Raw genomic sequence first — 71,633 nt, 5'->3', positions numbered from 1 at the left:
TGCTACACAAAGTCTACCCAACAGTAATAATAGTCCGATGAGAGCAGAAACGCCCCCACAGCGCCTCCTCTGGGAGTTGCACATAACAGAAACTTTCCAGTGAGGTTCACAGATGTTCATTTTCAGTACAGAGCTGTGGTCTGCAGAGACCTCTCCCAGCATACACTGCTCTGCTTCAATCCAAGCAGACAGCAGAAGATCAATGTTAGGCATTACACGCTGGACGTGTAGTTTCCATGGGTGGCGTCCCCTCATTAAAGACGGAAGCTGTTGCAGTCTATGACTCAGCTCCTCAACTGGTGTAAATTGGCATCACTCCATTGGCGTCATTAGAACCAGGCTGTTTTACATGAGTAGAGGAATTCCATTAATGCAATTTAAGGGCAGCCCCTTTGGCTGCTGGTAAGTTGCCAGTGCAACCCCGTTGGCTGGACAATCTCTGGACAGCCCTGGTATATGTGGACTTTTCAGGAACTTCCGAGTCTCATGGGTTTGCTGGTTGCTCAGGCCATTATGATATGAGATACCAGGAGAAGGGACTGGGATTCAAATTGGGGCTGTGCAGCTCCAAACTCACAGTGTCCCTTCATCAGGGATCGGAAGTCCGGCATCTCGGGTTCTTGCTCGGTCACTTGTTCAGAGAGTCGAAGGTAAAACTTCCCTAACTCAACCTGTGCTGGACTGAAACGTGCCTGTCATCCATGAACAGCCTGGACAGCCCCAAGAGACCTGAGCAGCAGAGAAGGGAACCGAGCTGCAAAGTTCAAATGCCCAACGCCCCAAAATTCAGGGCCACTCAGCTCCAGGAGTTTTACAAAAATGGGGGCCATCTGCAAGATCTGGGTCCAGATTTTGGACCTGAGGTTTTGATTTGGGCTCAGCTCCACCAAAGAGGCACAGAACGTCGTCAGGTTTGATCAGTGCCTCCCTCTACATGAGGGGACTTATTCCATGGCCAAAAGGTCATAACACATTACTGCCCAGAGTCGGAATGGACCTGTAGAATAGCCATCTCAGACGCAGCCCTTGTCTCTTTTATGGGATAGCTCAGTGGTTTGAGCATTGGCCTGCTAAACCCAGGGTTGTGAATTCAACCCTTGAGGGGGCCATTTAGGGATATGGGGCAAAAATCGGTTAGATGATTTAATTGGGGATTGGTCCTGCTTTTGAGCAGGGGGTTGGACTAGATGATCTCCTGAGGTCCCTTCCAACCCTGATATTCTATGTCTCGCTTGCTCTCATCCTCCTGACGTGGTAAAACTCAGGGCGTCTAAATGCATTGGTTACTCTGTCTCCAACACCTCTTCTAATCACTGCTGTAATGATTCTTTTCAGGGGCGATGTCCCTGTGCTTCTAGACTAGACATCACTTCAGATCATATTCCATAAACTCTCCCTAGTGTGACTGGCTGCATCATATTTCTTTTGAAGTCCATGGGAGCTGTGGATGTTCAGCACCTCTGAAGTTCAGGCCCCTTGTCTCCTCATTTTACACCCCTCCCCCACACACCCTAAAAATATATTGACCGGAGAAGAAGATCGCACAGTAGAATTATTGCACTGTTGGCTGGGAAATTGTCCCCACTCATATATAACCCTTGAAAAATTTGGACCTGCGTGGTCCTCTAGTCCATCCCATAGAGGTCAGTGTACTTTGTTCCTGATAGAATGTTCTACAGGGTTTTGTGCAGTCTGGTTTGAAATGACCCAAGCTATGAGACTCCCAGACAAAAAACTGCACACCTTAATAAATACGGTTTATTGAGATGCCAAGGACTGTATATAATGGGCCAGTTCCTTAGCTCCCTAGCTACACCCATTTACACTAGATGAAGTTCTGGCCCAAAATCCAGGCACAGTTGCACCACTGCCGCGCAGAGAGGGATGGGTACAGATTGCCTTGATGCCTTCAGAGCTACAGCCCGAGCACAATTATTGGCAACTGAATGTCCCTTTTAAAAGGCAAGGATCAGTAGTTCACACTATAAACTAAGAAAGATTGAGTTCATGATCAGCAGCAACCCAGGCCATCTTTTAAACGCTGGAGGACCGGAGAGATGCTCTGACCCACATGGCAGTATATAAAAGCACAACATACAGACTGCAGGAGAGAGATGATTATTTGATAACATCTGGAAGCCATTTATGAAGTATATTCACCGCCTTAGTGATGTGCAGAACTAGTACAGCAGCTAGACTGGTTTTGTAAGAGGGCCCATTGCGTTCACTTAGGCACGCCATAAAATTAAGGAGGCGTTTGCAATATGGAGATTGGACTTAGGCACCGATATACCTTAAAGGACCTAGGCCTGTGTCTCTTTTGAAAATGGGTCTGGGATGCTTTTGAAAATGTTGCCATTGGTCTCATCGCATGAGGCCCCACTGTCAAATAATTAACAACAAATGGAAGTTATATGGATGTAGCCCAACCAGCTGAAGGAGATGTATTGCACTACTGAAACCACTAGTCTCTCCTTTCCAGGGGGAATTTTTAACAGGGAGGGTAATTAACCATTGGAACAATTTACCAAGTGTCGCGGGGGATTCTCCAGCGCTGGCCCTTTTAAAATCAAGACTGGGTGTTTTTCTAAAGGATCTGCTCTAGGAATTATTCTGGGGCAGTTCTCTAGTTTGGGCTATGCAATGGTCCCTTCTGGCCTCGGAATCTATGCATCCACCCCTTAGGATGGAACATTTTTCAATCCCACTCGGCGAAGAGAACAAACAAACAGCATCACAGCAACATGAACAAATGCAGTGCCTGGCAACTGAAAGCCAGATAGTCTCAGACCAAAAACTGCAACATCAAGATAACGTCAAGCGCCGCCTGGGCTGAAGAGCTAAAAATGACACTAAAGGCACTTAAACATGGAGAAGAAAGGATGCCGCAGCACATCTGTGACTCACCAGGACCATGCAGAACTCTGGGGTAGAACTCTGGTCTTCCTGCCGCAGAAGGAAAGCACAGCCTCTACTAATAAATAATAATAGTAATTAATAATGACACTGACCTTCTTTGTAAAGCACTTTGAGATCTCCTGTTGCAAAGTGCTAGATAAGAGCTAGATATTAATTGTTATTATTATCACTAGCATTTGAGCTAATGGAGAATCTCCATTAACAGCCTGGGGCCTCAGACACACAGTTGAGCAGTTCTGATTCCATCCAGTAGTGGGCAGTGATGCCTCTCTCTCTCTCTCTCTCTCTCTCTCTCTCTCCAAAATAGAAACACACAAAAAGCTAGTTCACTGCAGTATCAAAAAGCAGACCCGCAAGTCAAATGAAAACATTATTAAAAGAACCTCCCGACCAAGCTGGCTCCAGGTATAAATATCACAGTAGGCCAAATTCTGCCCTTAGTTATACCCATGCAAGTCAGTGTGGTTGCACGAGTGTAATTGAGGGCAGGAGTTGGCTTGCTGCCTTGAATAAGCAAGATACAGCTCCAGCTAATTACTGCACCTGTCCTATCCAAACCTCAAAGGCAGCTGAATACACACTCCTCAGGCTCCTTCCATGGCGCGTTCAGTCTCCAGTTCACTTTGAGGGGCTCTTTATAAAGCAGGGTGGAGTCGGCAGTGCGGTTCAGTGAGGCACTTGAAATCTCTCTCACTCAAACAGTCCCACTGTCCGTAGGTGTTCTGAGATACGCTGCAATCAGCATGAAGCAATTCACAACCATCAAAGGGGAGGAAAACACTCTCCCCACACCGCTCAAGGGCACACAAAAAAAGTTAACAGTGCATACAGAGCTTGCACTCCAGGGGCTAAAACGGGAGGGGGGGGGATTCTCCCTGGCACATGGGCGTTCTCAGCGGCCTCTTTCATCACCTCCCCTTCCTGAAACTGATGCAGGGGACATGGTGGGGCTGGGGGGGGGGGCAGTGGCCAAAGCACACTGTACACCAGCCATCTCCGAGCTGGATTGATATGAACTGGTGGAGTTTAGAGCGACCCCCAGGTTCCTCTAAACTCCACCAGGCCCATTTCTGGGACGGAACTGGCCAGAGAATCAGGCAGCTGTAACTGCCTTCCACCCTCTGCTGTTCTGTGAGGACCCAAGAGCAGTAGAGAATCTGACTCTTAGGGTATGTCTACACTACAGGATTAATTCGAATTTATATAATTCGAATTTAGGAAACCGATTTTATAAATTCGAATGTATTCGGCCACACTAGGCACCATTAATTCGGTGGTGTGCGTCCAAGCTACCATAGTAGCATCGATTTCCAGAGCGTTGCATTGTGGGTAGCTTTTACATAGCTATCCCATAGTTCCCGCAGTCTCCACCCCCCTTGGAATTCTGGGTTGAGACCCCAGTGCATGATGGGGCAAAAAACATTGTCGCAGGTAGTTCTGGGTACAGCCTCCCCCTCCCTCCCTGAAAGCAACGGCAGACAACCATTTCGCGCCTTTTTTCCTGAGTGAACTCTGCAGACTCCATTCTGCATCAAGCATGGATCCCGTTGTGCTCCAGAACGCAGTCTTGAACATTATAAACACCTCGCGCTTTCTCGTGGAGTTTATGCTTACACAGGACCAGAAAAAAGAGGCGAGGAGGAGGAGGAGGCGGCGATTGCAGCGCAGCGACCAGCGTGATGAGGACATGGACACGGACACAGAATTCTCTGAGACCGCGGGCCCCGGTGCTTTGGAGATTATGATGTTAATGGGCCAGGTTATAGGCTTTGAACGCCGATTCTGGGCCCGGGAAACAAGCACAGACTGGTGGGACCGCATAGTGTTGCAGGTGTGGGACGATTCCCAGTGGCTGAGAAACTTTCGCATGCGTAAGGGCACTTTCATGGAACTTTGTGACTTGCTTTCCCCTGCCCTGAAGCGCCAGAATACCAAGATGAGAGCAGCCCTCACAGTTGAGAAGCGAGTGGCGATAGCCCTGTGGAAGCTTGCAACGCCAGACAGCTACCGGTCAGTCGGGAATCAATTTGGAGTGGGCAAATCTACTGTGGGGGCTGCTGTGATGCAAGTAGCCAAAGCAATCACGGAGGTGCTGCTACGAAAGGTAGTGACTCTGGGAAATGTGCAGGTCATAGTGGATGGCTTTGCTGCAATGGGATTCCCTAACTGTGGTGGGGCAATAGATGGAACCCATATTCCTATCTTGGCACCGGAGCACCAGGGTACCCAGTACATAAACCGCAAGGGGTACTTCTCAATGGTGCTGCAAGCACTTGTGGATCACAAGGGACGTTTCACCAACATCCATGTGGGCTGGCCGGGAAGGGTTCATGACGCTCGCGTCTTCAGGAACACCAATCTGTTTAAACGGCTGCAGCAAGGGACTTACTTTCCGGACCAGAAAATAACCGTGGGGGATGTTGAAATGCCAATTGTTATTCTTGGGGACCCAGCCTACCCCTTAATGCCATGGCTCATGAAGCCATACACAGGCAGCCTGGACAGGAGTCAGGAGTTGTTCAACTACAGGCTGAGCAAGTGCAGAATGGTGGTAGAATGTGCATTTGGCCGTTTAAAAGGTCGCTGGCGATCCTTATTGACTCGCTCAGACCTCAGCCAAACCAATATCCCCATTGTTATTACTGCTTGCTGTGTGCTTCACAATCTCTGTGAGAGCAAGGGGGAGACCTTTATGGCAGGGTGGGAGGCTGAGGCAAATCGCCTGGCTGCTGATTACTCGCAGCCAGACACCAGGGCGATTAGAAGAGCACACGATGAAGCGCTGCGCATTAGGGAAGCTTTGAAAACCAGTTTCATGACTGGCCAGGCTACAGTGTGAAATTTATGTTTGTTTATCCTTCCTGAAAACCCGCCCCCTTTATTGACTCATTCTCTGTAAGGAACCCACCCTCCCCCTTCCCCCAGCTTGCTTTCAAAGGAAATAAAGTCACCATTGTTTAAAAATCATTTATTCTTTATGAATTGATTATAAAAAGAGGGAGAGAACCTGAGTGGGGTTTGGGAGGAGGATCAGCGGGAAGGAAAAGCCCAGTAAAAAAAGGTTAAAAAAATGGCAGCCTTTTGCTTGGGCTGTCCACTGGGGTGGAATGGGAGGGTGTATGGAGCCTCCCCCCCCGTGTTCTTACACGTCTGGGTGTGGAGGCTATGGAACATGGTGAGGAGGTAGGGGGGTTATACAGGGGCTGTAGCGGCACAGAACCTGAGTGGGGTTTGGGAGGAGGATCAGCGGGAAGGAAAAGCCCAGTAAAAAAAGGTTAAAAAAATGGCAGCCTTTTGCTTGGGCTGTCCACTGGGGTGGAATGGGAGGGTGTATGGAGCCTCCCCCCCCGTGTTCTTACACGTCTGGGTGTGGAGGCTATGGAACATGGTGAGGAGGTAGGGGGGTTATACAGGGGCTGTAGCGGCACTCGGTTCTCCAGCAGCCGTTCCTGAAGCTCCACCAGACGCCGGAGCATGTCTGTTTGCTCACGCAGCAGCCCCAGCGTTGCTTCCCGACTCCTCTGATCTTCCTGCCGCCATCTCTCATCTCGAGCGTCTCTCCTCTCCTCACGTTGGTCCCTTCTGTCCTCACGTTGGTCCCTCATGTCCTCACGTTGGTCCCTCCTGTCCTCACGGTCACTGGCTTCTTTCCTATACTTGCAAACCGTCTCCTTCCACTCATTCAGATGAGCTCTTTCATTCCTGGTGGATTGCATGATTTCGGAAAACATCTCTTCTCTCGTTTTTTTTTTACGACGCCTTATCTGGGATAGCCTTCGGGAAGGAGGAGGGAGGCTTGAAACATTTGCACCTGCTGGAGGGAGTGAAAAAAGGAGAGAATTTTTTTAAAAGATACATTTTTCAGAACAATGCTTATACTCTTTCACGGTGTATACTATTCACATTACATAGCACATGTGATTTCTGTGCAAGGTCGCATTTTGCCTCTTAATATTGAGTGCCTGTGGCTTTGCTGCTAGAGATCACAGACGCAGGTCGGGGCAACAGAATTCACCTTGCATGCTGCCATGGTAAGCCACTGTCTTTAGGCTTCTGCGCCCTGCTTTCCCACATACCAAGCAAAGCCCGTTGTGCTGCAGTTTTCCTGTTAGCTTGTTTTCTGCTGCTGAAGGTTAACACCCCCCCCCCCCATCCAATTCTCTGGGATGAGTGCTTTATCCCTCCCCCCACCGCCTGGCTGGTATCAGGGAAGATCCCAGCAGGAACCAAACTAACACCCCCCCCCCACCCGCCATGAATTCTCTGGGATGAGTGCTTTATCCCTCCCCCCACCGCGTGGCTGGTATCAGGGAAGATCCCTGCAGGAACCAAACTAACACCCCCCCCCCACCCGCCATGAATTCTCTGGGATGAGTGCTTTATCCCTCCCCCCACCGCGTGGCTGGTATCAGGGAACATCCCTGCAGGAACCAAACTAACACCCCCCCCCCACCCGCCATGAATTCTCTGGGATGAGTGCTTTCTCCCTCCCCCCACCGCGTGGCTGGTATCAGGGAAGATCCCTGCAGGAACCAAACTAACACCCCCCCCCCACCCGCCATGAATTCTCTGGGATGAGTGCTTTATCCCTCCCCCCACCGCCTGGCTGGTATCAGGGAAGATCCCTGCTAGCAAAACGCGAAAAGCTCTGGGCCAATCCTCCCCCCCCCCCTTGCACTTGGCTAAATGCAGGGAAGGATTTCTTTTCAGCCACAGGCAAACAGCCCAGTAGGAACGGCCACCTCAGTCCCCTTAATTAAATTCCCTTATTTCAACCAGGTTACCCTAAGCGATATCACTCTCCTGAGGATTACACAGCAAGATAAAGAACGGATGTTGCTTGAATGCCAGCAAACACCGGGACCATACGCTGCCAGGCTCTGTCAGGCAATGATACCAGATTACTTGCTACTAGCATGGCGTGGTCAAGTGTCCTACCATGGAGGACGGAATAAGGCTGCACTGCCCAGAAACCTTGTGGCAAGGCTTTTGGAGTACCTCCAGGAGAGCTTCATGGAGATGTCCCTGGAGGATTTCCGCTCCATCCCCAGACATGTTAACAGACTTTTCCAGTAGCTGTACTGGCTGCGAATGCATCCCAAGTGCTCAGGGCAAATTAATCATTAAAAATGCTTGCTTTTAAACCATGTTTTATATTTTAAAAGGTAAACTCACCTGAGGTCCCTTCCATGGGGTCATGGTCTTGGGTGCTGGCTTGGGAGGCTTGGGAGGGTACTTCAGTCAGGGTGAGAAACAGTTCCTGGCTGTTGGGGAGAACGGAGAGCTGGGTGCTCTCTGCCAGCTCGTCCTCCTCCTCCTCCTCTTCCCCTTCCGCGGAATCATCAGGTGTCCCTGATGAGATTATCCCCAGCTCGGAATCCACAGTCAGAGGTGGGGTAGTGGTGGCGGCCCCCCCTAGAAATGCATTTAGCTCAGCGTAGAAGCGGCATGTCCGCGGCTCTGACCCGGAGCGACCGTTTGCCTCCTTTGCTTTTTGATAGGCTTGTCTGAGCTCCTTGACTTTCACGCGGCACTGATCTGTGTCCCTATTGTGGCCTCTCTCCATCATGCCCTTGGAAATTTTTTCATAAGTTTTGGCATTTCGTCTTTTCGAACGCAGTTCAGCTAGCACTGAATCCTCTCCCCATATAGAGATCAAATCCAGTACCTCCTGTACGGTCCATGCTGGTGCTCTTTTTCGATTATCAGCCTGCATGGTTACCTGTGCTGATGAGCTCTCTGTGGTCACCTGTGCTCTCCACGCTGTGCAAACAGGAAATGAAATTCAAATGTTCCCGGGGCTTTTCCTGTCCACCTGGCCAGTGCATGCGAGTTCAGATTGCTGGCCAGAGCGGTCACAATGGTGCACTGTGGGATAGCTCCTGGAGGCCAATAACATCGAATTGCGGCCACACTAACGCTAATTCGAATTGACAAATTCGATTTTGGCGCTACTCCGCTCGTCGGGGTGGAGTACAGAAATCGAATTAAAGGGCCCTTTAATTCGAATTAAATGGCTTCGTTGTGTGGACGGTTCCAGAGTTAATTCGAATTAAAGCCACTAAATCCGAATTAAAGGTGTAGTGTAGACCAGGCCAAACTCCAAAAACAACTTACTTCAGCTGCTCTGTGGTGAACGATTAAACAAAGAGGCAACAACATCTAATAAAGCAGTCGAGAGGAAGCTAGGAAACCAGGATGCTTTTCTACTGACTCTCTCTCTGATGTTGGGGAGGTCTTCAAGGGCCAATTTTCAGAGGTCAAAGAGAGCTCAGTACCTCTAAAAACCAGTCTCTTGATCTCTCTGTGCCTCAGTTTCTGCATCTATAAAATAGGGCTATTAATACTTCCTTCCTTACCTTTGTAAACTTCTTCATGACTATAGTGTTCCAAGCGCCAAGAGTTATTCATAGTAATAAACAGCCACGTTTCAATCAGAGGTGGTAGCAGCTGAGTGGTGGGTAAAGCAAATCCTGTTGTATGGCTCCGTTTATGCTAATTCACACCATTGTAAAATTGACATCCGTGGAACCACTCCAGGGTAACCAGGCTCTGACCCCAGCCCAATAGGGTGGCCATGACTCACAGGACCGGGTCTGTTATAAAACTACATATTAAATCTTCCTGCAGCAGTGAAACTCACCCATCACCAGAGGCAAGGCCTGCCCTGGATTTGAAGATAATCAGACCGTGTGTTTGCACTGGGATAATGTGTGCATCGGGCTAGTGTTTAAAATCAGGGCAGGGGGGACTTGTAAATAACCCAGCTTCTCCGAAAAAATGCTGCCGACAAATGTTAACTGAAGAGATAAGAGCAATCAATTATTTAGAAAAAAAAATCAGCCTCTGTGAAGAGAATGAGTTAGATCATCTAGCCACAATTACTCTCCTGTATCAGTGCCTGGTTTTAGTCCATTTCTGAGCATCCCCTCCTATCTCCCCCCCATCGTGTCTTTACGAGAAAACAGATTTTTCAAAAGAGCTCCACTCCCAGTCAGGCTCCTAACGAGCAGCCAGATTTTCAAAAGTGCTCAGCCCCCAACGCACAACCAATGTTCTGGGCTCTTCTGACACTCCGGCCTCTTTTAGGCTGGCTGAACGGGAGCAGAGTTCTTTTGGAAAAATCTGCCCCGACTGTGGGTGCGGAGCATTTGAAAATCTGGCCGGGGAACACTTCCCAATGAGAGGCACGTAACCTTTTAGACCTTGTATATTTTTTTTTATTGAATTTAACTTTTAAGAGGAATTCTGGCTCAGTGGTTAGGGTGCTAGCTTGGGACTAGGAAGACGGGGGTCCAATTCCCTGCTTAGCCACAGATTCCCTGCGTGACCTTGTGCAAGTCACTCCTCCTCTCTGTACCTCAGTTTCCCCATCTGTAAAATAGAGATAATAGTCCTCATGCGGGGAGGGTTGAAAGGATAAATACACTGAGGTGCTTGGTGCTATGGTAATGGGGCTCAGTGAAGCACCATCGAGAGCTGTCATCTCTTGTGAGACTGTGGTTATAAATGGGTGTGACAATGTGTACGAGGCAACGTGAGTTAGGGAGCATGCGGCTGGGGACAGTGGGGTGTGCATATGTGACAGCAGGGTGCTGGGTGTGCATGCGTGAGGACTCAGGATAGCAGGTGTGAGTGTGGCAATGCACAAGACCAGGTGAAAGAAAGCGTGCGGGACTGCATGCCTGTGTGGGAGAACGTGCGAGAGCATGCAGCACTGCCGGTGAGACCAGGTAGGAGTGTGAATGCCAGGGACGATGAGCAGGCAGGAACCTGGGCTTAATTCCCAGTTCTGACATTGAGCTGCTGTGTGACCTTGTGTCAGTCTGGTTCCCCTCCCACCCCGCTCTGTCTTATCTAGACTGTAAGTGTTTCAAGGTCCAAGCCATCGGTTCCAGTGTGTGTGTGTGTGTGTGTGTGTGTGTGTGTGTGTGTGTGTGTGTGTACAGTGCCTAGCACAGTGTGGCCCTGATCTCAGTGGGGCCTCTCATTTTTTATCTAATAGAAATAATAACCCTGTGACAGTCACGCTCAGGTGACGCTGCACGTGTGGACATTTGGAAATGCGTGCAGGTGTGAGAATCCACATGAGGCTGGGTGCATATGTGTGAGAATGCATGCGGGGCTGTACACGGATGGGAGCGCGTGTGCGCTGCACATGGATGTGTGCGAAACATGTGCCAACTTTCCCTAGCCTTCCTGTTTTAAAACAGAATCTTTGCCATATTTTCAGTCTATAACTCAAACAGGCTTAAGCCCATTCAGTGCATTTCAATGTGGGTTAAAGATATGTGCCTAATTCTCCTCCAGAAATATTCCTGTTAATGGCTTTCAAATGGGGGCCTGTGTGTACGCGCCTTGGCTGCTGGCCCTGTCTCGATCATACAGCAAACTCCCCAGCACTGAGAGATTTAAACTAACACCAGCTCCTCTCCAATTTCAGCTGCGTTTTTAAAGAAAACAACTCCCCTCGACTGCAGCAGGAAATCACTGTTTGGATTTATGAGGCACCTCTTCCTGACCATCCTCTCTGAAAAAGCCTTTGCTAGATTGACATGGCTGCTCCATTCCCGACTCCTGCTGGGAGAATCTGGACAATGGGAGCTTGGAGAATAAGGTGTAGTCCCGTGGTTCTCAACCAGGGGTATGTGTACCCCTGGGGGTAGGCAGAGGTCTTCCAGGGGGTACATCAACTCATCTAGATATTTGCCTAGTTTTACAACAGGCTACATAAAAAGCACTAGCAAAGTCAGTACAAACTAACATTTCAGACAATGACTTGTTTATCCTGCTCTATGTAACTATACACTGAAATGTAAGTACAATATTTATATTCCAGTTGATTTATTTTATAATATATATGGTAAAAATGAGAATGTCAGCAATTTCTCAGTAATATTGTGCTGTGACACTTTTTGTATTTTTATGTCTGATTTTGTAAGCAATTAGTTTCTAAGTGAGGTGAAACTTGGGGGTACACAAGACAAATCAGACTCCTGAAAGGGGTACAGTCGTCTGGAAAGGTTGAGAGCCACTAGTCTACTCTACTCTAGAAAAGGTTTGCTGGTATAGCTATCCTAGTATCAGCAAGGTAGGGTAGGCGATCTCCTAGGGCAGATGCAGGGTCTACCGGCAAAAATGTGTTTTTGCTGGTATTGCTTGTATCAGTTCGCTGAACAAAAGAAGCTATACTGAAAGAAGCACTGAAATTTGCTGGTGTAACTGGGCTTATGCTACTGTTTATGCCGGTATAAAAATGTCATTAAAAAAAAAAAATCATACCCTTACATCACATTGCTACACTGGCAAAAGTTTCTCGAGTAGACCTGGCCTCAGCACCATTACTTGTTCTGTGTTTGTACAGCTCCTAGCACAATGGACCTGGTCCATGACTGGGCTCCTAGGTGCTATTGCAATACACATAATGAATAATAATAATAATAATAATAATATTCCACTCCCTACAGCTATTCTTGCTGGGGTAGGTCAAGACATGGGGACCTGTGAGCCTGCTTCCAGCCAACTCACCATTGTCATCCCCTCCCGCATGCATGGGATAAGCTGGGTTGCAGGAATTGCTTGTGAGTTTCACCCAGAATAGTCCACTTAGGCCATTCCCTACAGTGACTCCTGCTGGCAGATGGTGGAACAGGCCTAGACCACACACACAGCCGCTATACAAAACCTAGGCCAAGTGTCAACTCATTTGGTAGCAATTGCTTCTCCTAATTGTTTTACTAACCTCTCCAATGTTGGAAAAAATTCATCTGAACTCCTGCTCCAAGGGCAACCAAAACACAGCTCTCATTCCAACGACAACCTCTTTTTAGTGAGAGACAATACACAGGACAAAATCTCGGGAGTCAGATGTCAGTGATACACCTGTATACATGAACTGCATTTGCACTGGTGTACCTGAGATCAGGATCAGGCCCTGAATCTTTTGAGAAGGGCGCCTAAGCATCCAATCCAGATCAGAAAGCTGAGCCTGGAGGGCCAACACCAGCACTGTGTTGATATATTATCTCATCAGGCCTGGCACGTCCGTATAAATGCAGGGCATGCATGTTCACTCGTAGGCCTACAGCTGGCCTTCAATCAAGGCGTAGTGACCAGGGGTGGGAAGAAGAATGGTGTTGAATGAAGTCAACATCCAGGGGATGGTTACAGCTCTCTTGGGGGCGTGAGCAGACCTCACCTGGCTTTTCAGCGGTGAGCACCTACAAAGTGTGGAACACCTGTTAGTACGACACTCTACGGAGGCCAACTTACGTATCAGCAAACTGCCATTGAGCAAGGCTGAAAAAGAAAGACTTGCCCAAATCCCGCTAAGTTGGTAGGCACCTCCTTAGAGCAATCAGTGCCACAGATGATATCCTCAGCTGGTGTACGTTGGTGTGGCTTGGTTGACGTCAATGGAACTACGCTGATTTACACCCGTTGTGGATCTGGGCCTAGTTTTTTCAAAGCAGTTAGATTGCCATCTCTGTCTGTCTTATGCCATTATTGAATGGAGTCTTTTTTTGGATTGTTTGTTACATTTCAGAACTATGAGCAAATGATTTGGAGGCTAACGGTGGAGCAAGGTTTCTATAATTCTCATTGATTAAGGACACTTTGGAGAGGAATCTGGAGCTGTATAAATCTGCAATGGAGACACAAAGACTTAGGTCAGAAGGGGATCTATAGAGAACGGAAGGAGATTTAAGGGGCTACTGTAGTGAATGGGAAATTCTCTCCATTGACTTCACTGGATCAATCACCAGAGATCAATGTACAGGTAGAATGGGCTTGCTGGTGGTGGAAGACTCTAATTGATGACTCTAGGTACTACTGCTCTTCTTTGTCTGCCCTGATCTCTCAGGACTCTTCCAAGGCTCAAGCAAACATCTGTGGGGATTGTGCTGATCTCTGGCAATGCTGGAGCAAGTGTGATCTCTCCTGTGCGACACGGCACCTTGGGACCCAGTGCTCAAAACTTCTGGACTGGTAGATCTTGATCAGATCCCAGTCAGAAGCTCAGATCTGTGAGGAGCATGGTATAAAAAACTATACAGAATAGAATGTTCTGAGCTGCCTTTCTCGTGGTCTTTGGTCCCTTTCCTCACCATACACAGGCGAGGGTTAACTCAAACCACGATGTATTTTCCTTCTCCAAATTGGTAGCAATGCAGAACAATGCAGAACCTGGAGATATATGGTCTATGCTCAGGCCCTGGCATACACAGGCTGGCTGAAGAAGTCAAGTGGATTGTAGTTTGGCACAGAAATCAGCTGGAGTTTGCCAGTTCTACGCGCTTCAGATGTAGCAGAGTTCAGACAGCTTCTGACCCAACGAGATAATTTTCTCTGTATTCTTTACTGGCCAACACAACGCCAAGCTGACTGAGACCCCACCCCCATGCAACACAATGGTGTGCCAAAGGGCTGCTGCATTTGGAGTGTGATCGAGAGTCTAAGCAGTCTCGGGAGGATTGTTACAAAAACCAACAAGAATCATAAAGCAGCTTAATTCAGCTACATCAGCAGGGGAGAGGCCATTCCAGCTCGGACCAGCTTTCAAATAACTCCGCCAGCAGGATATTAAGTGGCAGCATACTCAGCCAATCAAACACGAAAGAGACGCATGACGTCATAAGAACCAGTCGCCATCGGCCAATGAGCGATCCTGAAGGCAAGACACTCACCTAGCAATGACCGAGAGAGGATGAACGTTTTCAAGGGTGTTGCATACACTGCAAGACTCTCCCCACTATTCATACGCGGCCGCCGCTAGGCACACTGGTAACTGAATGCTTTAGCCCCCTTATGGCAGGGTGCTTCACTCACTCCTCGGCTGGCGCCTCCTCCTGGCCGCTCCAGGGATTAGCTCGTGAGGTTGACGCCTCTTCCCGTGGTCACACGCCGTCACTCCGTCTCTCTCTGGTCTGCAGCCCTACTCTTGCTCCAGGAACCGCAGCGTCCTCTCCGTGATCCGGCCAGATTGCTCAGCGTCCCCCCTTCAGGGGTACAGTCCTTCCAAGTGTGTGGCACTCCCACATTGACCCAGGCAGTCTTCCAGTTGACTGCCCCACTGGTGCCGCTTCCCCAGTGGTGGGTAGGGGAACCCAGGCCTGCCCTCTACTCCGGGTTCCAGCCCAGGGACCCTACAACACGCAGCCAAGGTCTGTTCAGTCCCCAACCTTGCTGCTTACTCCCTGGGCTGCTTCCTACCCCGGCACTCCCGGGGTTTACCAGCCTCTCTATTCCTTTCTCCCAGGGAATGACCATGGGCTACTTGTCTCTATAGCCCCCAAACACACCTCCCTTCTCCCAGGGTGTGACTGCAGACACCTCCCTGCAGCCCCCTGCCTGCTCCCAGCTCCCTGGCTTTATAGAAGTCCCATCTGTTCCTGCACAGGTGAGCTTCCCGTAATTAGGGCTTTCCTCTCAGTCTTCAGCCTAATACAGGGATCGGCAACCTTTGGCAGCGTCTGCAGGTTCGGCCAGTCGCAGCTCACACTGGCCATGGTTCGCTGTCCCAGGCCAATGGGGGCTGCAGGAAGTGGCGGCCAGCACATCCCTCGGCCCACGCCGCTTCCCGCAGCCCCCATTGGCCTGGGACGGCAAACCGCAGCCAGTGGGAGCTGCGATCGGCTGAACCTGTGGACGCGGCAGGTAAACAAACTGGCCCGGCCTGCCAGGGGGCTTATCCTGGCGGGCCGCAGGCCAAAGGTTGCCGATCCCTGGCCTAATAGGTTAATTGGTCCCTCTGGCCTCCATTAACCCCTCAGGGCACATGGGGGGGCACACCCCGTCACATCCCGCTAATGATCGGAGGTCAGATTTTTAAATGGCAGTGCTCTCTGTTCAGCATGGTGCTGAGAGGCGTAAGGCAGAATGCTCCCTTGGAGGTACCAAATCGGCAGTGCTCTTTGTTCAGCATGGTGCTGAGAGGCGTAAGGCAGAATGCTCCCTTGGAGGTACCAATGCACATCTGTGGTCAGTAAATATCACACACAAGATGCTGCAGAAGATGATGGCATTTCTACCCTCACTCCCGGTGGTAGCCCTGCTTTAGAGTGTGATCTGAACTTTGTTTGGCATTCTACTCTCTTTGCAGGTTTTTTTTTTTTAAAAAATCTGATGAAACCAGCTATTGTCTGCAGCCCGGGACCTCAGAGAGTGAGAAGGTGAAGCTGCCGAGACCACAGTCATCAAGCTGTTTGTTTTCTGTGGGGGAAAAAGCCCAGCGAACGGGCTGATAGACCTGAAATGTTAATTTCTTCCAGCTGTTGTCAGTCTGGCAGGCTCTCAAAGGAAGTTTAATAGACTACAGGCTTCTCTGCTTGCCCCCATCCTTCTACTGGCTCCGCTTAGCAGAGGCAGCCTCCCGGAACCTAGATGATTAAACAAACGTCCTTGCCTTCCAACGATTTGTTTTCTCTTTGGCTTGAAAGATTTTTGTGCAATGTGTTTGTTTATTTTCCCATCCCCTGGCCCTTTAAAATTGCCATTAATTAAAGGGGAGGAGGCCAATTAGGCAGGATCAGGACTGCGAATAAGGAGCAAGCGGGACCCAACTAAGCACTTGTAAGCGAGAAGAAAGCAAAGGTGGTGGGTTCATGAACCATCTGAGCCTGCACCACTTCGGTGCATGGCCAGACAGGAAACAGGATCAAAAAGGTCTTTGTAGTTGAAAAAGAAAAATCCTTCCACTTGCATTTTATTGATTTTGATTCAAGACACAAGTAGGACACGCTGTTGAAAGCAAGGAACTTCTAGGCTTGATCAGACATGGGACCTCTCTAGTCCCGTATCCTATCTCTGACCAGCATCAGATGTGTCCAAGGAAGTGATAGGATAACAGCCTAGTGGGGTAAAAACAACGAGGAGTCACCTCGTTGTGGCACCTTAGAGACTAACACATTTATTTGGGCATAAGCTTTCGTGGGCTATAGCCCACTTCATCAGATGCATGGAGTGAAAATACAGTAGGCAGGTATAAATATACAGCACATGAAAAGATGGGGTAGTTTCTTTCCAGCCAGTTAGAGGTTGGCTGATGCCCTGGAGAAGATGGGTTTGTTATTAGAGGAGGTCAGAAAATGTTCATCTAAAAGAGTTTGCTATTGGAAAGTGCCCTTCTGACTAAAGTGATTTTTTGTGTGAAATTGTATTGATTGTTTAAGGAGAAAAAATGAAAAAAAAATCAGTTTAAAAATGTCAAAATGGGACGTACGGACATTTCCAGAATGAAGAGTTTTGATTTTTTTTCATTTTGGACTGACTTTTCATTTCAAAACTTATTTTATATTAGAAAAATAAACATTAAAAGGGGTTGAAATCAAAATGAAACATTCCACATTTATCAAAATAGAAACATTTTGGTTGACCCAACATAAATCTTTTCATGCTTTGCCAAAAATGTCAAAATGTTGGTTTTTCATCCTGATTTGAGATTAAAATTTTTTTGGAAATCTCATTTTTTCCCCCTGTGGTGGGGCGAGTGCCCCACCCCATGTGAGAGGGGGCTAGAGTTGGCCAGAATGGCTGCCAGCCTGCGCAGCCTATCAGGAAAGGGCTTACTGAGAGCCAATCAGGGCCAGGCTCAGCCCTATAAGAAGGCTGCTCTGGAAAGGAGCAGTCAGTCTGTCCCAGGCCTTTGACAGGGGAAGGTCTGTCTCCAGGGTGGGAGACTAGCACCCGGGACAGTGCAGTGCTGGGCAGGCCCGGGGAGCGGAAGGAAACTCCAGCCCGGTGTCTGCCAGGCTGCAGGCCCTGAGGGGAAGGGCCTAGCCGATGCGAGGGGCTGTAGGGGAAGCGGCCCAGGGAAGCAGACAGATGAGGGGAGAGAAGGAGGACAGCGAGGCTGCCGCCAGAGGGTCCCTGGGCCGGGACCCAGAGTAGAGGGTGGGCCTGGGTCTCCCCCCTTCCAGTACACCCAGCCATTGGCCGTAGGGAGCGGCCATTATAGACCACGCCAGATGCCTGACAGGAGGGATTAGACTTTGGGGTGTGTGGTTGACCACGGTGGCTGGACATAGAGACTGCTGATTGACACGCCCCCCCCCCCCCCCCCCGGAAGGGTGTGTGGCTGGACTAAGGGGCACTGCCGGAGGGCAGTGGTCCAGAAGAGGACGCCGCGAGTTGGTGAGCGACGTGGGCTCAGAAGCCAACCGAGGGCAAGACAACGGGCGGGATACCATCAAGAGGGGACACTCCACTCGACTGAGCTAATTCCCGGAGTAACCAGTAGGAGGCGCTGCGGTGGTGAGTCCCAACCTTGTTACACCCCCACAGGATGCAAAATTCATGTTCTGACCAGCTCTATTTATTACACCCCTTTCAAAACTCCTGGTTATTTTTGAATCCTTTCTATTATAACACCGAGAGACAAGGTGGGTGAGGTAATATCTTTTATTGGACCAACTTCAGTTGATGAGGAGCAAGCTTTCAAGTTACACAGAGCTCTTCTTCTGGTCTGGGAAAGGAAAGCTCGTCTCTCTCACCGACAGAAGTTGGTCCAATAAAAGATATTACCTCACCCACTGTGTCTCTCAAATACCCTGGGACTGACACGGCTACCCCACCACTGCACACGTTATAACTCAGGATATTTTTGTAGGGTACAATTTTCAAAAGCGTCAAAGTGACTTAGAACCTTTAGGCTCGTTTTCAAAAGTAACTTAGGGCTTCTAAGTCACTCAAGACATTTTTGACATGTGACTTAAGCACTCAGGAGTCCAAGTTGAGTCAATGGGATTTAGAATCCTAAGTGCCCAAGTCATATTTAAAAATGGGACATCATCTCAGCCCTTCTGGAAATGTTGCCTCTCATCCATCTGAATGTCTGAGGCCACAAAATACACATTCAGTGCTGCTAAACACACATCTAGGCTGGGGCAGCTTCGTGTCGTTCTGAGCCCTTCACAGCAAGCTAAAGAGCAGTCAAGAAAGCAAGATGAGTCCAAAGCTAACGTTGCTCATGCTGGCCTGTGCAAAGTACGCCACGGTGTGCCGACTGCATGGAACAGTACTGCAAGTGGCCAAAGAAGGGGTGGACAGGACATACTGTCCTTCCTCTCTGAGTTCTTTGGTGTTGGCATAGACTCTCCAGTCTAGGAATAAGGGGACTGATTCCCAGTTATTTCAGTCCTGTGCTTGAGGGGGTGGCAGGAGTGGAGAGATCTGGGGTGGATGTAGGGGTACTGGGGAAAAGGCCCCTTTGTACTCTCTGTATTCTGGGGCCACAGCTTAGTTACAGCAGCCCTGAGGCTGCTCTAACTCGCACTCTGCAGCCCAAGGCTCCTGGGAAGCAGAGACTCACCATAGTGTAGCATGCTCCAGCCATGCCCCTGGTCCACCCCTTGCCGGGGGTTGGAAGCAGGGCTACTGGAGAGCCCTTAGTCCATCTCTCCACCTGCCAAGGAGGCTCCTGTCACAGTGGGGATTTGCAAGGGGTCATATTCATCCCAAACCCCTGACCATTGGGAAAGATCAGGCCTAGAGCTAATTTTCATGGCTGGTCTCTCTCTCTCTCTCTCTCTCTCTCTCTCTGTAAGATGGGACCATAGATTTCCCCACCCCCTGGACTTTGTGACTATTCAGAACTGTCTCTAAGGTCCAGAGCCAAACTGTGGGATTCAATCCCCATCTAATATGGTTATTTTGCAGAGCCAGGGTCTCTCCCACAAACCATGTCCCAGAATGCTTTACAGAGCAGGCATGTCTACATTGCTATCAAGAGGCACGATCGCACAAGTGAATTAGCTTTGCTCTAGATAGCTCCAATAACAATAGCAGTGAAGCCCGGTCGGCATGGGAGATGGCCTGGGCTAGCCCCATGTGTACCTACCCAACATCCTGCGTGGGCAGGGCTAGCCCCATGTGTACCTACCCAACATCCTGCGTGGGCAGGGCTAGCCCCATGTGTACCTACCCAACATCCTGCGTGGGCAGGGCTAGCCCCATGTGTACCTACCCAACATCCTGCGTGGGCAGGGCTAGCCCATGCTGGCAATCACACCTCCCGATTGCAGTGTAGCCACACCCAGTGTTCAGTAATAACCTGCTAGGGAGGAGGAGGAAGAGATGGGGAGCGAGACGGAGAGCCGATGAGGCAGAGAGACGCGTAGAGACTGTTACAGGTGGTAGGGATTGCAGATGGGAAGGCTCTCGCGCACGATCAGCAATGGCAAGACTGTGTAATACTATTGTCCAGGCCACGCAAGTGAGGGCCCCCCCATGCCCTTCCAGACATCCCATGCCCTTGGCCCTAACCTCCATCTGGCCTGACCACCTCTCTGTTTGGGTCTTCAGCCAACTCAGCCGTTACTACAGCGGAGCACATTGTGAAAAGCCACATCCAGGCAAAGTGAGATCCAGGCAGGTGAAGTGAACGGTGCCTTCATGCCTTCCGGCGAGCTTGGGAGCGTAGTTCCCTCGCGGTTGATCAGCAATTAGACAACGAACTTTCATTATTCATATGCCCTGTGTCTCGCTCCTAACAAATCGCCGGCAGTGAGCCTGGCACAAATTAAAGTCCTAAATATAATCAGCCAAAGAGGGTCCCTCCAGCTGAGATGGCCAGGCTAAGGGCTTCTTGGGAGCCCACCATCCCCTTTGCTTTCCATACATTAATAGGCCTGGCTGGAGTTCCAGAAGATAAATTCAAATCCAGGCCAGCCCACTCCACAGGGAACAGAACACGCAGGCTGAGCTGGTGAACCCTTGACTCGGGATGGCTTACGGCCCAGGCAGGCCCATCTCACCACGACCTGGAGAGAACCACTGCTATCTGCAAGGCACCTCACAAAGATGATTTCATCCAGGTTCTCTCTGCAGCCGGAGACTGATCCTATGTCTACTGCCCGCCCTGGGAGCCTTTCCGTTGTCCGCAGCCGGCTTCAGAGCGGACCTTGAGTTTGGGAATTGAATGCATGCTGGTTTTAAATGAGAGCTGGGCCCCAAATGGAACCACTGGATATTGACTAATTGCATCCTTGCGTCCCCCTGCTGTGGGGTAGGGAAGTAGTAATTGTCCCCCTGTTATAGATTAGCCACCCCTGCCCATGAGACCTTGCTGCTTACCTAGCCGTGTGCAACAAGAGAGCAAAACAGACGCGCAGAATGAGTGGTGGGATGGGGTAACGATGCAAACAGGGGCTAGCAGAAAAGCAGGAGAGCCAACCACACCACTCGCTGTACCAATGCCAACCTTAACTCTGCCCCAGAGCAGGCAGGCCGTTTAGCCTCCATGTACGTACACTCCCAGCCGGTAGCAATTCTCAGCCGATAGCCTACATGCCCTTGGGAAACAGCCCAAGAAGCGTCACAGCTCACTGCTACCAGTGTCAGAGGCTGGGTGCGCGCCCTGGCCAGCTGGAGCCTATGGCGAATAGGAGAATAACAAACCCCTTGAACTGCCATCGTGGCCCATGCAGGCAGCCCTGGCAGCCCGGGACCTGCCAGGCCTGCAGGCACAGAGCTAGCTTTGGCATCCGGACAGCTCCTTGACTTGGAGAGGCTTCCGAGGGAACTGTAAAAACCAAGTGTCGGCAGGAGATTAATTAATTGAAACCGAACACATCTGTTGTTAATTAATTCCCAAGCAGCAGGGTTAACTCCTTCCTCTCCTGCTCCAGCTAGTCTCAAAGCCTTGTGCCTTTTCCAAGCACAAAGGGGAGATTTCTGCCCCTTTGGCTCCCACTGCAGTGTTTTAGGGAAAAGCAAAATGCGGGGGGTGGGAGGTGGGGAGCGCTGGGCTGAAGGTAGGGAGCTGATTGGGGAGTCATGGGGATGGAGGACTCTCATCTCTTCCTGCCCCAAAGCTAGTTTGGAATGTAGGAGGGACACACGGGGGATGTGAGTGAGTCTTGGGGCGAGAGCGGAGCCTGACCCGCACATGGGAGATGGTCTAGAATATCTGGAACGGTCCTGCTGGGACCTCGAAAGTGGTCTGAACCGAGTGTCAATCACTGCATGGGAAGTCTAGCTCCGCTGTCCAACCATCCCGTCCTCCCCTGCTCACCCTTTGGAGAGGCCCTCCTGCTTTCCCACTGGCCGGCAGAATGCACCTGGCATTACCTTGCCCTTGCTTCGCTCCCCTGCTCACATGCTGATGTTAGCCCCTACTCAATAGCCAGCTTGGCAAGCCTCCTGGCTGCTGCTCCAACCCACCTGGCTACAATTTACTTCTCAAATCCCAAGAGAGTCTTTCCACTCCCCAGCCCCAGATTATTGCCGGAGGAAGATAATTTATACTCGGCAAACAGACCCTCTGACCCCATTTGCCCTCTGCAAACGGACCCTCCGACCCCTGCGTGGCTCCAGCGCCCCTAGAAGGTGGCCAGAACTTCCAGAGAGCTTCTGCTCCCATTCAAGTGCTTAAAGAAGTGGCCAGATCTGCAGTTGAGCCCAGCGCACAGAGTGGTGTTCATCTGAAAATCTAGCCCCAATTTTGGGTGCTGAGCACTTGAAAATCTGGCCCCACAGCTCCCAGCCTTCCGCCACAACCAGCGGGTAGCAGGAGAGAGAACTTGAGGGCTAAGGCTTTTGCCGAGGGCTCCTTCCTGCAGAACCATTTGGAAGTCGCACAGTTTTGGTGTTGAAGTCCACATTTCTCACCTTCTGCTTCCTCAGCTGGAAAGCCAGCTCCCCGGGGACTCCAGGACAGGCGGCGCTTGGGAAAGAGTAAATCCCATATGAATCCCAGAAGCGCATATCCCCACGTCCGCTCTTTTCAGGACCTGTGGCTTCCCTCCTGGATTCTATTCCACGGGCCAGTGCAGGCCCTTTGCAGGGTTCCTCAGCTGCCAAAGGAGAAATCACAGGGTTGGAGCTAAGACTGGCAGGGAGGAACAGAGGTGTGTGATGAGTGCCAGCTGCAGCCCTGTGGAGATAACAGGCTACAGCTTTGCTGTGCAGGAAAGGAGCCCACCTGATCTGCAATTGCAGCAAACCCCATTTTTAAGCCTTGCCTTCCCAGAAGAACCTGGCAAGCTGTGGAGTGCAACCGGCCCACAGTTCCTCTCAAACTCCTGTTAGGTTTTGGGCATTTCAGGGATAGTCCATCAAGGCTGAAGCAGGCGAGCGAGGTGAGAGTTACACCAGAACCCAGCTGGTGACCTGATGCCAGAAACAAGAATGAGGCCCCTGTAGCTTTCTGTTTAATATTCATGAGCCAGATTTCCTCTGCGAGCTCTGGAGACTCAAGCCCCATCCCAAGCAGGAATTCACTTCCTGCTGGGTTATTAGGGAAATGCATGGGGATAGGCTTGCTAAAAGACCAGGAAGGATAACCAGCTTAATTAGTGGGAGGGGCACTTCTGCATCCTAACTTGCTCCTAGAAAGGATGAGAAATTAGGGAGCTGGTGAGAAGAGAAAGGAAACAAGAGGGAATATAGTCTGGTAGTTAGAGCAGAGGGAACTGGGAGACTGGATTTCTGACTGTACCGCTGTTTCACTGTGTGACTTCGGCCAAGTTACTTGGTGTGACTTTGGCCAACTGCTTTGTGCCTCAGTTTCCCCATCTGTAAAAAATATACATTACCCTCTTTCATCAAGACATTTGACATTTTCTCATGAAAAGTGCGAGGTAAGTGCAACTTGTTATTAAAAAGGAGGAGGAGGAGAAAGGGAAGCAGCTGAAAATGAGTCCAGAAAGGAGCAAGAAAACCCAAGATGGGAGCTAGAAGGAGAAGAGCAGAAAGAGTATAACGCAGATCAAGCGGGAGACAGTTGGGATAAGAGGGAGAAATCATGCTGAGTTTGCAATGGCACACAAAAGCTGGGGAGAGGCATGTCCTCTCAGGTTTTATACCCTGGCTCTCTAAAAAGAACACTTCCTGACTCAGAAATGCTGCCCTGTGGTGTTAATTCAGCATTGTTCTGTGCTTTGTGTCATCATTTAAACCTACGGGTTTTAAATGCCACCAAAGGAGAGCAGCAGCATTTCACACCCATTTCACACACGTGTAAATGATGACACCGGTTGCACTGCAATAGTGAACCTGTATGTATTCATAAGCAGATCTGTTGACTGTTCTTTACTCCTGTAAACTCCGTGGAGCCGGCACGGCTTTGGGTGGGTGTGAGCTGGAGTATCTCGCATGGCTCATGCACTGTCAGCAGTTCTGATTGCTGGATCGGAGTGAGAAGGAAAGAGGCCAGCCTGCCTGCCTCTGTGCAGGGCTGGCTGGTAGGAAACCAACAGCATTTTTCTTTGTAAGCTAAGTAGATTTGATCTGGAGTCACAGAGACACAATACATTTGGAGCCTTCTGATTAGAGCCGGGAGAAAATCTTTCACACGCAACTTTTTTCAGCAAAAAAGGCAGCTCTCGCAACACTGCAACGTGTCACAAATTCGTGTCAGTTTCACGGAATTATTCATTTGGACACCACCACAACAACAACAAAAATCAGGGGAAAAATCAAAATGTTCAACGTTTTCAGAATGAATCACTTGGGTTATGTTGGTTTTGAAACAACTTTTTGTTTCAAAACATCCTTTAAGATTATTAAAGAAACATCCAAGAACGTGAAACAATGGGCAAAATCAAAAGGAAACCTTTTGTCAAAACAAAACACTGCCTTAGCCCCGAAATGATTTTTTTCTTCGACTTTTCCAAATTGCCAATGAACCAAAAAATTCCTTGTTTGCCCAGCTGTGCTCCTGAGGCCATTTTTAGAGTGTCACTTTTCAGCATTTAGCCTCACTTTCGATTAGGCCCAGCTCCAGTGAGCAGTGATTTTTATTTGCATTTTCTAGTGCAGCCGTCACTATAGCGTATGTAGGTGTTAACAGCACATACATTTAGAAATACATCATTCCCCACCACTCAGAGAAACCAAACTCCCCTCCCTTACACACTAATTTTAAGCCACTTATTTAAGGGGCAGATAAATCAAGGTGGCTGTGTATGCGTTTGCCATAGGATCCCATTTGCTCATGAACACAGTCAAATGGGAGGTATTTAGGGGGACAGGATTTCAAGGGCTCATCACCCATAATTGGTGATGTACTTGCCACAGAGCACAAGTCCCAGCATGTTGAGCTCTTCTGAAAATCGGGCCTCTTTCTTGTTAACGTGTGTCGGGGTGCGTGGCTGGCGTGCATGCTGTTTTTACAACGTCAGGCTCAGGGTTTTTTATCCTGTGCACAGGAAGAATCAGTCTGGACACAAGGGCGGTCAGGCTAAGCTCCCATCTGAGAACAGACAACTTACACCACCTCGGGGCTGGCCAGAGCGTAAATGCCTCTTTCCGCATACAGCGGCGTGAAGCACGCGATGCAGATGTGCACAGCTCAGGAGAGGCACAGGAGGGTGGGGATGAGTGTGGGGTGGGAGAGAGCGTGGTATGTGCTTTTTCCCACTCCCCTCTCATCCGTCTGTCAGACAAAAGCCTGCACTGTGCTTCTGACAGCAGGCCCCGGTTCCGCTGGTGAAATCTGTTCCCCATTAGCGTCTCTGGCAGAGTTTGTTACCACAGCTGGCACGCCGGCCGGCTGAGGGGAGAGCTCGGGAGCTGCCAGCAGTCACTAATTAGCACCACAAGTGAGGCCGGGGATTGGGGGGCTGGGGAAAGGTCTTGTCCTGGCCTCTCTTGCCAAGGATACAGGGCCCAGTGGACAGGCTCCCATTTACGTCAGTGGACTTTGGAGGAGGCCCTCCAGGAGTAGGGTGACCAGATAGCAACCGTGAAAAAATGGGACTGGGGGTGGGGGGGGGGGGTAATAGGCACCTATATAAGAAAAAGTCCCCCAAAACGGGACTCTCCCTTTAAAAACAGGACATCTGGTCACCCTATCTAGGAGCAAGAACTGCCTTCGGCTCTTAGATTCCATTCCCACCTCTCCCCGTCCCGGTTCTACCCCGGCGCTGTACTGTGGGGCTGAGGAGGGCTCTCTAGCCCACCACAGACTGTACCCAGCCTCTGTCTGCTACACCGGAGACGGGATTGGATCAGGGTCCAGGCCGAGCCTGGGGGTTAGCTCCGTAGGCTTGCAGAACGGTTCTGCCCAGACTCAGGGGCTGTGCCTGCCGCCAAGCCCACCGAAATCAAGGGGCGGCTTTGCATTGGCTTCAATGGGCTTTGGATCAGGCCCTCGGTGTACGTGTAGCCTTTCACTTTGCGAGGCTCGGGCTCAGTGCTGCCTTAGGTCAGCACTAAAAATAAGTTTGGTTAACTGAAACTTTATCCCCAGAGGGCAAGCAGCCCAGAGTGCAAAACCAGCATGTGTCACTCTGGCCAACTGACCCATTTGGCCTGGTGTTTTCCCCCCCCCCGAGATGAGCGTGAAACCAGGCTACCTTTAGGCTTTGACTTCGCTATATGCAGAGATCTCCAAGGAATATCCAGGCAGGGAGTGAGTGGTGTGGGGGATTCAGTAGGGAGAACTCTCCCCTCTGAATGATCCAATGTCCCTACCAAGGTATTAGGGGCTGTCTTTCAGCATGCTTGTGATCTTTATCCCCTGGCCCTTTTCTCAAGAATTCAGGGTCTTAACCCCAGTGTCCTGGTCAGTGTTGCCAACTCTTGCAATTTCACTGCAAGTCCTGCAATATTTGCTGTTTTCCTTAAAGCCCCAGGTCCTGGAGTCCTGTGATTTTGTGAGAAATTCAGCTTGCATTTTTTAAAAAGAAACTTTCTAGCCCTTGTGATGGCAGAGAAAAGCTGGAAAACAGGCTCAAACCCCAGAAGGCAAACAAAACAAATTAAAAATGTATAATTGAAAACTCACGATTTTTAAGCTAATCTCATGATTTTGGGGGACTGGCTCATGCTTTTTGAATGCTCAGGGTTGGCAATCCTGTTATCTCCTGTCTCCCCAAGTTCCCATGGCAGCTGTTTTAATTGCAGCCGCTGTTCGTGGCTTCCCCTCCTTCAGAAAACACTGTCGTGCAGCATCGTCGCACAGAGTGGCTGTTGCGTTCCAGCCCCAGAGGTGGGTGAAGTGGCAGAGGTTCAGAGCCTGCAAAGCAGGCGGCAGGGGTGGGCCGTGTTGTGGGAATGGATGCTTATTCCCTGGCTTCCGTAAAACCAGTTCACCTTTCTGTGTGGCAGTTTCCTAACCCTAACAAAGGCAGATCCAGTGGAACAACCCATGGAAGTGTCTAGCTAGAACCATGGGAAGGAACCCCAGGAGATATCTAAGCAGGCATCCATCCCAGTACCTTGTCTCAAAGTGGGGGACAAATACCAGCAGTTCTGTGCCCTGGGGGCTCTCCCTTAATACCCCTAGCATGATACCCAGAGGCATAAATCCCAGCGGGCTTCTCTGTCCAGCCTCCCTCATGTCCCTGAAGAGAGAACAAGGAGGATACACTCCAGATTGCTACTCAGGCCCCACTCAATCCCCGACCCTGTCCTAAGCAGGGACAGAACCACTGCTCAAAGGCCCTGAGGATGGTGGGGGGCAAAGTTGTCCTGGGGGACATTTGCCGGGCTCCGGCCTTGATGCTGCCCCAGGCCGAGCACACGACACAGGAGACGTCGGGGGGTCAGAAATGCAGGAAGATCTTTATTTACAGTAACAAATCAAACAGACAAAACCTCACAACCCCCCCCCCCCCACCCTGTGCAGGGCACATTTCCTCCCTGCCCTGCAGTTGAAGGCCCAAGCAGGGTAGGCCGGTATAGGTCAGGGGGAGAGAGAGCCGGAGCCACTGGCCCTCCGGAGGCCTTCCGAGCAGGCGCAGTGTCCAACAGCCACTGCTGCGTGGCTTGCACTTTTGAGTCAGGCCCGGAGAGCTCTGTCCTTCCCCTGTAACGAGAAGGCCAGGAGAGAAGGCATTTCGCAACAGGGAGAGTCTGGAATCTCCTCTCTCCACCAATTTGTACATGGACACGCAGCTTCTCTGCGGGGAAGGCTTTTCTGGGCATCCTTTGTCAGCCATCACAGGGGCAGTTAAGGAAAAGGCTCTGTGCAAAAGTGTGTGTGTGCATGCGTGCGTGCGTGCGCGTGCACGCACGCTCACATGCAATAGCCCAAGTGCTGGGGGTCACAAGGGAGCAGCCGGCTGGGTTTATTGCACTTGCCTGTCTTCCTCAGCACCGAGAAGGGGGCGGGGAAGCCACTTCCAACCGCAAAGGGAGGCCGAGGTGTTCGATCTCCAACCTCCCACCCCGGCCGGCCCCCTGAAGCTTACAGTGCCCTGCTGCCCATAGCCACGGCTTCCCGCCTGGGGTGGGAGGATGAGGCCGGTGCGTGCGTTTTGTACCATGTCTTGGGCCCCATCGTCCGAGTCTGCAGGGCGGGAGATTAGACGGGCCTGTGGGAACTCTGTGAAAAAGTCCTGTCTTTGTACTCTGGGTGCTGGCAGGCCAGCTGCAATCCCCCTGCGGGCTCACGATATCTAACTGCTGACCAGGGGACATCAGCCTACTCCTTCGAGTTGCAAACTAGCGGGCACTCCTGTGCCTAAAATACCAACGAGCGGGCCCCACGCCCTTGCCGTAGTTTGAACTAGCAGCATGGATGCTCCTGCGATAGCTGCCAATCAGCTGGCACCAGTGCACCTGGCCCACTTTTCTTTGCCAGCCAAGGGCCACTCGTGCCGCTACAACATGCCAGCTGTCAGCCAGTGGGGCACTGGAGCAGCCAGCCAGCGGGGTGGCACCCTTCGCTGATTCCTCAGACAGCCGGTGGCTCGGTGCATGTCTGGTCTTTGGCCCAGCAAGGCAGCTCAGGGTCTCTGCGTAGGACTTGCTCTCCTGCACTCGGCTCAGGTGGCAGGAAGCAGCCACGCTGCTGTCTCAATTCCCCCGTGACCCGCTTGGGGGTACCTAGCCGGACAGCGCTGGGGGAGGTAGAGAGAGAAAGTTTGGATCCTGCAGGTATCCAACGAATCTTCCGCTGTCCCATGGCTCTAAGGAGGGGACTCCCATCCCCAGGTGCTTTCCAGCCTCAGGTTACTGGCTCTGCTGGGGTCTCTGGACTCCTCCCCTTTCCATCTCCCGTGTGGCTCTCTCAAAGGCTCAGGAAACCTGCAGGATCCTCCGAACACATGACGCGGGACAGGTCAAGAAAAATAAGAGCCAAATGGGTGGCGGGGTGGGGATCCCCAATCCAAGGCACCCCGCCCCCGTCCCCTCGCGTTTATGCCTAGGCGGGGGATTTGGCTCTGGGTTCCTCGCCCCCGCCCCGCTTCAGGAGGAGAAGCACAGGCCACAGCACTCCATGCAGATCTCCAGGCAGTCCGCGGACTCGCAGCAGGCGTCCACGATGCCGCAGTCCATGTCGCAGGGGAGGTCGCAGTCGGCACACTCCCCGGAGCCGCAGCAGCAGCAGCAGATGCAGGAGTCCTCGGAGCTGCAGGAGCCGCAGGTGGCGCAGTCCAGCACAATGTTGCAGAGGGTCAGGAACTCACAGAAGAGGCAGGAGAGGATGCAGTGGACGCAGCAATCTGAGGAGGGGGATGGCAGAGCCAGGGAGGGAGTGTGGTGGGCGGCAGAGGACAGAAATGAATGATACTGTTATTCACGGACGCTGCCCAGCACAGCACCATCCCAGGGCTTGGATGGGAACGTTCCCAACAGGCATTTTAGGGTTCCAGATTTAACCCCCTAGCTCCCAGCTTCCATAGAGACCACCACAAACAATCTCAGGGCAGAGATCTGAGACCAGCCCGGGACTGCTGGGCTCAGGGTGGTTGGTTATTTGGGCCTTTGGCTTCTGCAGACACACAGGCAGGGTGGGGCCTGCGAATGGCACTATAGGGCCAACCAGTGCTGCCCGGGGAGCTTAGAGACTCCATGGAATCCTCTCGGATCTTGGCCATTGCTGACGATTTTGTATGGAAGGTGCCCAGATACTACGGTGATGCGCAGCAGTATAAAACCCTAAGCTAGGCAGATCAAAAACTTAAGGCAAACAAAAAGAACTCGCCCAAGGTCAGCAGTGAGAAACGGACGGAGCTTTACCAGAATGGGCTGTTTCATTTAAAATGGGGATTGGGGGGGGGGGGGAGGATGTAGGGATGGGGAAGAGCGCATCCCAGATTCTATGGGGCAGATGTAAGGCCAGCGTGAGGGGGAAGAGCGCGTCCCGGAATCTATGGGGCAGATGTAAGGCCAGCGTGAGAAGCGCATCCCGGAATCTATGGGGCAGATGTAAGGCCAGCGTGAGGGGGAAGAGCGCGTCCCGGAATCTATGGGGCAGATGTAAGGCCAGCGTGAGGGGGAAGAGCGCGTCCCGGAATCTATGGGGCAGATGTAAGGCCAGCGTGAGGGGGAAGAGCGCGTCCCAGAATCTATGGGGCAGATGTAAGGCCAGCGTGAGGGGGAAGAGCACGTCCCAGAATCTATGGGGCAGATGTAAGGCCAGCGTGAGGGGGAAGAGAGTGTCCCGGAATCTATGGGGCAGATGTAAGGCCAGCGTGAGGGGGAAGAGCACGTCCCGGAATCTATGGGGCAGATGTAAGGCCAGTGTGAGGGGGAAGTGTGTGTCCCGGAATCTATGGGGCAGGTGTGAGGCTTAGTTCTCCCTTAGTGACGGAGATTACTGGAGGGCTGGGAGGGACATTACTGGGATTGAAGGGGATCCAAAACTACGCGAGGGTCATGAGATTAGGGAGCAGGGAATCCCAGAACTAACAGGACCAGCGTGAGGCGCGAGGAGGTGGGGCAGAGGACCTGGCAGGGAGGGGGGAGGCCAGCCCAGAACTAATAGGGAAAATGTGGGGGAATCGGACCAGGATCCACACAGCTCCCTGGCTTGAACGGTAGCAAGGGGCAGTCAGCACAAAGCAGTAACTGTGGGCGTCACCCCTTTCACCCTGGGCGCTCCCATCTCTCGCTCGAGCATTGTAGCTCTTGTTCCCATTAGTGGACGTGGAGGATTTGGGGAGCTGGGGGGGGGGGCAGGGAGAGCCGGTACCTTGCTGCGCCTCCACAGGGATCTGAGAGGAGGCTGATTTGGAGCTGCCTTTGCTCTTCTTGCTGCCCTGGCTGTTGATGGAGTAGTGTGACTGCAGCTTCCGATGAGGCTTCTGAGAGCTGGGCAGCGAGCTGAGGACGCCGTTCCCGGCCTCTCGGTTTCTGCCGCCTGGGTCCGGGACAAGCCCGGCGCCGTTCTGCAGCAGAGGGGTGCAGTCCATGGGGCTGGACGGCTGGAGACCCCGCAGGGGTGTTCGCACCTGGGGCTGGCCTGTGGGCAAGAGGCAGCAGTGTGTTAGAGAGAGCTGCACTCAGAGGAGCATCCCGCATGGCAGATAAAAGACCAGTCCTGGCTCTAATGCATATCAAGGGGATTCTTACTGATGCTGCTGGATGCAGAGGGGGTGTCTTGGCTGCACTCTGAACCCGGGTGTGTGGGACCCTGGCTTGTGGATGTGTTTCCAAGCCAGGCTTGAGCGTCCACACTGCATTGTAAAGCTGGGTTGACAATTGCTGAACCCGGTCTCTCAGCCACACTGCGCCACACAGACCTTTGGACTTGGGTCTACGGCTTGAGCTGCGTCCACACTGCTAAATGACAGGGCTTGGACTCGACTACGGCGGGACTCAGGCTCTGACCCACTCCCTAGCCACATCCTAGGACCTGGGCCCTGAGAGCTTGCCGACTCATCAGACTGATTTGTGTGTGGACAGAACGGGGCTTGGGCTCAAACCTGAGTCAGAGCCTGGGTTTAGTTTGCAGTGTAGACACGGACAGAGTCTGTGGTTCTCTCTAGCTCCCAGCCCCCATTCCCTAGTGCCAGCACACTGGGTCTTCCCACGTCCTGACCTGGACTAAGCAGTATTGGAAGGGACAGGGGGCTACAGGAAAGAGGGGCCTAGCTCACAATCTGGAACATGCATACGCTGCCCCCAACCACTCACATATCCCCCATCATCTCCTCAGGCAGAGGTGCTGTTGCACACGAGAAGATCACACACTAACTGCACAGGTACAGGCAGAGAAACCCAGCAAGACATTCATCCATTAAGCACTTAGATCGGAAGCTTTTCTGGGTAGGGGCCACTTTTTCATTATATGTGTGCACGCTGTCCAGTACAAAAGGGCCCCGATCCCCCTCCATAACACAACACTACAAGAACTACCCCCCTCCATAATACACACAATAAAAAGAGTAATGAATAATGCACCAGCTGGAGAGCGATGCAAGACCTAACCAGTCTCTGTGAGAGACATTTCTCCCAGGGAATTAAAAAGGATGACTAACATTATTCATACAGGTGTGCCTTAAAATGTAGGCATCTAAACTTTGGTTGGATTTTCAAAGGTGCTGAGCACCCACAGCTCCCACTGATGTTCAGAAGGCAAGAGCTTTTTCAGGGTGTCTAAAGTTTAGGAACCCCAGGGGGAACATTTTGGCCTATATGAATAGGGTTCATATGTAACCCACTCCTGGCCATGGGCCATCAACAGGGTTTGAACCCACAACTGTCACCACAACAGCACAGCACAGACCGTTGCCCCTTTAACTTAAGGAGCAGCTTCCTGTGTTGGCAGCAATATTAGGTTGCTAGCCTCTAGTGGCCCACTAGAGAACGTGACACAAATTTTGCCAGTGCATCAGATAAGTAGCAAGCTCACCTACAAACATGGTGCGGGTGGAGGGGGGGGAGAATACATGGTAAAGTGTCATTAAAAAAAATAGAACCGCCCCTTACCCAGGTTAATTTCTATTTAGTTTAAATCAATTAGGAACAGGTTTAAACTACAGCCCAACCCTGTGTGCTCATGGTTGGGCCACAGGAGGCTGTATGAGGAACAAAAAAGCATCTAAGGCTTTGTGCTTGACATCCTCCACAAGGTTTGCCAATCTCCTGTCAAACATGGACAGGAAACACTATAAATAAGGTGACTTCTTTACAAAGCTCATAATTGGAGCTGGTAGAAAAATAAGTAAATTCTAGAGGGGAGGAGGAATGGGCAGGGGAAATTTCCCCCCGATCAAAATGCAGTTAAGCCCATGTGTAGACAAGGCTAAGTCCAGCAAAGATGTTTGAGTGGAAAGTACAATCCAGCTGGGCTTGCTTAAGGCTCTGCACATCTAGGGGGAATTTTTATAAAGAGAACATTAAACAGCCCTGGTCCAATGGAACCATCTGGGAGAATTTTACTTGAACGGAGACATGGGAGAGCCCTGAAGCCATTTTTTGTTCTTCCTGGAAGGTATCTGGGGAGGCCATTTTAATTAATTAATGGAGATATCTCCTAGAACTGGAAGGGACCTTGAAAGGTCATCGAGTCCAGCCCCCTGCCTTCACTAGCAGGACCAAGTACTGATTTTACCCCAGATTCCCTAAGTGGCCCCCTCAAGGATTGAACTCACAACCCTGGGTTTAACAGGCCAATGCTCAAACCACTGAGCTATCATTTCTACTGGGCTTAAAGGCCTTTCATAGAATCACAGAAATGTAGGGCTGGAAGGGACCTCGAGAAGTCACCAAGTCCGGCCCTCAGTGCTTAGGCAGGACCAAGTAAATCTAGACCACGCCTGACAGGTGTTTGTCCAACCTGTTCTTAAAAACCACCAGTGACAGAGATTCCACAACCTCCCTTGGGAGCCTGGTTCAGAGCTTAACTACCCTGAGAGTTAGAAGGTTTTCCCTAATATCTAACCTAAATCTCCCTTGCTGGAGAGTAAGCCCATTACTTCTTGTCTCACTTTCAATGGACATGGAGAACAATTGATCACCGTCCTCTTTGTAACAGCCCTTAAGATACTGGAAGACTTATCAGGTTTCCCCTCAGTCTTCTTTTTTCAGACTAAACGTGCCCAGTTTTATTAACCTTTCTTCAGGTTTTCTAAACCTTTGATCATGTGTGTTGCTCTCCTCTGGACTCTCTCCCAATTAGCCACACATTTCCTAACATTTGGCACCCAGAATTGGACACAATACTCCAGCTAAGGCCTCAACAGTGCCAATAGAGCAGGACAATTACCTCCTGTGTCTTACATACGACACTCCTGTCAATAAACCCTAGACTGGTACTAGCCTTTTTCACAAATGCATCACATTGTTGACTCACATTCAGTTTGTGATCCACTATGACCCCCAGATCCTTTTCAGCCTTACTACCCCCTAGCCAGTTATACTCCATTTTGTAGTTGTGCATTGAATTTTTCCTTTCTAAATGAAGAACTTAGCACTTGTCTGTATTGAATTTCATCTTGTTGATTTCAGACCAATTCGCCAATCCGTCAAGGTCATTTTGAACTCTCATCCTGTGCCCCGAAGTGCTTGCAACCCTGTCCCAGTTCGGTGCCGTCCGTAAATTTTATAAGCATACTCTTCACTCCATTATCCAAGTCATTGATGAAAATACTGAATAGTACCAGACCCAGGACTGACCCCCATGAGACTTCATTAGATACCCCTTCCCAGTTTGAGAGCGAACCATGGATAACTACTCGGTGAGTATGGTCTTTCAACCAGTTGTGCACCCACCTTATAGTAATTTCTTCTAGACTGCATTTCCCTAGTTTGCTTATGAAAATGTCATGCGAGACTGTGGCAAAAGTCTTTCTAAAATCAAGGTAGATCACACCTACTGCTTCCCCCCATCCACTAGGCCCGTAACCCCATCAAAGGAGGAAATTAGCTTGGTTTGGCATTATTTGTACTTGACGAATCCATGATGGTTATTCCTTATAACCCTTTGTGGAGGGTTATCAGCAAAGGCCATCTCCAGATTGTGAGGCTCTATCCCTTCTGGGCATAACCAGACAATCCTCTGCGGAGGCAGCCTTCATGTTCTGCCCCCAATCCACCCCAACCTCAAACAGATGAAACAGGGAGACGGGAGGCTCCTGGAAACTAGATCCTCAGCTGGTGTCTTCGGTGCAGCCCCATTGGCTTAGCTACGCTGATCTGGCCTGATGCATCAGGGAGGGGGAAAGGGAGGCACAAAGGGTGGTGCGGGGGAAGAAAGGGAGAGATGCAGAAGAAGATGACATAGTAGAGCAAGAGGGACATGAGGAGGAGGGAGGAGAAGGGATGGAAAATAAAGGAACGAGTGAGTAGAGTCCTATGGTGGAAGAATGGCCCAGTGGTTAGAACACTGACCTGGGACATAGGATACCTGGGTTTCTCACCCTGCTCTGTGAGACCTTGGGCAAGTCCCTTAGTGTCTCTGCTTCAGTGATAGCCCTGTCCCCTCTCAGAGGGGGGTTGTGAGGATAAACACACCCCAGATTGCAATGCATTCAATTGCTATGGTGATGGGGTCATATAAGATATTCATGACAACGCGACGGGAAAGAAGAGAGCCCAGAAGGCAGGTTTTTAAGAGAGCTCAACACCAAAGAGGCTGAGCTCTTCTGAAAACCTGGTCCGTATAAAGGATAAAAGCCTACTGCTGCTACCAAATAATGAAGTTACTCCTTTGGTGGAGGCGCTGACCACCACTGGTTCAGCTCCATTGATGGCAGTAACGTGGCTGGACTTGGGCTGCGACCACTGCATTGATGCCACCTGCTCAGAGAGGGTCTAAATGACACCCTGGATAAAAACTACCCTGGACTGAACTACGCTAGCACAACCCTCAAAGCAGCTGCCCCCACAGGATGATTTCCCAAAATAAGGCTAGCACAGACACCGCCCAGGCTGGTCAGCTGTCTGAGGGCCACAAATGGGCTGCTGACCTCAGGAAGGAGTTGTGTGTTCACATTGGACTCCCCCCTCCCCCCCCAACCCCCAGGGCTGAAAGTCAGAAGGGAGCTTGAGAAGACGATGCCCCGTAAGAAAGCTGGGCTGTGGATCTCTCGCCAAACAAATGAATGCCCTAATTAAAGGGATCCGCAATCTCTGGCTGGACGTTAAAGGGGAGGAAAACAAACATCTGCTTTAGCTGCGACTCCCTCTTGTCCTCACATTCTGCAGAAACAAGTCAGGCTTGCGAATCTCCCTAGCTGGGGCCAAAGGGCTGCTCGTCTGTACTTTGCCGTGGCCAGACAAGGCAATGTGGGGGAATCTGGAGAATAGTTTAATCCTGCCTTTCCCCCCATGCGTGGTTAGTCGGCCTGGTTACCGACCACAGACAGTATTTGGAATCCAGATCAGGAAGGGTTAATCATCAATCTCCCCGGCCCGCAACATAACCAAATAAATAGAACTCTGCCTGCCGTTGTCTGTGCCAAACTTTGAATTTCTCTCTCTCTCTCTTTCGTCAGTAAACAAGTGATGATTCAGCAGAAAGGCTTGAGGGCAAAGGCACCTGGAGCCAAGCCGGGGAACAGTAGCCGCATTCTGTTCGGGGCGTCAGTGGGACAGGGAGCCTGAACTGCAGGGATGAGAAGGGCCAGGACTGCATCAAGCAAGACGTCCAAACACAAGGTGCTTCTGTCTCACGTTGGCGAGGATGCCAGGCCGCTCGCAGGCAAAAATAAAATCAATGGAGGTAAGAAAACAGCATCTTGTTTTCCTAGCCTGGGTATCCCAGCAGGGCTGCGAGCGCTACACTCGGTCTGGCTAGCAGAAATGGGGAAATGGCTGGCAAGGAAGTAGCGGGGCTTGCAAAGCAGGTTTGTCCCACACAGAATGGGGGCGGGGCAGTCCCAGGCAGTCACTAGTGCTTAAGGCTGGTTTTAGAGCATGAACGAGGCCGGGGGGAAAGTTTAAGCAACTGGATCCTAAAGGAGGGTGATTGTGTGAGAAGCTCCATGGCAGAACATGCTGGGAAAAGCGGGACTGAAAATTGAGGTGAAAACAACCGGGCGACGTGATCCAGAAGGAGGGGGATAGATAGAGGAGGGGTGAGAGGGGGACAGGAAGGAAGAGGAGGGGATGAAAGAAAGAACAAACTGAGCTTGGATTAAATCAGACTCCCATTCCCCAACCTTTTCCTCTTTGAGGTGCTGGGTGATTTTCAGTTTCAGTTTCCAGCTAGGAGGAGAAACGCCTGAAAGCACACGAGCGCCTGTCCTTGAGAGATCCCCAGCCTGAATGTACACACTGACGGAGAGGAGCAGGATCCAAACTTTCAGCTGATTCTCCAAAGCAGGAAACCTTTAGACGCTCTCCCATTGTCACAATGAAGGCCTGATCCTGCCCCCCCGGGGAGCTTGGGGGAAGCGGGAGCAGGGATGGCCCCAAAGATAATGCCCTAGGGGAAAAAACGTTTGCAGGGGAAGCAAAAGGAACCATTTTTGAGGCTGTTTAGGGTTCCAGGTTCCAGAAGGACTGGTTCCACACATTTCCTCTTGACGTCATTGGGAGGAGGCACTTGGCTCCTCTGACCGGCCCCACTGGTGTTTCGATGATTATTACCTATTATCATATCATCATACCTATTATCATAGTATCTCTGGGCCCCAGTCCCGGAGAAGGATGCCCCTATGCAAAGGGCTGTATAAACACAGAACAAAAACAGGGTCCCTGCCCTAAGGCGCTTACTGTCTAAGCGGCCACTCAAAATCAGTGGCTGCTTTTGAAAACAGCCTCATTAGCTTGGCTTAATCACTCCGCAAGTTCCTTCTTTAATGTTTAAACCATCATTGATCTGTACAAGATGTAATCGAGGTGCCCTAATTGCATAAACTGCGTATTTTGGGTTTGTTTTTTTCTTATACTGTGTCATGGCAGACCAGAACAGCAGCTCTGTGTTGAGGGGAAGGATGGTCTTGTCTGGATACAACACCCATTTCTGCCGCAGGCTCCCTGTGTCATCTTAGAGCAGTCATTTAAAGGATGGAATTTCTGCTGGTGCTGGGGGTTCTCAGCACTTCTGATAACCAGGCCCTTAACTCTGTCCCCTCCGCCCCCATCTGTATAGGGACTAGGGATAACACCATTTCCTTTCTGCCTTGTCTATTTAGACTGTAAGCTCTTTGGAACAAGGACTATCTAGTACTGTGTGTCTGTCCAGCGCCTATTACATACAATAGGGCCCCTGTCTCTCAGTGCTAGCATAATAATAAAATAGCTACACATGGACATACATTTATACACCGGCTAAACAGAGCTGCCCCCTGAACTGGGTTGTATCCTTGGTGCAAACTCCAAGTGAACTTCTACAGCTGAGTTTAAATCCACCCCTGAGAACATGGGTTTGCGCTGACATGACCTTAACCGCAGGGGCACAAGTGAGATTACATAGTGGTGAATCCCTGAATCAGAAAATTACAGGTGAGGCCTCAGCTGGTAAGAATTTTGCTCCCAGCTGCTCATTACCATTTCCCCAGTTCTCCCAACACGCTCTCCCTGTGGAGGCTGGCCTCACGGCTCTTCCCCCAGGCATGATTTGTTAGAATGGCATCTATCCAATGTTAAAGAGATAAGAAGATACAATAGCCCTTGGGGTGGGCGGGTGTGTTTCCAAACTATCATGAGACTAGTGTTCGAGAGGGTGCAGTCCTGCTAGACCCTAACTGTCTGGGCCCCGTCCCTCTAAAAGGCCCCATCTTCAGTTCAACCCTGTCCAAAGCCCACTGCCGCCAACAGAAGTCTTTCAAGCCCAGAGCCAGGGAATCCAGTTACAACCAATGATTGTCCCCTGATCTTTTTGCAACTTTTAGCCTACTTGTAGCTGGACAACTATTATTTATCATACAGTAGCACAGAGAGAGACCTCCAGCCAAGATCCAGGCCCCATTGTGGTAGGTGCTGTACGTACCCCAAGTAAGAGACAGTTCCTGCCCTGAAGAGCTTACAGTCTAAACAGAAACACAGAGAGGGGAAGTGAATTGGCTGCAGGTTAAAGGCAGAGCTGGGAATTGAACCCACGTCTTCCGAGTTTCTAGCAAAGTACTGCATCCACTAGATTACACTCCCTCCTCTAATGCACTAATCTTTTTCACCCAGTTACGGGGAAACAGTCTCTATTGCCCTGTTGGAACCAGGTCCCCGCCTTCATTTGGTGTAGACAGAGTCTAGCAGTGCATGGTCCAGTATGATTCCAATATGCTAGGCTTCAAAAATCCTGCTCAATCTGATGCAAGAAAGGCCCATTGGGCCCAGGAATCTGATGCAGTCCACAGAGAGAAAGTCAGAAGCACAGGTCAGGAATTTTCAGACATGCCTCGCCAGCCACTCCCCACAAATATTCTACAGCTTCAGTCGTTAAATGTTTTTGAAAATGGCAGGGTTTACAAAAGTGCCTGGTGTACATGGTTTGGCTTTCTCTGTTTCTTTGCATTCCTCGGATTAAATTGTTTGTAAATCAAAATCATTCCCTGATTCAGACAAGCACTGAGCAGCAGAGAAGCCAGGCCAGAATTTCCCCTCAGAGTTAGTAATAATATCTTACAGTTATAGGGCGGTTTTCCACTCAAAGGATCCCAAAACACTCAAAAGGAGATGGAAGAATGGCTACATTCTACCTCCGACATGCAGCCGCCTCTGGGGAGGAATGCAACAGCTGTTTAACAGCGCAGTGCAACACTACACGACAAGTGAGTCCAGGAGGGTCTCATATCCAATTGCAAGTTCAAGGAGAATTTAGGGAGTTAGAATGCAATTAACCAGTTAGAAATGGTCCAGGAAACCAGGACTATCACCCCTATTTTGGGGACATTGTCATTGGATATTTAATGGCCTAAAGAGGCCAGGACCGTGATTTTAATTCCTATACAAGAGATGGCACCTTCAGCAGCTCCTAGCACTATGTAGATTTGGCTCTAGTCATGTCATCAGGAACTTTGAGTGGATTGAGGATCTGACCACAGCAGTGTCTCGTCCTGCTAAGACCAGGTTTTAGGAACAACAATCAATTTTGCTGAAGGTCATTTTTCTGAGTCCCTCACAACGCTGGGATAATACCAGGACCATGGAACAAGGACACAATTCCAAAGCCCCCTTCCCAAAGCTCCCTGCCTTCTCCCATAAGTGCTGACTCTCGGGTAATAAATTACAGGATCCCAATGCTATAACCTCTCCTATACTTCAGAATGCGTCATTTCACCTCCCTCTGGTATTATCCACAGGGGGATCCATCAAGATGCACCTGAGATCTGTTTGCCCTGCACCACAGAGTAGATTTTCAAAGGAACTCAGCCCCCAGCTGCTCCCATTGTGACATTGATGGCCAGACTTTCCCAATAACTCAGCACATTGGGTGCTGAGCAATTCTGAAAACTTCGGCTATTTACTTAGGTACCTAAAAGGGAACTGAACTGTTTGGAAAATCTGGCCCCAATTCTGGGTCCTGAGCACTTGGAAATCAGACCTGAGCTCTTTGAACTTTGGCCCAGGTCTTGAAAGCCTGAAGATATTTGCAGTTCATCGTTGCTTCATAATTAGGGAAAGACCCACATCTTCCTGACAAGGGATTTTTGATTGGCCATTAGCGGAGGTCATCATTAAAACAAACATTCCCCACCTTACTAAGATACCACTGTTACTTCCCATTCGAAGCACAGTGAATTACGCGGGTGTCTCAGATAGCAGCGTGGGGTAACTGCTGGAAAATGACGACTTTTTAATGGCAGCTTCCAGTAGAACAGGTTTCACTGTATTTAATCCCCACATGGTAAATGTGAAGTGTCTGTTCAAAGGTCCACCCTGATTGGTTGTCACACACTCCGGCATCATTACCCCATAAAGCGGCATGACTGGAGAGTGACAGAGTTGGTGTGGCTGTTGGAAAGAGATAAATTCATCAAAGAAATGCAGGGCTGGGCGGGACCTCGAGACGGCATCAAGCCCAGCCCGCTGCACCGAGGCAGGACCAAGTGAACCTAGACCGTCCCTGCTGACAGGTTTGTCCAATTCTTAAAAACCTCCAATGATGGTGATTCAACAGCCTGTTCCAGAGCTGAATGACCCTTCATTGAGGGTTAAGGCACATAAGTAGCCTCACTCCTAGAGCTCAGGTTTCCTGGTGCTAGGTGAGAAGTTACACAAACAAATCCAGTTCCATGGTTGCTTGTTTCCCCCCTGCCCCATTATATCAGATTAGATCAGAAAAGAAGAAAGGGCCAGGGGTCTGGGTGCTAATCTAGGGGTCAATTCCCTGCTCTGCCACAGATTCTCTGTGTGACCTTGGGTAACTCGGTTAATATGGGATTTCCAAAGCCACCTCAGTGGGCTAGGCACCTAACTCCCATTGAAAGTCAATGGGTCTTAGGCACCTAACTCACTTAGGAATTGCCTTTGTGCCTCAATTCCCCACCTGTGCGATGGGGATACTAGCCCTCCCCTACTCACAGGGCTGCTGGGAGGATCAATACGTTAAAGATTATGAGGGGCTCAGATATTATGGTATGGGGGCCAGATAAGTACCTAAGATCATTGTTCCGTCCAGTCCAATATCATCCTTCCAGCTGCATGCCTGGAGATTCAGAGGAAAGATTTAACTTCATCACAATGCAGTTAACCAATGCTATATTCAGTGGGGGAAATTCTTCCTGACTCCTGTTGCAATCTGATGATACCCTGAAGCATGAGGCTGGATTTCTCCCCCCCCCCACAGCCTGCGTACCTGTCAACTGCCCTAGTGTTGTTCATCCACTCCAGAGAGAGCTTGCTCTGTTTCCAGGTAAGCCACCTAGGGCGGACTGCACTGGGGCTGATGCGGAGGCAGCATGCGTGAGCCAATCCGCGGCAAAGAGAGGAGAGCTGAGAGCTTGCTCCCCAGGCAGGGTACAGCAGAGTGACTCAGAGGTGCAGAAGGTCAGATGCCTGCAAGGTTTCCAAGTTACAGTACAGGAAGCACGTAATCTCTTCACTCCATGTACTCTCATCCTGTCCATCCATCAGGATCAACCCTACTTCGCTATCCTTTACCTGGCTGCGCTCCGACCGACCCGCTAGTCTGCACCACTGGCAATTTGTCAACCTCACTGAGAGACTCAGCCCCCACCGTCCCACTTTCCAATGGGAAGCCTCAATCCATTTCATGCCCCTGGAAAAGTAAAGACTCTACTGAACTATCCAACGAAAGGGGGTTTACTGTTGTGTGCCTAAGGGGCAGACTGAGGGCAAGACCCTTAAATCCAGGCTCAGGGATGCAGTCCGAGGGCAGGGAGAGAACAGATCTAATGATTCAGCAAGGGACCGGCCTGCTTTCTCCCAAACCTGATAAACCACCTTCCCTCACCTTTAGCATGAGGCACAGTGGGGGTAGCCTGCCCCTGGGTCCAGCTCTGCTGTAAATCCTCAGCGGGTGTTTTCAGGGGACAGGGGATAGAGCTGGTTGTCTGCACTGGCAAAAATGGGACCCATAATGCAACGGTGGCGCTGTCCCAGCAAAAGTGGGCGCACGGATAGAGGCTATGCCTACGCTGCGCTCCAAAGCACGATTGCAGCTTCACCTAACTAACGGGCAAAGCTAAAAACAGCACAGAAGCCCCAGCAACACAGTTTCAGTACAGGCTAGCATTGCAAGTACACACCCAGGAGGACTGGGTGGGCCTGTACAGCACACACCGGAGGCTATGCCATCATGGCGATTCGCAGCTGCGCTCGCTCGATTAAAGCTAGCGTGGCTACGCCTGCCTGAGCGGCAGTGACCCTCCGATTGCAGATCGATAGCATAGCCACAGACAGACAGAACTCTGGTGATCTTCCCACTGTGTTATCTGACCCTTCACAGAGCAGGCTTTCGACAGCACAGTGCTAAAAACGCTCTCGACCTGCCTATGCCACAGCTTTCATCACTGCTATCCCGGTGGAGCTGTACCCCCAATGCATGAGCCCCCCTTGACTTGTCCCTCTGCAGAGCTGCTGGTATCAGATCTCTCTCAAAGGACACAACCTGTCTCTCATGTGGGAACTGCAGATTCTCATCCCTACTGTGCCCTTAGCTGTGTTTGGGGCAGTCAGAGAGATGCACTTTAGCCTTAAACCCACAATCCCTGCAGGTTGGTCCTGCCACTTCTTCAACCCCTAGTTACTTAACTTGCCTACATGCTGGACCGTCTGTAATGTTAGCGAAAACCCTCCCATTTCCCCCTTCTGTCCCTCTGGGGGGGCTCTCCCCGTCTGGTGCATTTCACAGGAGTTAGAAGGCGTGTCCCTCATTTTTCTTCCCACGTGTCCCTGTGTATAACTTTGGCAGGTAAGGTTAACACTACAGACAACAGCAGCAGCAATTACCCCCTCACTGGATGCTACTCCTACTTTCGCCACCCGGACTAGCGCCACATCCTAGTGTATGGGATAAAAATACAGCTCCCAGCTTTTATCTGGGAGTGGGAGGATAATGGAAGAACAGGGATAGTGCTCACTCTTGCTAGGAGCCTCTGACATTATTTTTGTATGTATTACGGTATTTCCTACAAGCCCCAACCTGGGACTAGGCCTATTGTGCTAGGTGCTGTACATACCAAAAATGAAAAGACAGTCCCCGTCCCAAATAGTTTATGGGTTTCTTTGAACCCATGAGTGAGGGGAGAGGTACCATCGTGATTTCAAGGAGCCAAACCCCCAATGCCGCCCCCGCCCCAGCAGAACCCAAGGAAAAGAAGCAGAGACTTACGTGTCACAGCTTCGGGAGTGACCATGAATTCTGACTTGGCCTCACTTTTGGGTGGTGCTGTTCCATTTGCCAGAAGGTTCAGGGACTTGTCGTCATCTGGCAGTTTCTCTTTCTCCTCCGTTGCTGGGGCCTGAGGGTGAGGGGCTGGGATGTGGCACAGAGCAGACGGTGCTACCGCTGGATTCTGCGTGGAGGAAGTGCACGAGATCTCCTCCTGATCTGAGAAAGACAGTAAGGTTCTAATTATTATCATATGTGCTAGCATACCATGGACCAGGATCCTACCTTGCTAGGTGCGGTACAAAGACAGAACATAGATAGTCCCTGCCCCAAGGAGCTTACAATTGCAATATAAGACCAGAGACACAGATGGCTTCAGACAGACTGAGTGGGGAGTACCAGGAAACAATGAGACACCTCTTCCATCATCCGTTCCATCTTCACAACCCTTAAACAGTGCGAAGGCAGCAGGCTTCCCAGGTTCGAGCCTGGGCACACTATTCACAAGAAAGTTAAGAAGCCTAGGGCCAGATCCTCAGCTAGTGTAAACAGGCACAGCTCCATTGACACCAAGGGAGCTACATCGATTTACACCAGTTGAGGATCTGGCCATTTTGGGTGGCATTTTCAGAAGCGCTCAGCACGGTCCGACTCTGCTCCTCATGCAGTTCAGGGCCGCCCGGGGGGGGGGGAGGGGGGGCAGGTGGGGCAATTTGCCCCAGGCCCCGGGCCCCACAGGGGCCCCCACGAGAATACAGTATTCTATAGTATTGCAACTTTTTTTTTATGGAAGGGGCCCCTGAAATTGCTTTGCCCCAGGCCCCCTGAATCCTCAGGGCAGCCCTGATGCAGTTAATGGTAAAAGTCCCCTTGACTTTGCTGGGACAGTCAGGCCAGTGCTGAGCACTTGTGAATTCTCTGGGGGCAGGGACTATCGTGTTCTGTGTTTGTACAGTGCCTAGAACAATGGGCTCCTGGTCTGTGACTGGGGCCCTCAGGCGCTACTGCTAGACAAACAATTAAATAAGACACTTAGGCTTGGTCTACACTAAACCCCCAAGTCGAACTAAGGTACGCAACTTCAGCTACGTGAATAACGTAGCTGAAGTTCGAAGTACCTTAGTTCGAACTTACCTCGGTCCACACGCGGCAGGCAGGCTCCCCCGTCGATGCCGCGGTTCCCCTGTCGACGCCGCGGTACTCCTCTCGTCTAGCTGGAGTACCGCAGTCGACGGCGAGCACTTCCTGGTTCGACTTATCGCGTCCAGACAAGACGCGATAAGTCGAACCCAGAACTTCGATTGCCAGCCGCCGAACTAGCGGCTGGGTGTAGACATACCCTTAGACTTTAAGGCCAGTAGGGACCATCATGATCATCTAGACTGACCTGCTGCACATTGCAGGCCACAGAACCTCACCCGCCCACTCCTGGAATAGACCCCTCACCTCTGACTGAGATACTGAAGTCCTCAAATCATGACTTAAAAGACTTCAATAAACATCATTTTGAAAATCCCACCAGGTTTTCACAATTCAAATTTTAAAATCATACAACATTTCTCAGGTGTTTTACTCAGAAACAGGCTGGTGCATCATTTGATTTTGTTTAAATCCAACTCCTGCTTATTTTCTAATGTTAAAATGACGTGTGCGCGTGACGGTCAGTTTGTTCCTGGAAGACGCGCAGCAATTCGAAATGGTCACAAGGTCTGAGGTCCATTTGGTTACCCTGTGAAAAGCAAAACCTCTCTGGTCCCATCTGCTGCCCGTGGCAGCGAGCTCCCAGCCTTGGCCTTGCAGAGCTCACCCGAGCGCTCTGGAAGTACTCACGTAGACAGCACTTGGACGTTATGGCTCCGGCCCTGAAGCCTATTTCCCGCCCCAGGCTCCAGAGCCCAAGCTCCAGCCCAAAAGGCGACACCTACCCAGCTATTGTTAGTGCGGTAGCATGAGCCCGAATCTGTCGACCTGGGCTAGAAGGCTCCCTGCCGTGGACAGGGTAGTCATACCCATAGCGGCCTGGTATGAAATTGGAAACATGGGTATTTTTCCCATGATCATTTGTAGAAAAAAATATTTGAAATTTTCACTCAGACCCTACTGGAGTCCTGCCTGGGCACTGCTGGGAGCAAGCCCATGCTACAAGAGCTCCAGTTAGCAACCCTCAGGGCACTGCTGTGGGGAAGCTCACACTGCCAGGGGTTCTATCCAGCAGGAATAGGACACTGCTGTGTGGAAGCTCACTGGGACTCCAGCAGACTGCATTGCTTTCTCACAGCAGCATCCTATCACAGGGTGAATAAAAAATCCCATGCTGTGGGAGTCTTCGCCGGCATGGGCTTTGGGCACTTCCGCGAAGACGGGCCCAGGAACCGTAGTGGGCATTAGAAGGGCACTGCTCTGAGGAGGATCTCACCAGGGCGATCCCAGATGGGAGGAAGAGGGCACTGAGTGATAGGCAGCCCATGCTGCCGCAGTCCCAGCTGGCACCCACGAGACGCTGCTGCATGAGAAACGTGGGAGAGCTGTTACCGCAACTGAACAGTAGCACAGCGAGACCAGTGAGAAAGAGGAGGAGGCCATCAGGCACACGCCATCTGCTCCCGAAGCCTGCTGGAAAGGTACAGCTCCTTCGCACCCACACAGACTGAGCAGCTGGTTGTCACATATCCCAGCTTCAGCCAGAATCCTCTGGATTGCCAGGCTCCTGAGATTCCCTTGGCTTGGTTTTTGTCTGGCAGGTCTCTGTCAAAGGGGCTGGCCCACAGGAGATGGGCAAACCGGACATGCAGCCCTCAGCACTTGGTGGAAGGTATAGCCTTAGTGAGGCAGGCCTCCAAGTCCCTCTGTCCAGATGGGGGAACAAGATCAGGCAGGGGTGTCGGTAGGTATGCAATGGAGTTGACAGACGGACCCCCCCCAAATCCAGGCCCTGTGCAGCCTCATCCCCACCACCTGTCTGGGGCCCATTGTGAATGAAGCACATGAGCGACTGGTGGGTTAGCTTGATGGCCAGAGCGGCACTGTGGGACAGCCCGACAAGGACTTCATTCGGCTCTGCTGTTGTGACGCGACACGGATTTCCAGCCGCACGGGCCAAAACACGATGGAGCGGACACCGTTCAGCCTCAGTCCTGGTTAGCCCTGGGGGTGGGCGGGAATCCTACAGCAGCCAGGCACGGCTTGCAGCACCCGAGACGGCTTTGGTGTCTGTATGCAGGGCATGTTAGAGGGATCGCGTGATGTTAGACACGGGTCATTCCTCTCGTGCAGACAAGGCCGCTGGAGATCCTGCGAACGTGAAGAGACGGCCCCTTTCTGCCGAGTCCCCCCTCACTTTCTTCCACTGGCCTCCCAGTTGGCCTATCCACCTCCAACCCTCCCCCATGCTCCCTTATCTCTCAGAATAGCAACCGTTTACACAACAGGGGCTGGAGGTGCAGCAGCATCGGGGCGGAACCACACTTTATATAAAGCTAAATTATACCTTAGGAGGATAAAGCTAGACCAAGCACCCATAATTACACTGACTATAGCAAGAGGTCCTACACACAGCCGGGCAGGGGCAGAGGGCGGGGAGAGAGCGGCAGGCCTTGGACCCCTCATTATACTCAAGATAACAAGAGATCCTTCATGCAGGCAGACAGGGCAGGAGGCAGACGGGGAGGAAGGGAGGCAGACCTCACACATATAATTATAGTAGCCATAATGACATGAGGGAGGAGGGCCTGATCCAAAGTCCACTGGGGTCAGCGGGACTCTTTGCACTGACTCTAGAGGACTCTAGACCAGATTCCGAGAGGCTGATGGAGAGAAAAGCAAGGGAAGAGAGCGACCTCGTACACACAAAGCTATCCAACAAAGAGAGTGGCGAAGATTGCCCAGTGGATAGGGCATGAGCTCGGTGCTTGAAAGACCTCGATTTGACTCCCAGTCAAATCTGCTACAGTCTTCCTGCATGGTTAACTCAGCTCCCCATCGGTAGAATGGGGATAACCCTTCCCCACCTCACAGGGCTGTTGAGTGGATAAAATCCATTCAGGATGGTGAGGTGCTCGGAGATGGATGGGGGCAATATAAGCACCTAGACAGACAGTCAACAGAGGCACGTAAGCTTTTGGTAGGAAAGGCAAAAACATGCATGATGCTCACCTGACTGAAAAATACAGCTGAGGATCCTTGAGCCTTTCAGCCTAGCTAAGCCCTACTTTTAATTTCAGAGGGATGTAAGCCCCAGAATTTAACTAGCACCTCCAATGCTTGGTGGTGGAGTGTGCGTGCCGGAGACTTTGCTTCCCAGCTGTTTTCTACGTACCAGCAAATCTGGACTGGTTTATGGTTTCACACGAACATCAAGATTAAATCCCTTTATGGGACAGTCCGATAGAATTTAATAGAAAACAGTGATCTTTCTAGAGGTTTTTCAAACTACCCTGTAGAATCCAGCAGAGAATTCCCCCCCACCTTCATTCGCTATGAAATCTTTGAGGCTGTTAGAGTAATTTCTGTAGAACCCTGTTGGTTTCAGCCCTCTTCCATTCTACAGGACTTTCCCACAGGCATGTGATTTTGCCTGGTTTTAATGTGAAACCAGGAGAAATTCAGCAGCTTCAGGAAAGGTTTGCATTGAGAATTTGGGTCCAACACTCAGAGTGAGCCGGGGCAGGAAGTAGAAGTATGTGAACCCCTCAAAGCAGGGCAAAGGGGAGGAAATGTTCTAATGCTTCCTTGAAAACCCAAGCCATGGGAGAAGAGGTGCATACCTGGGTGTAAATAGAGTGCACACAGAGCTAAATGCTGCAGTCATCTGGCTGGTCGCGATCATGCTCAATAATGGAAGTTTGGCCTGAGTAGGACATGCAAAGTTTGCCCCTATAGGCCTGATCTAAAGCCAATGGCAAAAATTCCATTGACTTGAGTGAGCTTTGGTTCAAGCCCTTTGTCACACGTGATCCTGAGGTTACCTTTCAGGCCATGTGATCATAAGGTTCTCCACTGCATTTGTGTAAACCCAGAACTGATACGAATGGAATTACACTGTCATACATTAGTGCTATCGGCCAGCTGGATCTGGCCCAGAGATAATTATTCACACACTTTGATAGGGCGCCCTAAATAGACATAACACTTCAATAATTAGAAAAGACATGATTGCCTACTCAGAAAAGCCTACAATGTAATATATTATCAGGGGCTTGATGGTCACATACACAGGTTTCCCCCCCTGTAACTTCACCGACTTCAGTAAAGTCATTCCTGGTTTACCCCAATGCAAGTGACTAAAGGATGGGACCCAACATCTGAAAAATTAGACTTCCAGATAATTGGGGGCTACCAGAAGATGAGAGAAAGGATGGCTTTGTAGTTAAGACCCCGAACAAGGACTTGGGAGATCTGGATTCAATCCCCAGCTTTGTAACACGGCAAGTCACTGTGCCTCAAATATAAAACAGGGATTGTAACGCCCCTTTTGTCCGTTTAGAATATAAGCTCTTTGAGGCAGGGAGGGTCTCTCATGATGTGTCTGCAGTGCCCAGTGCAACGGAGGCTGTCGACGCTAATGCAATACAAGTAATACTGATAGACAAACAGATAGCTGGCTGGGCTGCACGCTGTTCATACGTGGTTAATTACACCGAACGCAAGGTCTCCTATACAAACAGAGAGATGGAGGGAGGAAAGTGGCAATTAGATTCATTTCCACTGGAACAAACGGCAGAAATATAGAGCAGGAGAGAATTTGGACAAGTTGGTTCTCCCCTGTGTGAGACACACTGACTCACTCCCTGGCATCTCTTCAGCCGCGTACCCACACGTGAGAGCTGCCGCGATGCGCTTCACAAGTGTTCTGCAGAGCACGTGAGCTGCCGAAGCAGCCCCAACACCTCTCCTGGCACTGAGACCCAGTGGCAGGAGTTGCTCCTACTCTCTGTGGTTCTGTGATTGGCATGTTGTGGAGTCAACACGTGTGTCTCATTGTTAACAGCTCAGTGCCCCATGGGCGTGGGCACCTTTGCTGGCTAGAGCTCAGACAGATTTCCTTGTGGTGGTGTCAGGGAGACTGCCCAGACATGCTCACGCTTCAAACAGGCTCGAGGGACCCTGTAAAAAGGCAGATCAACCCCTGCTTTGATGCATCTTCTTCCCTGCTGGGAGCTTTCCAGACCCAGTCAGGCCCAGGGGAAAACAATACTATTAACGAAACACCCTACACTCATACAGTAGCTTTCATCTCAGGATCTCAAAGTGCTTTAGAAACAAGCCTTGTGAAACAGACGGGCAGGTAATTATTATCCCCATTTTACAGGTGGGCACAGAGAGATGACGTAACTTCCTTACATTTGCATGGCGAACCATCAGCAGAGTTGGGAGTAGAACCCAGGAGTCCTGGCTCCTAATCATCCCTTGGCAAGGTACCCCAGGAGTTATACGCCTTCTGGGAGGAAGTAGCCACGTGTTAGATATTATTTCAGTGACATCAGGTATAACGCTAAATAGAACTCGCATACTTCTTGCTCTGAAGAGTGTAATTGCATCATTGAAAGAGATACTTGGCATAACAAGGCGCCCAATAGAGTATGATCTGCAAAGCTATGGGTCTGGTGCCCAGCGGAGGTCTGTCTGGATCAGATGCTCTAAGAAGACAAGGCGCTAAAGACATGTTTGCAGCACTTGCTGTCCCACACAGTGTTTGTGAGCCAGTGGCTTCCACCTATCCTTGCTCAGCCCTGGGGACTCTGATCTGCTCGATAATCCTTTGCACAACACACCTGGGGAGACTGATACTGCAAGGTGTTGAGCAACCCTCAACTACCCCTGAAATCCAGGCAGGTTTACCTCTTCACTTTTGTAATTATTTCTATTATTGGCAGCACCTCAGGGCCCCAGTGTGCTGAGAGCTGAACGTACACATGGTGAGAGACCATCCCTGCCCCAAAGGGCTTCGGGCCAGATTTTCTGAAAGTATTTAGGCACTGAACTCCCACTGAAATCAATGGGAGTTAGGAGCCTTAATGTCTTTAAAAATCCCACCCTGACACAACAGACAAAGGCTGGGAAGGGAAACTGAGGCACAGAGAGGGACTTGCCCAAGATCACTCAGCAGGTCAGCGACAGAGCCATGTTATCCTTCACCCAACACCCCCTGGTCAGGAATCGGTTGTTTTCCTCTCATGCAAAGCCTGACATTCCATTGACCTCCAGGGAGAGAGCTGCTCACGGCACTAGAGGCAGCCACCAGACTTAGGCTGCCCTGAAATCTTCTGGGGTTCCGAGTGATCTCCCTGGGAAGCTGCTGAGCCCCTACAGCAGAATCCAGAGTCATCCCTGACCCCCGGCAAACAGCTGTGAGCAGACACTGACTAGATGCTAACAACTAGGGGTTGATGGATTAAGTGCTAACAAAACGTCAGACATTTTGGGATTGGAGATTGCCTGATCCTAACCTTTCTCATTTCCTAGTTGCATACTGATACGTATATGCCATATAGCTGCTGCATCCCACCAGCCTCCCTTTACCACATGGGGCATCTTGAGATCACCTTTCATTCAAGCCTCAGCACCCAATAGGATAACTATTATCCTCATTTTACAAGTGGGGAAACTGAGGCAGAGCATAGAACTCAAGAGTCCTGAGGTCCAGCCCCTTGCTCTAATCACCAGGTTACTCTGCTGACTAAAATGCCATTTCTGCATCTTCCCCAATTACACTTTTATACGAACGCTGATACAGTCTGCGCCTCAATCGGGCCCAAGACCAGAGAGTCCATTGCTTAACCAGGATAGCACGCTGGCAACTGGTTTCATGCAGTTTAATAGATTTCCCCTTCCCTTTTACAAGTACATGCCTGAGTCCTGCTTAGATAACAAAATGGAGCTGTGGTGCATCATTAACGATGCAAACAACATAACTTCTGCATAATATTTTTAAAATATGTTGGAGGGGAAAAAATGAATGCCAACTGGGCATAGGAAAACATTTTTGTTTATAAGCACAGAGACAATAGGATGCAATAAGCATTCAAAAGTCATGAGTCAGGCCTCAATCAATCATGAGATTGGCTTAAAGAATGTGAGATTATTTAAAAAAAAAAAATGTTCTTTTCATTTGCCTTCTGGTTTCTGAGCCTGTAGGATGCACTTGGATCCCATATTCAGGATTTTTCCCTTCAACCACAAGGACTAGAAACTTACTTAAGAAAAAAGGAAAGCTGAAATGTTCATGACATCATTAGACTCCAGAAGCTGAGACTTTAAGAACAAACCCATGCCAAATATTGCAAGATTTGCAGGAAGTTTTGGTGACACTGAGTAATGTGTCAACCATGTATCTTCACCTATTTCATTGGGCACCTTGTACCATTCATTCAATATAAGGTGTGCAAAAATGACACCTGTTACAAGTAGAAGGGCATTCCATTCATTGGATGGATTTATTGTGGATTTATTGTGGTACTACATTCCCACTGGAGCTATGAAATTTATGGGCCAACCTTTGGGCCTGGTCTTGAGTAGGATAAAAAGGTGTGTAGGGTGTGTGTGTGGGGGAGTTAGATTATGTTTAGCTATCATGATCTAGTCAACATATCATAAAATTCTTTTGCAAACCACTGGAAATTGCACCCTGCCAGCAATTGGTGGGTCAGTAGTCCGTTTAGCTGAACCAGGATGGAACTCAGTTTAGCTTCGAGTGTAAACAAGGAACAAGCTGTAGTCAGCACAAGTTCAGCTAACCCAGGTTAATCCTTGCTCTGACTTCAGAGGGAAGTTAGAATGACCTCAGATTTAATACAAGTAAAGGATCACGAGGATGACTGGCACACTTTCTTAGATTCCTCTTCGTTTTCTTTTGTTCTTGTGGACCACAATAGAGGAAGTGTCCAAGAAAGACTCTTGTGCCAACATCCCAATTGAAAAGCTCTAAGAGGTTTGGCTAAGGGTCAGAGGAATCGCAGAAATGCATAAGCTAGAAGAAACCTCAAGAGGTCATCTAATCCATCCCCTCACTCTGAGGCAGGAACAAGTATACCTAGACCATCCCTGACAGGTGTTTGTCAGGAATGGTCTACATATACATAATCCTGGAGTACTCAAACTTGTGGGTACTTAGCTGAACCTTTAGAGGTCTTCCCATCGCTAAATACTTAGTTGTCCCAAGCATGTCTTAAATACAACATAGGAACGACCGTACTAGACCAGAGCCGCGGTGGAGCTAGACCAATGTCCCATCTCTAATGGCTAGCGGTACCACCTTCTACAGAGGAAGGGGCAAGAAATCGCCTAGTGGACAATTCAGGAATAACTTCCTGACATGTCAGAGGCTAGTTATGTCTGTTTATATGTTACTGGAATGCGCTCAGGCTTTGGTGATGAGGGCGGTACAAGAAACTATATAAAATAAAAGAGGGAAAGTTTCTCCCTAATTCTCTGAGCTAGAGGTTGCCTTGTGCCCTGAAGTTAGAGATGTATTTCAATTGCCAAGGTCCGAAGCAAACCTCTTCTTTTTGCAAAACTTGGGGTATTTGGACCTAGAATATTGGTTTGACCCATTCCAAAGAGGACAAGGAGGGGTAGTCACCATGGTTGGATCCAGACTTATGCCCTTCCAAACTTGAAGAGCATCTGTATCTAGCGTGTTGGCTAGAGTCCCCTTTTCATATGCATGAAGGCATGGATTCTCTTGCCATTTTTGTCTTCATCTTTCTCTTCCCTTTAATCTCCCAGGGATGACTAGGGAGAGGAAAGATGATGGCGGATGGAGAGATAAACAAAGATATACTCTACTGAGGCGCTTGCCATTATCAACATGCTACTGTGCAACAATATACCGTTTGGGAGCTTTCTAATCTGTTTTTTTGCAGATAAAATGAATGAGTGATCTCTCTTGGTTTTCCCACATATACTGCCTCGTCCATCCAGGTGGTTTACTGACCCGCCCCCAAATGACTATTTTAGAATGTGATTAAGCGATTTAGAATATGGTGGAGGGAGTGCGAGAAAAATCCTCCAATCCCATATGCCAGATTGGAGAAGGAGAGAGAGAGAGAGAGAGAGAAAGAGAGAGAGAGAGAAACAAAACTCTGTTTTGAAAGTTTGCTCGACTGGGAGAAATCCAAATGGCTTATTTACATTCAGTCTGAAATTAATGCACTAAAGCGTTTCAGATTCAAAGATATTCAGAGAAAGGAGGGGGAGCGGGGAAGAGAAATGCCCAGAAAACCACAGCAGAGCACAAGCTAATCAGTGAGCTCCTGACACATCAAACACAGCTTTGCTTTCACCGATTTCCATACCTTGGCTGCTTACCCTGGCGGCGTTTGCCCTAGTGTCTCTCGGCACGCTTGGGTGATGGTGTATAAAACATTTTCGCTGCTGGACCACGAGGCGTTTGGTCACCAATGTTTGTTTCTATGAAAAGTTACTTCCTTAGCAAAACCACAAATAACTCGCCAACTCCACACCAGGGTTATTATTATTTGTTATTTATAGTGTTCTGGTGGGTAGAGACATAAAGGCATAGGGACAGCCAAGCCGGTCAGCACACAGGCCCCTCTCTGATAATGGCCTGTGCCAGCTGCTTCAGAATCACTGCAAGAACTCCTGTCGTGGACAATTTTGTAATCCATGAGATGGGGTATTAAAACAACCTCTCTCCCCCCCTTTGTCTGGCTTGTGGATTGAGGCTGGGCTTCTCAAGGGCACGCTAAGGCATTCAACCCCCACGGAGTATAAAATAGAATCTGGCCACCTTCCTCCCTTTGGCTCCTTGAAAATCCCACCTCTGGCACAGGGAAGGTCTCTCACTGGCTATATGCAGAGCAGCCATGGAGTCCTGAGCTGAGTAGCAGCCTCTAGGCACTGAACAAACAACAATCAAGGTTAAACCATTCAGATGACTTGGCCCAAACCATGTCCCACTCCCAGCACGGTACAAGGAAACCCTTTTACCAAGGAAACGCTCACAGTTCAGGACACGGCAGAAGTCTCAGCACGGAGAGGCCCCGGTATTAGTGGGAGAGAAAGTTTGTGTGCCTCGGAGCAGACCTCCCGCCTCAAATTAAAGAGGAGGACAGTAAAACCAGCACGGCAAAATGGAAATGCACATAGCTAAAACACCAGCTGTTTGAACAACACAATACAACATATTTCAAGAAAGGTTAAAACTGGAAATAAACTCCTGTATGAGACACTTAATTCTTCTGCTACCTACAACAGCTAAAACCCTATTGACTTCAGTGCAATTCCTCCTGATTTACACCACTGCAAGTGGCTACGTCTTCACTTCAGAAACGAAGTGTGTCTTTACATGGAGAGAGCTATCGTAATGCAAAATCCTAGTGGTAACAAGGCACAGGCAGTTTTTCTCTTGATTTTGCTAGCTGAGATCAAGCTTCTCCCCCCCGCACTGTTCTTGAGGTAAACACACACCTTCATTTGCAATGAAGACAGCCATAGATGCGAGACTAAGTCTCCATGTGATGAACAGCGAGCCAGAAACGAACAAAAATAATCATTTCCCAATGTACATTTGAAGCAGTAAAGCTGCCTGTTCATGACTGGAGACCCGGGCCCCCAAGGGGAGAAGGTTTGGTGGGGAATTAGAGAGGATGATGTAGTAGCAGAGAAGTTAGCTGAATCTTTTACTGTGGAAGGTCACGGGGAAATTCCTATTCAAAGGATATTTCTTACAGGAGATCAGAATGCAGCCTTATTACTATTTATTTGTATTAGAGCAATGCTTAGAGACTTCAACAAGCTATCTGCTGTATATGCACAAAGAAACAGTCCCAGCCCTGCCGAGCATACAATCTAAACAGAAAAGAGAGAGGGGTTCTCCATGGAGGAGGTTACAGAACATCTTGAGATACTGAAATGCAGTAAGGGCCCGATTCAGCAAAACATTTGTGCACACGTCCAGCATGTGAATAGTCCCTAAGGGCTTTTCTGGATCAATACATGTGTCAGCAAGACTGAGGGTTGTGATAAAACCAAGGGACCCAAGATCATAGAATTACAGAAATGTAGGGCTGGAAGGGACCTCAAGAGAACATCAAGTCCAGTCCCCTGCACGGAGGCAGGTCCAAATAAATCTAGGCCATCCCTGACATGGGTTTGTCCAATTTGTTCTTAAAAACCTCCCATGAAAAGGATTCCACAACCTCCCTTGGAAGCCTGTTCCAGAGCTTATCTATCCTTATAGTTAGAAAGTTTTTCCTCATATCTAACCTGAATCTCCCTTGCTGCAGATTAAGTCCATTACTTCTTGTCCTATCTTCAGTGGACAAGGAGAACAATTGATCACCGTCCCCTGTAGAGCAGCCCTTAATGTATCGGAAGACGGTTATTAGATTCCCTCTCAGGCTTCTTTTCTCAAGATTAAACATGCCCAGTTTTTTTAACCTTTCCTCGCAGGTCGGGTTTTCTAAACCTTTGATCATGTGTGTTGCTCTCCTCTGAACTCTCTCCAGTTTATCCACATCTTTCCCAAAGTGGTGGCACCCAGAATTGGACACAGTACTCCAGCTGAGGCCTCCCCAGTGCTAGGTAGAGCGGGACAATTACCTCCCAGGTCTTACATACAACATTCCTGTTAATACACCCTAGAACGATATTAGCCTTTTTTTGAGCGGCCTCAAATTGTTGACTCACATTCAATTTGTGATCCACTATCACCCCCAGATCCTTTTCAGCAGTACTACCCCCTAGCCAGTTATACTTCATTTTGTAGTTGTGCATTGGATTTTTCCTTTCTAAATGAAGTACTTTGCACTTGTTTTTACTGAATTTCACCTTGTTGATTTCAGACCAATTTGCCAAGGTCATTTTGAATTCTAATCCGGTGCTCCAAAGTGCTTGCAACCCCTCCCAGCTCGGTACCATCTACACATTTTATAAGCACACTCTCTGGACCATTATCCAAGTCATTCATGAAAATATTGAATAGTATTGGACCCAGGACTGACCCCTCCGGTACCCCACTAGATACCGCCTCCCAGTTTGAGAGCAAACCACTGACAACTCCTCTGTGAGTATGGTCTTTCAACCAGTTGCACCCACCTTAGAGTGATTTCATCTAGACCACATTTCCCTAATTTGCTTATGAGAATGTCATGTGGGACTGTGGCATAAGCCTTACTAAAATCAAGATGTATCATGTCAACTACTTCCCCCCATCCATGAGGCCAGTAACCTTATCAAAGAAGGAAATTAGGTTGGTTTGGCATGATTTGTTCTTGACAAATCCATGCTGACTACTCTTTATAACCCTATTATCGTCTAGGCACTTACAAACTGATTGCTTAATAATTTATTCCAGTATCTTTCCAGATATTGAAGTTAGGCCGACTGGTCTATAATTCCCTTGGTCCTCTTTGTTCACCCTTTTAAAGGCAGGTACAATATTTGCCCTTCTCCAGTCCTCGGGGACCTCACACGTCCTCCATGAGTTCTCCAATGGTTTTGAGATTGCTTCAGTTAGTACCTTAAGAACCTTAGTATGAATTTCATCAGGCTCTGCCCTATTGAATACATCTAATTTATCTAAACATTCTTGAACCTGTTCTGGCTTGCATATCTTCCCCCCTTTTTGTTAATATTAATTATGTTGAGTATCTGGTCACCTTGAGCTTTTATTAGTGAATAATGACGCTAAATAGGCATTAAACCTCTCAGCCTTCTTTATGTCATCCGTTATTAGCTCTCCTTCCCTGCTAAGAAGAGGACCTGCACTTTCTTTCATCTTTCTCTTGGTCCTAATGTATTTAAAGAACGTCGTCTTATTGCTTGCTAGGTGTAACTCATTTTGTTCCTTACACTTTCTGATTTTGTCCCTACATACGCGTGCTATTCTTTTGTACTCCTCTGTCGCAATTCATTCATGTTTCCCCTTTTTACAGAATTCCTTTTTGATTTTTAGGTCATTGAAGAGCTCCTGACAGAGCCATATTGGCCTCTTCCTATTCTTCCATACAGAGGCAAACTCCTCCTTGACTTCACTGGGAGTTTTGCATGAGTGAAGGCTGCTGGATCAGACCCTGAGGCATTTAACATAGCTTTAAAAACAGCAATTATTCTTGAAGCTTGGAAAGCTGATAATACGGTGCCTAGCAAATCCAAGGAGATTGTGGGAACTACAGCCCAATGAACCATACCACAATGCCAGGGAAAATTATGGAGAGCCTAGTTAAGGACATGCTGGGTACAGTAATTATATACCCTTACAGGGTCAAACTAGCATAGGTTCTGCCAGGGAAAATTGTGCCCTTCTAACCTAAGAGTTCTTAGAAAAAGTTAGTTGAAGAATAGATAAATGTGAGCTGATGCACATCATTATTAACAAGAACAATAATTTGCACCTATAGAGCACCTTTCATTCTAAGTTCTAGCTAGCCATCTTAGGGTTTTGTACAAGGGTCCAACTTTACAGAACCTGGTCGCAGTGCACTTTACATTCATACAATCTCATCTCAACAAGCCTGTGAAACAGAAAGTTATTACTACTCCCACTTTACTGTGTGTGTGTGTGGGGGGGGAGGGGGAGCCAGAGAGGTGTCCATCCAAGGCAACATAGCGGCAGAGCTAAGAAAACAGAATTTTGCAGTCCTTAATCTCAGCTCCCCCTCTGCTCTAACCAGTAGACAACACACCCCTTCTAGAACAGGGAGGAGAATCCAGAATTTCTGGGGTGGTACTGAGTACAGACAGACCAATCTGGGCCTGGGATCATAACACTTACCTCAACTGGGTCAGGGTGATATGGGAATAAACTCCTTTTAAAAAGGCAGCACAAAGCTTTATGGGTCTAGTGCAGGGGTAGGCAACCTATGGCATGTGTGCCGAAGGCGGCACGCGGGCTGATTTTCAGTGGCACTCACACTGCCCGGGTCCTGGCCACCGGTCCGGGGGGCTCTGCATTTTAATTTAATTTTAAATGAAGCTTCTTAAACATTTTAAAACCCTTATTTACTTTACATACAACAATAGTTTAGTTATCTATTATAGACTTATAGAAAGACCTTCTGAAAATGTTAAAATGTATTACTGGCACATGAAACCTTAAATTAGAGTGAATAAATGAAGACTCGGCACAACACTTCTGAAAGGTTGCTGACCCCTGCCTTAGGGTGACCAGACAGCAAATGTGAAAAATCGAGGCAGGGGGTGGGGGGTAATAGGAGCCTATATAAGAAAAAGACCCAAAAATCGGGACTGTCCCTATAAAATCGGGACATCTGGTCACCCTATATGGGCCACAGATTACATAGCTGTTGGTCTAATGACTGCAAAGCAGTCCAATGATTAGGCCATTTGGGTGGAGCAAGTCATTTCTCATGGAGACCTTAAATCGTCCAACTTGCTTTCCGTGCAAATTTGCATCTGCTCCTGAGAACGTGTTGCACCTGGGTTCTTAGCCAGGGAATTGAAAGTTGCCAAACTGGGTAAACACATTCCTGCTTGGTGCATCAGAATTGACACCGGTTGCGAGACAGGCTGGAGTGACGGCTGTGCAGCCTGAAGTCATCTGTTTATCCACAAAACAGGTACAGCAACAGGGCCAGATTTCCCCACCCTGCCAACGTGCCTGAGTCCTGACCTGGAGCGGCCACATATAGTGAGGAAAGAGCAGTTCAGTCTCCAGCAATGCCTGTCAGTGCCACTTGGGATGGCTATTTCATGACGAGGACCCCGGCCCACTAGGAACCGAGACCTGCCATACATAGAGAACACCAAACAGTCGTCATTCGATACCATCTTTCTGTCATTCCCAAGCAGGGCTAGAGTTAGCCCAAGAGGTGAGAATTTCCAGCTCCCATTGATAATTCCCTACTCTACCCAGTCCCGGCCTCTGCATTCCTCTTTCAATCAGATTATTTATCCTGCAGCTGAAACAGAATGGGGGGAAGGATAGCTCAGTGGTTTGAGCATTGGCCTGCTAAACGCAGGGTTGTGAGTTCAATCCTTAAGGGGGCCACTTAGGGATCTGGGGCAAAATCAGTACTTGGTCCTGCTAGTGAAGGCAGGGGGCTGGACTCAATGATTTTTCAAGGTCCCTTCCAGTTCTAGGAGATAGGATATCTCCATTAAAAAAAAGGGGGGGGGGTGCCCATCAGCAAAACCAACAGTAAACAGTGGTCAATTTGGTGCTTACATCCCAGGGTACAAAATTCCAAAGCTCAGCACAAGAGGCTATTGTCCTACATCAGACGCTGCAGCCCGTGACCTCTACTGATACTGCGTTCTCTTTAATCTTCAGCCTCCTTATCCAGGGAAGGAGACATTACAGCCAAACCTGGAATGTACAAGACAGAATGTATACCTGGGTAGAGAGGGCAATAAAAATTCCAAAATGATATGGGTGTTAAGGTGCCTTATGCAGAGTTTGGGGGATGAAAAGAAACCTACAAAGCACTGGCCAAAGGTCAAGCAGAGGCCCCTTTATCTCTCCCTTCCTTGTAGGGATGAGAGAAGCTTAGTTCTCACCAGATTTCTCTGCTGCTGGCTGGAAACATCCCTGGTAAAGCTTCGCGCATGTTCTTTTGGGCACGCATATTTCCTGTCGCCTGAGATGAGCCTGAGCTGAAATGCAGGGTTTGAACTTCAAGGTGTTTGGAACCTGCACCTACTTCTGGATTCATTTATCATCCAGAGCCTTAGCTGGCATCTATCAGTACAGCTCTGTTCAAGTCAGTGGCGCTATGATGGTTTCCACCCGCTGAGGATCTGGCCCTAGCTCTCTGAATTGAAACAAACCACAGATCTGACTAGCCATGAGCTCTGCAAGTTTGAAGCCTGGGTTCAAGGCTTGGGTTCAGGACTTTCACAAGACCTAGCTGGAAATCAGAAGTGACAATAAAAAGCCACAAACACTGACAAGTATCAGAACATTTCAGAACCTCAGCAAAGGTTTGGGGAGGATGAGAGACAGGGCGTTTCTCCTTTTCTTCTTCTTCTTTGTATTGGACCTACCCCAACCAAGAACAAGGCCCCACTGTGCTAGGTGCTGTCTGTATTCATAGGTTACATCTATACTGCACAAAAAACCAACCCCACAGCAGCGAGTCTCAGAGTCCAGGTCAATTGACTCAGGCTCATGGGGCTTGCACTGCAGGGCCAAAAATAGCAGGGTAGACATTTGGGCTCAGGCTGGAACCTGGGCTCCGAGACCTTTCCTGTCACTGGGTTTCAGGGCCCTGGCGAACATCTGCACTGCCCTGCTTTTGTTTGTTGGTTTGTTTTTGCTGCGTAGACTACACGTAAGGGAAAGTCTCCACCCCAAAACGCTCACAATCTAAATAGATAAGAAAGGCAAAAGGTGAGAAAAAGGGAGTATTGTCACCCCCATTTTAGAGACGGGGAACTCTCTCCCTCTCTCTCTCTCACACACACACATACACACACAAAATTAGGCCAAGGCTTTGCAAAATGATGAATGATTTTGGGTTTCAACCTTTAAAGGGGCATGATTTTCAGAGACCGGGTGCTCAGCTCTGTTGGGAATCAGGCCCCTTTAAGATGTCTCCAAATAGGGTCCCCCAGAAATGGAGGCACCCCAAAAGACTAGCCACTTTTGGAAAACATTGACTGCTGTGACTTGCCATGGGGCACCATGTGGCAAAGTGAGCTACTGAATCAAGAGCTACCGAGTCGCACAGTAGTGCTTTAACCAGAAGACCATGTTTGGTCATGGCATCTCCATTACCCTCCCATGCAGCCTGGTGTTGAGAAGCCAAGGAGAAGACAGCCCAAGCACAAAGCAGGCGAAAGAAATGAACGATGTCCCGTACGTAGGGCCCATGTTGAACGCAGGCCCTGACACAAAATCCCCCAAGGAGGGATCAGGCTATGGGGACACAGATGGAGAGATCACAACTGCCATGCACATCTTGTTACACTTCTGGGAAAATATGAAAAACTCCAGAAAAAGAAAAAGGGGCATTATCTGGTTTCTGCAACTCTCAGAATCTCGGCAGGCGATTTCAAAGGAAATTTAATTAGAAGCTAGAGGAAGAACACAGCACTCTAGTGGCAAACAGCAGAACCCAGTTGAGGGATTGTTTTGTTTTGAAACTGGAATCTTTGAAAATGCCAGAAAGAATCCTTTTTTTTTTTTTTTTTTTTTTTTTTAAATTTTAAACAAATACAGCAGTTTCACTAATTGCAATGAAACTTGGAGAAGCAAAATATAGATGTCAGGTGTTTGGCGCAGAAAGCTTTTTATTGTTTTTTTGGGGGGCAAAATGAAAAAAAACTGGTTGGTTGTTTCTAATTTTTTTTTTGAGAGGCTGTTTACACACACATTTTGCAATCAAGTTACTTAAACTGGTGCCAGCTCTTGTGTGGGCTCTCTTAATTCAGTTTAAAAAAGATTTATTTTCACTTAGTTTAAACCTGTTCCTGAACTGTGCAATAAATGACATGGCAGGCAGGCAGAGTTGTAGAAAGAGATCTTCATTGTGCCAGGGCCGCCCAGAGGATTCAGGGGGCCTGGGGGAAAGCAATTTTGGGGGCTCCTTCCATAAAAAAAAAGTTGCAATACGATAGAATACTATATTCTCGTGGGGGCCGGGGCCCCGGGGCAAATTGCCCCACTTGCCCCCCCCCGGGCGGCCCTGCATTGTGCATGCAGAGAGGCCAACGTTACATACTGAGAGGACTGGCCACTGGTTTGCATTCCTAAACTCCGAGTGTCACACAAAACTAGGTCCTGCCTGAAATCTGGCCCTCCTTCTCTAGTTTCACTCCTTATATACTATCCTACATAATCTTCCAACATAAGCAATTTAAACTAAATCAAAATAAGAGCATCCATACATGGGTTTGCACCAGTTTAATTAAGGGTAGGTCTATACTGGAACTGGAGGTCACTTGGTATTGAACAACGTTTTGATTAAAAAACTAGAGTGATATATAATTAACGTGTCACACATTAAATGGAATAAAAACTGGCTAACTGATAGGTCTCAAAATGGAACTGTAAGTGGCGAATCATCATCAAGCAGATGTGTTTCCAGGTGGGTCCTGCTGGGACCAGTTCTTGGCCCTGCGCTATTTAACATTTTTATCAATGACCTGGAAGAAAACATCAGATCATCACTGATAAAGTTTGCACATGAAACAAAAACTGGGGGAGTGGTAAATGATGAAGAGACCAGGTCATTGATTCAGAGCGATCTGGATGGTTCGGCAAATTGGGCACATGCCAACAATATGCATTTGAATACAGCTAAATGTAAAGGTGTACATCTAGGAACAAAGAATGTAGGCCATCCTTACACAATAGGGGACTCTCTCCTGGGAAGCAGAGGCTCTGAAAAAGATTTGGGGGTGGGGTGGGGTGGGGTGGATAATCAGCTGCCAGTGTGACACTGTGGCCAAAAGAGCTAATGTGATCTTGGGCTGTATCAATGGGAATCAAGTAGGAGTACAGAGGTTATTTGACCTCTGTATTTGGCACTGGTGCAACCGCCACTGGAATATTGTGTCCAGTTCTGGTGCTTACATTTCAAGACGGAGGTTGATAAATTGGAAAGGGGTCGGAGAACAGCCACAAGGATTGATTAAAGGATTAGAAAACCTGCCTGATAGACTGAAAGAGCTCAATCTATTTGGCTTAACAAAGAGAAGGTTAAGGGGTGACTTGATTACAGTCGGTAAGTATCTACACAGGAAACGCAGATTTAATTATAGGCTCTTCAGTCTAGCAGAGAAAGGTCTAACACAATCCAATGGCTGGAAGTTGAAGCTAGACAAATGCAGACTGAAAATAAGGCGTAAATGTCTAATGGTTAGAGTAATTAACCACTGGAACAATTTACCAAGTGTTGTGGTGGATTCTCCATCACTGGCAATTTCTAAATCAAGACAAGACTGGCTGTTTTTCTAAAAACTCTGCTCTAAGAAATATTTTGGGGAAGTCCTCTGGCCTGTGTTATACAGGAGGGTAGACAAGATGATCATAATTGCCCCTTCTGGTCTTGGAATCCATGAGTCTATCCCAGTGCTAGCTTGGATCATGCTAGTACACAATAGCAGTGTCGTCGTGGCTGCATGGGCCGTGCGATGGGCCAGCCGTGCGAAGACATGCCTAAGCTTTCAGACTGGGATGTACTTGGGGTGGCTAGCTGTCCTGCCACCTGTGCAGCTGCTAGTTTTAGCACGCGAGCTCGAGCCGAGAGGGCACGAATATATCCACCCGAGCTGGAAATTACACCGCCAACTGCCGTGTAGACAGAACTTAAATCGCTTTCAAGCTGCACCTGGCGTTAAACTGGTGCAACTCTGCAGGTAGATGAGTCCTAAGTATGAATTTGGCAGGGAGGACAAGTTGTCAGCCCGTCTCAGGTCTGGGTAGGTGGACAGAGCCCACCAAAACAACGGAAGTCCCCGCCCCTCAGGTGAGGGAGGGGCACCGAGTCCACAGATCAACCAGGGGGACAGAACCGACAAGCTATCAGACTGACCACTCAGGAACGCACAGTCCTTCACACATGCAAGCCAGCGGCTGTACATAAGCTTCCCCCATATGATGCCCCACAGCAAACATTTCTGAGGTCTCATTCTCGACTGCCAATACCTCTGGGGTACCCTGTTTGTATCCCTGACTGTCAGGATTGTGCCAAGCAGCCGGGCTTTCCCCATACGGCCTGACAGCAGTTTGGAAGTGGTGCTGGCTTGCTAAAACCAAATGATTCTGGAAAGGAATCATGGGAGTTTGATAGTTTGTCCCCAAGTCCCAGGATGCCAGCAGGTTCCCGAAGGTATCTGACCGTGCAACATGAGAAAAATCCCAGGAGGCAGAGAATGTAGTGGTGGAATAGGGCACCAAGGGAGATGTGCCAAGAGTGCAGTTATTTTGAAAAAGCACAGAGCTGCATGATTCATAAGAGAAGAGATTTAAGCTGGCGTAAACAAAGCGGTGGATGCACTCTTTTGGCATAATTACACCAGTGGAGCTGTAGTGGAAAAACGTATACTGGAAAAACTCTCCCATGTGGACAAGGCCTCCAGTCCCAGCGCCTCCTCCATTGATCTTGATTGCGGCACGGGCAGGACAATGGACTGGGCAGGGCGGCCTGTGGTTTGCGCCCCAACAAACCCAGCTCAGCAGAGCTCCCATTTCCAGAGAAGCTGAGCTCCGAGGGAGGCTTCTGCTGCGCCCTCTGTGAAAGAGGCATTGTCTGGGCCTGTCACAGGGGCTGGGCCTGCGGTACAGCGGGGCTGGGCTGGGGCCTCGAGACAGAACTGCTTTCAGCCCCGTGTTATACCTCAGGGCAAACTCATTGTGAATGGTCAAAAAAACCACTGTGTGTGTGTGTGCTCGCATGTTAAGTACACTCCCCTTTCCCCTGCTCAGACTGAGGAAGCCGCAGAATTGCTGGCTACTGTAGCCAAGCTGGGGAGTGGATGTCAACGGGGAGCCCAGAAACGAAGTACCGTCGGCCAAGGCCTGTTCCCAGTTGTGCTGGGGAGTCACCGGCAGCCTCTGACAGGGGCAGAGTTGAGCTCACTGGGTGTGAGATGCTTACGCTGCGGGTGGAGTGGCCAGAGAGGGGAGGAAAAGTTGTGTGTGTACCCAGGAGAAAGAGGGCAGGGGAAAGAGAGAGAGGAGGAGTGTAGAACTTGTCCAAATTTTCCCATCAAAACCAATTTTTTTGACGGAAAATGGCTTCCACCACCCCCAAAAAAACTGTCCCAAATATTCGTTTCTTCTTTACATTTTTCATTTTTTCTTCAGCCCCTCCCAAACGTTGTGCCAGCTGTCCCCTCCATTTGTTCTGTTCTGGAAAAGGGGGAGGGAAATGATAAATCAGAAACTGGAGATTTTTTTTGGTGAAACAATAGATTTTTTTTTTAAATTCTCTTCAAAAACCAAAAGGCCCAGATTTTCTTTGCCCCTAAATGCCACATGAGAAAATAACTGATATTTTCCAACCAGCTCTAGGGAAGTGATGGAGAAAGAGAAAAGTCTATAGGGTATTCAGGCTAAAGTAAGGTCATAGAAAGACTGGCCCATAAGAGCCAACATGCTGCCATATGAAGGTGGCATCTGACTATGGGCCGCCTGTGCTCACTCATTCACTGCTGGACATGAAACCAGCGGATTCTCATCTTTCTCTAGCGCTGTCCCCTGGTAATTCAAAGGGCAGGGCCGCCCAGAGGATTCAGGGGGCCTGGGGCAAAGCGGGGGAGCGGACATAAAAAAAGGCACCACCCGCTGCGGCGCTTGTACTCACAGGGCGGCGCTCCGAGTCTGCGGTGGCGGCGGGTCCTTCACTCGCTCCGTGTCTTCGGCAGCACTGAAGGGCCCCCCGCTGCCGAAATGTCGCCGAAGACCCGGACCGCCGCCGGGTGAGTAAAAATTAAAAAGGCGCCTCTAGCCAGGAAAGGGATTCTCGGCCCGGGCTCGGTCTGGGGCAAATTGCCCCACTTGCCCCCTCCTCTGGGCGGCCCTCCCTGCGGGGAGAAGAAGGTTGTGATAACCTGGGATCCATCTTCAGAGATGGCTACTAAGAGAGGGGACAGAGATCCCAGAAGAAATATCCAGGTCACGTCATTTTTCACAAGGTAGAAACCGCACGGCTCCATAGTCAGGAATGAGACTAAGAGTGGGGAGACCTGGATTCTGTCCCCAGCTCTGCCACAGGTTCGCTCGCCTTGAGCCTCCGTGCACCTCAGTTTCCCCACCTATTTTATCAACTCAATCTCACCAAGTTAATTTGGCTTCCTTAATTATATTTGAAAGGGTTATTGGGTTCAAATCCCCATGATCAAATCCTTGGTGTAGGAACAGGGAGGCAGAATCTTCAAATGAAACTTCCCAAGAGACAAGGTTTCAGCAAATAACACTGTGTGGACAAACTGGATGCCATCCCTGGAGTGCCCTCCAAACAAGGATGAAAATCCTGCAAAGGGAAAGGCCGCAAGGAGCAGCTGCTCTTACCCTGATGGATAAAAAACAACAAACATCTCAGCTCAGTCCTCAGCAAAGAGCAGGAATGGACTCTTCTCGGTGGAATTCTGGCTCTGCATGGACCAGTGAGCGTCTCCCAGTAAGCAATGGCACTTGGTGCCTTTTCAAACAGGGGTAGGAGCTTCTGGTGTTTTGAAAGCTGAGAACTCTTGCCCTGTCGAACCTCTGCTATGTAGCAACCTAGATCTAGGCCAAAGTCCCATGCCCCAAGAGCAGGCTGTGAAAGAGATGGAACCCAGTGGTGCTAGCATGGGACTTTGCAGACTTGGATTCAAGTACTTGCTCCATCACAGACTGCCGAGCGTAGACAGAACTGCACCAGTGCGCTCAAAATAGTTGTGTAGATGTTGCGGTACCAGCGGAGGCTCGGGCTAACTTCCCGAGTAAAACCCACCTAGCCCTGCAGAGGTTGTTATGGACTGCTCACCCACCACTGAAATGAATCCACCTCTGGGGTGGAAAACAGTGGCCATTGATGCACAGAATTCTTCCCTGTGGTGCAGCCACCTCTGTGGTGGAACATGTCAGCCGCTGAACAGCAAACAGCAACAACACACAAGAGTTTGGGACAGGAAGTGGAAAAGTTGGAAATGTTGGGGGAACACAACAAGGGAATGTATTCTCTGAAATCTGGGCCCTGGCACATTGCAGGATAAGTCCATCAGTGGAATTACACCAGGAATTAATTTGGCCTCTTTTGTGTCTCACTCTGACAGCACACACAATAGGCTGTGTTTCACCTTTCGCTGTCAGTTTCCTGCTCTGACCCATTCCTCTCAATCTGCCCTTCAGTGTAGTTTCTCCATGTAAATATCTGCGGAAGCCAATTGCGCTGACAATGGAGGTCCTCCAACTGTGCGTGACATCCCCCGGAAAAAGCCAAAGACTCCGGCCCAATCAACATTCTCATTACGGCAAATGCAAATGAAGGCATTATGGTGTTGCCATAATAACAACAACGGGACAACTTTCACATAGCATTAGAGTTCTACAGCAGGTAATATTAAATTACAGGAGAGCTTATTACGTATACAACTCCTCGCTCAGAGTCAGCTGGCGAAGAGTCATCATTTAGTAGCCTGGAAACCTCTTCTGGTCAAATTGATTCCCCTCCCCACGCACAATAGCTACATTCCAAGAGGAGGCTCTCTCAGAGCCAGCACACTGCAGCTAACACAGCACGATGCATGGAAAGAGAGCAGGACTCTCACGGGTAGTGGAATTTCACTGGATTTGCTCCAGGTGGGAGGAGGAGATGGAGGCAATCAGGGATCCAGGGAACCCACTTATTTAGGGCCTGATTCTGCAGCCCTGACCCCTTTTGAGGAGCATTTACTGAGCGATCTTACAGGCGTCAATGGGACTGAGCGCCACGTGCCATGAGCAAGGGTGGCAGGATCAGGCTCTGATCCGCCCGATGGTCTCCCCATGGTTTGCCATCGGAGCACTGATCTTCTCTGATCTTTGGCCAGTCCATGGGTATCGGATGGACCCCCCTACATACAGCAACCCAGAGCCTCCCCACCTTCCGATTGTGGGGCTTGAAGCCAGATCTGGGGAAGGAATAAAGCAGACAGCTTTCTCTGGGTATGGAGCAGGGGCTAGAGGATGTTATTAAATTTAATAGGATCAGGGCCCAGAGCGAGGGTGGGGGGGAAGCCGCATCTCGCAAGGAGCTGGCCCAGGCCCAAGAACACGCGGCGACTGAATGGAGACAAAAGTTCTTGTGAGAAGCCAAAGCTCCAGTGCAGCTGCATCAGGGCTCCCACTGCACGGTCTGCAACCCAGGCAGGAGGCAGCAGAAAGAAACCCAAGCTCCCTTTCCCCCCTTCGGAGAGGTTACGTCCCACACAGCCAGCGTGCGAGAGCACAATAGTGTCTTTGGAGAGAGAGAGACAGAGAGAGAAAATATGGGAAAGGAAGCGGTGGGCTTTAAGCCTGGAGGTGAGCCCCTCGCCAATAAGTCTCTGCACCATTTCGTCTGCCTGCTCTTTAACCCTTTTGGTTCCTGCAGAGCCAACGTCCTCGCCTCTTCCCAAGCCAGGAAAACAGCTCAGCAAGCACCTTTCGTCTCCAGCGCCCTTACTCCCACCGATCCTGGCTCTTGGTGAAGTGCCATTAGAAATGGGAAAGTTACAGAAACTTTGCGGGAAAGTTTCACACAAACTTTCTTGTCCTAGTGGCACCATCCCCCGCCCCACGCCCACAGATCACCAGCTGGTGGGGCTCCATTAGCTTCCCTGGATTTTCATCAGCTGGGGTTCTGATCCCCATTGTGTGGTGGATATACACACAGGGCAGCTGGTGGAAAGCAGCACAGCTATTTTAAGTTCAGTGGAGCCATGCTGATTTCCACCAGCTGAGGATCTAGCTCACGTTGTGCTCAGCCACAAAGAGCTACAATTCTCTTTATAACCCAGAAAGTTGGACAAAGACTTCTACTTAACAAATAAAAAGAACAGGGAAGCCTAGGGCTCCTGCCAGTGGCCAGAGAGAGACAAGTCCCTGTAAGTTTAAAGCGAGGGAGACAAAAGCCCCTTGTGCTTACCTGTGCTAGTGGGCAGGAAGGGTGTCTGATCCGGCACGGGGTCTCCATTGAGTGAGTCAGAATGGCTTGAGAGATCACTTCTCACCTGGGACATCTGACTGGGACCTGCCAGACACACCACATGCAGAGCAAGACAGTGAGAGAGAGAAGCTCACTGAAGATTGCTAAACAACCCAGCCATGAGGAACTCTCACATGGAATGAATCAGCATGAAGACTTTAGGTGGGGAGACAAGAAGGAAATCGCACAACCCCAAGAAGTGATTTCTAACTCACCCGGGCAGGACACCTCTCCCCAACTGCCGCATCCACATGCACAAAAGTTTGCTTGATTGTTCAGCTGCAAGAAACTCTAGCTCTGCATAAGCTTCCCTCCAGACACATTTCAGTCCCAGCTGCATTGAGGAATCCTGTGATCAGCCAGTTCCCTCCCCCAAGAATACACAGACACATTGGAGAAACTCACTTTTTTTGTTTACACTTTAATGGAGCTCCCACAAGTGGAGTGTCATCCTATCGTCCTCTCCATGTGAAGGTCTCCTTCAGGTCTCTGCAGCTGCTCCCTTCTCCAAACACCCCACTCCTCCAGCCCTCTTCAACTAGATTTCTTCAACTTGTCTTTCTTTCTTCCTTTGTCTTTACATATTCCTTAAAAATGCCCTTCCTGGTGCCTTGTCCCTGCCAGGACTGTCCTGCACTTTCAAATAAAGAGGACACTTCACGTCTTTATCTTTGCAGCTCTTTCTTCAGGGCAGTGTTAGGTTACAACTGGACAAGTTTGTGCAGTCTATCTCCAGACTGTAAGCTCTGCCTCCCGTCTCTCACACAGGAAATTGCATTCAGGGCTGATTACCCAGTTTCCTTCATGCTGGAGATATTTGGAGTTCATGCAGCCTATAATAAGCTGGTTGGCACTACGATTGAAAAAAAGCAGCGAGAACAAACAAACAGACACAACAATCCACAAAGCCACTTTAAAAAGGAACCAAAAAAAAAAAAAAAAAAAAGGCTGATTTCTTTTTGGGGGGAGTAGAGCCAAGCAGTCAAAGTATGGTGGGGGGAACAGGGAAATGTGGGACGAGCATGGGCTTACTATATCCCTCTGCCAATGCTTAAGTCTTTGATCTCCACTTTTTTTAATCCAAATTTGTTTTTCTTTAAACTCAAAGGATCAATTTTCAAACAGCGGCAAGGAAGCAAAAAGGGACAGCAAGCCTAACTCGAAAAATCATCAAAACCTCCCTTGTGTTGCATGAACAGAAACAATAGCCTGTCTCCTCCAGCGGTAATGCTCCCAAATACCGATGTAGATGTGGCCCAATATACTTACAGTACGACTGCATATTCTTGTGTGAAGGATTGTCATGTAACTAGGACACACGGCCAGAAGTCAGGAGAGACACATTTTATTCCTGACTCTGCTACTAAGTCACCGTCTGTCCTTGGACAAGTCACTTTCCCCTCTTTGTGCCTCAGTTTCCCCATCTACAAAATGAGGTCAATATTGGGTTTTGTGGTTTAACTCGCTGGCTTTGAGATACTCAGATGGAGGGCAAAATATGATTAGCATTATCAGTATTACTGTTTAAAGTGACAGAATGAAATCAAGTCTCAAATTCCCTTTTCTAGTGTAATATTTTAATTACAGGAGCAGTTTACATTTGGATTCACTGTTTCCACACTCACTTGCGATATTACTTTATATCTTGCTTTAATGGAACTGACTTCGAAACGTTTTTAGATAAAATATGTACCGACACATTCTTTTTAAGACTGCTTTTTACACTACTAGAGCCTGACAATCCAGTATTTCCATGTTTATTAAATAGGCCAGATTCGCCACCGGTGTAACTCTGGAGTAACCCCAGTGACGTCAGTGGAGTTATTCTGGACTGAAACCAGTGTCAATGAAATCAGAATTGACGCAGTGTCAGTAAGTGTGAATGCACGTGGGTGTCATTTCCATGTCGTGGCTAGCATAGATTTATAATTTACAGAGAGTCATCAGCGTGGTTCAGTGGATAAGGTGCTGGCCAGGATTCAGGACCTCAGCCACTGCCCTGCTGTTACCATGGGTGAGTCATGTCTCCTCTGTATGTCCCTCTTTCCCTTCCCATCCTTTCTCATGTGTATTTAGTCTGTAAACTCTTTGGGGGCAAGGACCGTCTCTCTATGTGTATATACCACACCTAGCACAATGGGGCCCCGTTGCTGTTAGCACCGCTAGCCATTGCTGAAATACGACTACTACTAACTGCTGTTCCCAGTACAGATATACATGGGCTATGGACCTGCCCAAAGAGCTCAATATCACAGATCAGCCAAAGCGGCCAAACTCCACTCTAGAAGGCAACCAACACAGAGCGTGTGAAGCTCTTTATAAGATCTAATTCAGACACACAATCCATGGGAATTTCTTCCCTGTGGAAGAAAAGTCTGAGGTGCCCTTGCGGACGCAAGCATCTAAAGGAGAAGGGGCAAGAATAGGATAGAATTTAGCAGGGATGGAGGCTGGGGTTTTGAAAGGTAACTCACTCACTGAGGCTCCTATGAAAATTCCAGCCAAGATGTACAGAAATTAAACAGGGGTATGAAATTGCTCTAAAATCTAACAGGATCTAATAGAGAATGAGACCCCCCTCTATGGAGGTTTTGTAAACTGTCCTTCGTGGTGATAGAATTCTCTATTAAATTCTACAAGGTGGTTCATAAAAAAAAAAACCTAGCAAAAGTTGATCACTCATTAGTGATCTATCCTAATTGGAGAGCACTGCTTTATCATTGGTATTGCAGCAGCACCCAAAACACCAGCTAAGTCTGCATTCCATTGTGCTAGGGGCT

At 49.4% G+C, this 71,633-nt stretch overlaps 1 protein-coding gene across 1 annotated transcript; it reads right to left on the bottom strand.

Annotated features, from left to right (window-relative positions):
• Nucleotides 1-29,031: 29,031 nt before the first annotated feature.
• On the bottom strand, nt 29,032-69,338 carry MDFI (MyoD family inhibitor). Its single transcript, XM_065404367.1, has 5 exons — nt 69,259-69,338; nt 68,794-68,898; nt 43,277-43,495; nt 30,785-31,054; nt 29,032-29,312 (listed from the first exon to the last, which is right to left on the bottom strand). Exons 2-5 carry the CDS (start codon nt 68,885-68,887, stop codon nt 29,056-29,058), a joined length of 840 nt encoding a protein of 279 aa, XP_065260439.1. The 5' UTR covers nt 68,888-68,898; nt 69,259-69,338; the 3' UTR covers nt 29,032-29,055.
• Between the last annotated feature and the right edge of the window lie 2,295 nt (nt 69,339-71,633).

The sequence above is a fragment of the Emys orbicularis genome, chromosome 4 (assembly GCF_028017835.1).
Source record: "Emys orbicularis isolate rEmyOrb1 chromosome 4, rEmyOrb1.hap1, whole genome shotgun sequence".
NCBI lineage: Eukaryota > Metazoa > Chordata > Testudines > Emydidae > Emys > Emys orbicularis.
Note: the sequence above shows the minus strand (reverse complement) of the source record. Positions and strands in the feature narration are given on the sequence as shown.

Coding starts and splice junctions, on each gene's coding strand:
- MDFI (XM_065404367.1), bottom strand. CDS start 68,887: ATGTCCCAGGTGAGAAGTGATCTCTCAAGCCATTCTGACTCACTCAAT. Junction 43,496..68,793: donor CTTCCTGCCCACTAGCACAG/GTAAGCACAAGG, acceptor TGTCTTTCTCAG/ATCAGGAGGAGATCTCGTGC. Junction 31,055..43,276: donor CACTCCCGAAGCTGTGACAC/GTAAGTCTCTGC, acceptor TCTTGCCCACAG/GCCAGCCCCAGGTGCGAACA.